General features: G+C 36.4%; 1 protein-coding gene across 1 annotated transcript; it reads left to right on the forward strand.

Annotated features, from left to right (window-relative positions):
* The first annotated feature begins 17,786 nt into the window (after positions 1 to 17,786).
* On the forward strand, positions 17,787 to 18,792 carry LOC131152375 (protein CHLOROPLAST VESICULATION). The gene is made up of 2 exons (XM_058104223.1): positions 17,787 to 18,086; positions 18,214 to 18,792. Exons 1-2 carry the CDS (start codon positions 17,977 to 17,979, stop codon positions 18,677 to 18,679), a joined length of 576 nt encoding a protein of 191 aa, XP_057960206.1. The 5' UTR covers positions 17,787 to 17,976; the 3' UTR covers positions 18,680 to 18,792.
* The last annotated feature ends 53,297 nt before the right edge of the window (positions 18,793 to 72,089 follow it).

A 72,089-nucleotide genomic window follows, 5' to 3' on the forward strand; every position in this document is an offset into this window, starting at 1 on the left:
TTCACCATCATTTAATTTAAATATTTCATATTCTCTAACTAACTTGCATATTTTTGATTGTTCATTTTGTGATGTGTTTTCATAGATGTTTTCAAGTACATCCCACATTTCTTTTGCGGTTTGACATTCACAAATATGACTATGTACATCATCATTTAAACCACAAAGAATAATATGCTTTGCTTTAAAATTTAGTTCAACTAACCTTTTTTCGCTTGGTGATTGTTCCAATAAAGCCTTTGGAATATCCTCATTTTTCTTTGTGATTGAGAAGTCTCCTTTGGAGATGATCTCCCACAAATCCAAGTCATATGCTTGAATGAATATGGACATTTGATTTTTCCACGCGTGGTAGTTTGAACCGTTGAATATCGGTGGTTGATAAATGGCTCATCCATATGAAGAGGTGCTCACCGAATACTCCATTTGATCTTTTACGCTTTGAATTTTACACCGTTAAATGCAAGCGTCTGGCTCTAATACCACTTGTTGGTTGCCCCAGCCTGGGAGTATATAGTCTAGAGGGGGGGTGAATAGACTCTTTTTGCGGAATATGTATTTTTCTACAAAATAAAAACTCTTGGCAAGATACAAGAAATTATATCGCAATATGAATATAAATCATGCACAAGATATAAAATAAAGAGTGTAAGGGAGAGAAAGAACAACATCGGTATTTTTACGTGGTTCGGCACCAAGCCTACATCCATGCCTTAGCACCAAGCCAAGGATTCCACAATCCACTATAATCACTCCTTCCACAGCGGAGCAAGCCTTACAAACCTGGGAACAAATCCCTACCGCTCACAAAGAGCCTTTATCAATTCGGTTCACAAAGAACCTTACAACATGGTTCACAAAGAACCTTTCACACGAAGATGGAAGATTACAAAGAATGTTCCTTACAATGAGCAAATATGATTTAAAACTCAAACCTCACACTATTCTCTCAAGAATTAAATCAAACACAATAAGTGAGTAAGAGAGAATGAGCACATGTAATGAAGAACTAATATGCAATGTGCTAGGTTTTGTATAAAATGATGTTTTTTACTAACAATGATCAAAGACCTTCAAAACCATGTTAATACAAGTCTAATAGCTTGTATTTATAGCCGAAGAGCCTTAGGATCCGTTAACTAGCCGTTGGGGGGAAGAAAAAATATTTTATTTGGCAAACTAGCCGTTTTCTGTCCGTTTGTGTCATTCTGCCCGTTGGACTCATCAACGAATCCCCTAGGTTCGTCAATGAGGCCCTTAAATTAGAAAAAGTCATAAAAATAAAAGTTGTGGAATTTTGTCTTAGCTTTCCAAGGACACCAATATCGTCCCATTTTGACCTTTCTATCAAAATTTATGCTCAAAATACCGAAGGGTGTTCAGGACTCAAGGTTGCACAACGGTAGTGACGATTGCTTTGTTTTTCCTTGTCAAAAAGCGTTTTAATGACTTAAAACATTATTGGACAAAAGTATACGAAATATATTGAGTCTAATGAAGATTAAAACTTGTCCAAGTGAGTTTCCCCATAAATATAAGATATCTTGTTTTATGAAAACATATTTGAAAACTCGTTTCGATATCTTATATGCTTAGTATGTCATTTATTAAAAATATGCTTGACTTTTAGGACTTTAGGACGTAGAGCTAGTTTTGTAAAATTGGAACCAAATTTTGAAAATGTTTATAACTCATATATTACTTAACACTTGTCCCATTTTGAAAACTTAATTGAGTATATGATTATTTTGACAACCTCTTTGTTTTTACTTTGAAAACTAGGAATTGTGAGTTTGTTACTTTTGTGCAGATCCTATATGCTCATGTGTCCTAGTATGCTTATGCAATGGCTCAACTCTTACTCAGAAATCATGCAAGACACACACCACAAGAGTTATAATACGCACTCACTCACACAACCCTTATTACAATTAATTTATACACAATAAAAACTCCAAGATATGCTTTGGTGCTTCTGAGTCAGTGTCCTTATGATCTTTTCTATTTGATGTTTACTAGGTCCGACCTTTGCTTCTGATTTGGCACCTCTGTGTATTTGACACTTTGTACCTGTACTAGATAAGATCTACAAGGATGGAAAATACTAGAAACAACAAATAGGTTAATATCATCAAAACATATAAACCAAGATAGTGTAGCTGACAGGGCTAACACTCCCCATTGACCAACTTAAGTTGAGGATACCAATGCCTAACTTATTCTTTATAGATTGTAGACCAAGTATGAGACGAGATACTGCTTATCCTATCTTATTAGTTTCAATACTATTCTACTTAATTCAATCTTATAGAACCTGAACATGCGAAACTTGCCCTCACATCATATTGTAACTAAAACTTCAAGGGACAAATGCTTCGTTAAACCGGCCCAAATCTAATTATGGACAAGTTTTTCCCTCGAAAAATTAGTTTTATGATTTGTTTAGGGAATGAAATATGATAGCATAAAGAAAGACATCTTGTAGAGATATAATAAGTTAGCTTAATTGCTTACAAAAAATAAATGTATTGTCATTATAAAACGAATAACTACGCATATGAGCTTCAAGTTCTTATTTGAGTGTCTTTTTTTTTTTTTGGGCAAATTTTTATACTTTATAAATTTTGTGATTATATTCTCATCCTATCATTATAAACTTTTCTATTATATTCTCATCCTATTATATTTCGCGAACTAAAAAAGAATTTTAGATTGTGTTTGGCAGTAGGGCTTACTAAATTTCACTCAGTTTTCACCAATCCAAATTTAAGGATTCAAAACTATACTCCCAAATATAAAGGGTGTCCCCTAATCATTAGACTTCCTACTTTGCAAAAGTAGGAGAAGAGTTATCATAGTATATGCAACCTTACTTATACTTTTATGCAGAGAGATTGTTCCTTTGTGAAAACTAAGATATAGTCCCAAGAGGGTGGTGAATTGGGTTTTAAAATTTCTTTTAATTTTTTTTTGTTTTTAATGAAGTCTTAACATTTTATTGATTTATTCAATACACAAAAAAAGCTTAAGTCTTTTATTCAATCCACAACCACAACACAAATAAACAATCAATCAACCACTTAAACCAATCAACCACAATATAAGTAACCAATCAATATATACTTTGCAATTCTTTTGCCAATTCTCAGCCTTTCAAGAATTCAAGATATTTAGTTGTATGCAGCCCTATGTGTATGGTTATTTGATTCAAGCCCTGTAGTGAATGCAATTGGCCGTTCAATTTGATAATCAATATAACAACCACACTCTTTTCAAAATTCATAATTCAAATAAACCTTTAGTTAATAGGTTTTGGGTTGTTAACCAATCAACGCACTCCTTTATGGTTTCCGCAAAGTATTGATCAACCAACGTACTCCTTTTCAATTTTCGCAAGCCCAAAAACAAATTAAATTTCAGTTTATATAATTTCCAAACCATGTAATGTAGTGACCCAAAGAATAATATTATTTTAATAATAAAGAGAGAGGAAAATGGAAATAGGAATAGAAGAAGGCAGTAGACTTCGTCGACGAATGCTCCGCGTTTGTCGACAACATCGCATTTTAGAGATAATAATAATTTTAAGGAATTTCCAGGACTCGTCAATGAATATAGGGGTTCGTCGACGAAGGTCTTCAGGACCTCGTCAACGAAGGCAAGATTTTGTCGACGATAAACTATCGAGTGAAGGATGGGCTGCTCTGAATTTCGTCGACGAATACAAGGTTTCGTTGACGAATTTAATAAAGGACTCGTCGACGAGGCGACGTGTCTCGTCGACAAATCTACCCCTATAAATAGTGGAAAACTGGGATTTTTAGCATTTTCAACGCCTCTCTCTCTCTCTCTCTCTCTCTCTCTCTACTTCTCTCTTTGTTTTCGGGCCTATTCCTTACCGGATTGAAGATATGAAGCTACCACGACGCTCCTGACGAAGTTTTCTGCAAGTCTGCCAGAGCGGATCGTTGGTGAAACGAAGTTGGAATTCATCCCAAATTTAGGGTAAGACCTTTTAGCCCATTTTTGACCTTCTGACAGTTATAGGAAATGATGTAGGCAAAGAAATACTGATATTTTGTTATGAAAAATATTATTTTCAGGGTGTTATGTAGGAGGCCCTGCGGGTGTTAGGCTAGTAAATCATAGGGGCTTTTCAGTAGTCAGGTAAGGGAAATATGCTATGCTAGGTAATTTTAAAATATTATACAGTTTATTAAATTATGAAAATTATGTATTAAAGTATGGTGTGGCTTGAGAATATGAATCTAGTATGGAGATATGTTTTTATGAATTTCAGTACCATGATTTTATGAATTTCAGTACCATGATTATACGAATCTCAATACCATGATTATACGAATTTCAATATTATGATTATGCAATTTCAGTGTTATGGTTAAACAGTTCTCAATATTATGATATATGAACTATAGTACAGTTTACGTAATATCATGGTTATTACGTTTATTTCAGAATCATGGTAAATCAGATAGTGGTATATAGAGATATATTATATAGTATCAGACCCTGTTGGACCATACAGCAGAGCATGGTACCATTACTACAGATATTATGTTATGTTATGAGTGCAACCACTTATTTAGATAATACGTGTTAGTAGGTCGATCACCTAGGCCCTTGACGTGGACAAGCACCCCATCAGATATGGGTTGAGGTGGGCAGACAAAACCGATGGAGTATAGTGATTTATTCCTGGTTGGCCAGTCAGGGTAAATCTCGCCTACGGGTCGCACAACCCCGTCATGAGGGGTTAAATCATGACACACAATTATCCATAGGAAAAGTTTTCAATTACTATTACGTATGTACAACTTTACAAAAATAGGGAACATATTTATGTACACTAGAAGTATTTTAAATAGTAATCTACAATACTGTTATGTTAAGCAATATGGAAAGGGTGGTGTATTTTATTACTTGTACTGTACTTACGTATCCAGTTATACATGATTATATGAAACAAATTTTCATGATATAGTAGCTCATTTGCCACACACTAGTAATAGCATATTTCGTCTTACTGAGCGTTGGCTCATCCCAGTGTTGAATCATTTTTCAGGTGATCCAGGTAGGCGAGCAGACCAGACTCGCAGATAGAGGGGCTTCAGTAGTGCCCTATCAGTGAAGTGAGTATTGTGGAGGATTTTTGTATATCCCAGTATAGTTAAGGGTATTTTGGGAATAGAAATATGTGTATATTTTGGGGAAACATGTTAGTACTCTGGTATTGGTATTGTATATACATATTTACATATGGTTATGTTTATTTGAATTCTACTTCTCGCTGTTTAGGTTACTGATTGGGTTTACCCCCCCAATATGGTATGAGAGTATGTAGAATATCATAGTATAAAAAATAAAAATAAAAATAGTTAATTAAGCAAGTCGTTACATGTAATGTATATAAATATGAAAATTAAATCATCCACGCAGTTTATATGTTTATTGAAAATTAAAGAGACTGAGGGAAAGAGAGTGACACCAAGATTTTTACGAGGTTCAGCTTATCCCCAGCCTACGTCCTTGCATTTGGCAAACCACCAAAGGATTCCACTAAACTAGTTCCTTTCCGGGTGGAACAACACCGTTACAAGTGATACCCCATGCTCAAACACTCCTTCACTAGGCTAGAGCAATGCCTCTCCAAGTGATATCCCCTCACTTGGTCCTACGATCCAAATAACTTTGAATCATCAATATCTACAAGAAACAGATCAAATAGATGTACAAAGAATGCTCTCAGACAGAGCTAATCAATACAATTGAAAAACTAATATTCTTCAACTGAAAAGCATCAAAGGAATGAAGCAAGAAACACAATATACTTTTGAATATAATCAATAATTTTGTTTGTAAGCTTTAGAGAAAATGTGAAAAGCTCAGAGATCTTTCAAGAAATTTGCAGCAAGTCAGAGCTTAGAGCAGATAGAAAGATAGATTTGAGTGAGAGAACTTTTAAAAGATTGTTCAATGCTTGTTGTTGTTTGTGAAGATCATAAACCATGTATTTATAGACTTGAAATCCTTCTTAAACGTGCTGCCCAAGTTTACTTGGAGTGCCCCCCAAAGTTTCCAAAAAGAATAGGGCTCAAGTAATTTAATTTTGAAATTAGACACTTTTAAAAAATCTGCCCGTTGCCGAACTTCGGTTGCTTGAAGTGCAACTTTAGTCTCCTAAAGTCACTTTAGTAGCCTAAAGATATAGGGTCAGGTGCCTGAAGATATACTGCTTGTTTTAAATTTATTCAGCAAAACTTCGGTCACCTGAGGTTTACACCTCGGTCACCTGAAGTTACCTTTTTCTGATTTTTCTTTTCTTTTTCAAAGTATTTGGCTTCCTTGCTTTCTTGCTTTTGAAAAACATTTTCTTAAAGTTCATTTAAATCCCCTAATGAGCTTCTTTTCATTCACAATGACATTTTTACATTTGAAGTACTTACATGAAGATTTCCTAAAAATATAAACACTTCTTGTTCTTTGAAAATTTCATGGTTATCTTTGAGCTTTGAGTTCATTCCATCTTTAGCTGTCTTTGAGCTTCCCTTTTTTATCACTTCATGACACATTATACACCTTTGAGTTGTTGGTGATCTTTTGATAGTTCCTTCGAAACTTTGTTGGTTTTAGCTTTTTGAGTTTCCTAAAACATCATTACTTGAACACACAACACATTAAACATTTCCTTCATTTGTTATCATCAAAACAAGAGGTGAAAGTCTTGTTAGGCTAACACTTTGAACTCAAACTCATGATCGACCAGTTATCAAAAAACAACCTTATCATTAATCTAAGGTCCAAATTTAGTCCATGAGTGCTAAGGGGGCAAGCATGTTATGTTTGTCACTATGTATCTGACATATGTAAATAACTAAAAATATATGTATTATGCATCCATCTAATATTCGTACTTCTTGTATTTACTTGTCTAATATTTTGCAGACATGGCACCAGGAGGTTGACATGGCCGATTTCCTTCCAGGCACTCGACTGCATCGCATAAGGATGATCCGACATCCTCGAGACTGATGGAGCCCGTCGGTCATGATGCGGAGGCACCATTGTCTGAGCCATCGGCACCTCGGCCAAATGTGGATACCTCAACTCGGGATGACATGTAAGGTGAGTTGCCCACCATGATCAACAATGTTGGTAAGGTTTTTTTTTTATTTCGATGTAAACTATTGATTTTTATTCACGTGTATGATTAAAATATTTTTCTTAATTTAACTCTTCTTTCAGCATTGACATCCATGAGCAGGTTAGGTCATGGTGTCGCAAAGAACACGACGCTGAAGAAGCACCTACAAAGGACGAGGCAGGGCATTAGGATCGACATTCCTCCAGGCTTCACCACCCTGCGTGATGATTGGTGTTCAGCGTGGATGCGAGAGCTCGGCATTATATGCCAACAGTATGCTCCAGTTACCGCCTTTAGCTGGCCGTAAGTGACTGAGGCACGGCGCATGGTTCTTTACATGCGCATCTTGGTAAGTAATCTCAACCTTCTTCTATTTTTATTTTTTATATAACTTTGAATATACTAGCCAAACAACTATCTAACATTTTAAATGTATTACCTATGTAGAAGGAGTTCGATATGGAAATTCTCCACGCGGACCTTGTGAAAAGGGCGGTGGACATCCAAATTTGCAAGAAATTTAAGTCCTATCGTGCGAAAATGTGTGAACATTTTCGTGCAATGGGAGATGAAGCAGAAACCCACCCATATGATAAGATATCCTAAGAGGATTAAGAGGTGGTGTGTCGCCATTTTCGCGACCCACACTATCAGGTGATGTGTTTGTATTATAATATCTACTTTAAGTTTTGTTGTGGCTAATAAGAAGTCTTGACATCTTTTCTGTAGGCTGTATGTGTAAAAAATGTTGTGAACCACAGCAAACTCCCTGCGACGTATTGCGGTGGATCGAGGTTATTCGTAAATCATTGACGGGTAATTGCTATATATAACACTATCTGAAGATTACCTAAATTAATATTAATGATTTTTTATATGATAATGTAGCGTGATCCCATGATTGGCATCAAGGTGCCACTGCCAGATCTTTATCAGAGAATGCACCAACAGCAATTGGGGGAGTGGTGCGGCGGTGTGCAGAGCAAATATGTAAGTCAAATTAAATATGTAGTTTATAACTTGATTCAAAATATCGAAGTTGTATTCTCATTTCTTCTTTTTTATCATTTTCATGATTGAAAATAGGCGTGGATGGTCGAGTTGAGAGATGCACATGTTGAAGAGGGGAGCCAGCGAATGACGGATTACCAGATAACCACTCAGGTGCTTGGGGAACGAGCAGGGGGTTGAGTGAAAAGGATTGGAAGTGGATACATCGTCCCCATAGAATCGCCTTCGATGGGTGTGGCGGCTCGTCTTGAGGTAGAACAAGCGCTTCGAGAGGCCGATGCTTAGTCGAACAAGATGGATCAGCGCATGCAAACGGTGGAGCTAGAGAACCAGGAGTTAAGACACATGGTGTCTAATGTCACATTGAAGAATTAGAGTTTGAAAGAAAAGGTGTCCACCTTTGAAGCCGCGCTCGCAACTATGTGAACATGCAAGCGCAGTTTGAAGAAATGATGTGCCAATCCCGATCAGATGATGTAGGTGGCTCCTCTCGTTAGAAGGTATGTCATTGTTCTATTCTTATGCATTAAAAATTTAGCATGTATACCTCATAGAGTAGGAATTTTTAAATAATTCTGGAAAATATAAATGTTTGAACTGATAGGTAAATCCGTCCAGAAACATGTTTGAAATGATAGGTTCAGTTCAAACATGTTTATTTCATGATATATAGCATATTCTTGCTGCATATCAATTTCAAAGATTAACTTAATTTTGTATGCATGTTGCTGCATATTCTCCTGCACATTAATTAAGCATCTCACTATACAAAAATATATTCATCATCACATAAAGATTTGGAATCACACTACACGTAATTTATTTGTATAGTGTATGTGTGCATATATATATATTTGTAGAAGCGGGCTTGAACTTTTAACTATTTTATGACAAGGAGCTTCAAACTTATACATGAAATACATGGGTATGCTAGAATGTGTGTCCTTGCAAATTAATGTTAGAAAATTAAAAAAAAAAAAAAAAAAAAAACTCCATTTCAAATATGTTGTGTATGCTTAAAAAAATGAATAAATTTTGTTGGTTTTCAAAATAGAGATGAAAATTATTTTTTATTTTTTGAGTAAATGAAGAAATGAATAATACTGCACTATGTTATAAATGAGTCCATTGTAAACTCACTATTAGACACATCATTAGATGCATTTTCTCATTAGATGTGCAAGTCTTACAAGCAATAATGAATTGTGTTCTAACGTTTTCCTAGTAATATTTTCTTGATGGATGGTCTTATGTTATATGAATTGTATCTTGTGCATTGGAATACATGCTTATGTTGAATGCCAACTGCATGGCTGATACAGTACATTGTGAATTGCATGTTGGTAGTGGATTTAGGTTCTCGCATGCTCAAACTCACTGGTATCTACATGATGCGTATTATTATGATTTGTTTGCTTGAATTTATCAAGTTTTAGTGCAGACATTTTTTTGAAAATGTCCAATTTATAGACGGCATGGTGCCAAAATTTCGTTAAAGTTTTTCTAGAATAAAACCATGTACAAAGAAACGTATGCATGATCAGTTAAAATTTAAAGTCATTTTAACTCGCGCCTCTCACGTGTTGATATTCGTAAGAAAAGAGGCAATCTTAGGCTTATCATTGAAAATGTCCAATATCGTTGGCTAAGAACAACAATGTATAGAATACAGTGAAAGGTCAAGAAATAAATGTCATATAAGTGAAAGCCACTTATGAACATTAAAACTCATTAAAGAATCACAACTTGAAACCTCCTATATATTGAAAACTTTTATAGTCAAACTCAAGTTAACAAATTAAATCCTAAGGACCAAAGACAAGCTCAAAAATCTCCAACAAAGCAAAGACAATCTTAAAGCTTTCTAAAAATCATCAGCAAATGTACATGGGAAACAGACTTCATTGCTGCCAAGCAATAAACCTTTCACAAGACCGCAAGCCTCACACCTAATTAGCACTCTAATTAAGACATTTACCACCAAACTGAACAAAAAATGAAATAATTGACTACCGTGAAGAAAACGGAATATGTAAACTAGGATTCCACCACTATCATTGAATAGAAGAAAAACAAACCATAATCCATTTTCTCAATCTATAACCAAAGTTTTTTATGTCCATAACTAAATCCAAGAAACCCCAACTCAATCTATCACAAGTCTTCTCACAATCTAAGTAACAACTTCATGCACAACTCAAGCTACATCAAGAATGCTTGAGAAGCAAACTTCTGGACAAAACTAGAAAACTTTAGTTGAATTGTGTTTTAACGTTTTCCTCATAATAATTTCTTGATGGATGGTATTATGTTATATGAATTGTATCTTGTGCATTGGAATACATGCTTATGTTGAACGCCAACTATATGGCTGATGCAGTACATTGTGAATTGCATGTTGCTAGTAGATTTAGATTCTCGCATGCTCAAACTCACTGGTATCTGCATGATGCATATTATTGTGATTTGTTTGCTTGAATCTATCTAGTTTTAGTGCAGGATTTTTTTGGGAAATGTCCAATTTTTAGACAGTATGTTGTCGAAATTTGGTTAAAGTTTTTCTAGAACAAAACCACGTACAAAGAAACATATGCATGATTAGTTAAAACTTAAAGTTATTCTAACTCACACCTCTCATGTGTTGATATTCATAAGAAAAGAGGCGATCTTAGGCTTATTATTGAATATGTCAAATATCGTTGGCTAAGAACAACAATGTATAGAATACAGTGAAAAGTCAAGAACTAAATGCCATATAAGTAAAAGCCACTTATGAACATTAAAACTCATTAAAGAATCACAATTCGAAACCTCCTATATATTGAAAACTTTTATAGTCAAACTTAAGTTAGCAAATTAAATCCTAAGGACCAAAGACAAGCTAAAAAATCTCCAACAAAGTAAAGGCAATCTTAAAACCTTCTAAAAATCATCAGCAAAGTGTACATGAGAAACAGACTTCATTCCTGCCAAGCAACAAACCTTCCACAAGACCACAAGCCTCACACTTAATTAGCCCTTTAATTAAGACATTTACCACCAAATTGAACAAAAAAATGAAATAACAGACTGCCACGAAGAAAATGGAATATGTAAACCAGGATTCCACCACTATCATTGAATAGCAGAAAAACAAACCATAATTCATTTCCTCAATGTATAACCAAAGCTTTTTATGTTCATAACTGAATCCAAGAAACCCCAACTCAATCTATCACAAGCCTTCTCACAATCTAAGTAAGAACTTCATGCACAACCCAAGCTATATCAAGAATGCTTGAGAAGCAACCTTCTAGACAAAACTAGAAAACCTTACTTGAATTGTGTTTTAACGTTTTCCTCGTAATATTTTCTTGATAGATGGTATTATGTTATATGAATTGTATATTGAACTATTAGAATACATGCTTGTGTTGAACGCCAACTCCATGACTGATGCAGTACATTGTGAATTGTATGCTCGTACCGAATTTAGGTTGTTGTATGCTTGAAATGTTTTATTTTGTGAAAACAACCATGTTTCAGGTATAGGTTTTATAGGAAAATGTCCAATTTACAGACAGCATGCTATCGAAATTTCGTTCATATTTTTCAAAAATTAAAAAAATCACGTACAAAGATAATTATGATAAAATGAATGTTAAAATATTTTTGAAATGATGAGTAAAAGTTAAATGAAAAGTCATTTCATTAAGTCCTAAATTTGCATCTATTAACATACATGACATATTATTTGTTTTTAACTATGGATAAGCATTATCATTTGTCCACCACCAAGGATACTTTATTTTGAGAATGAGTTAAAGTGTTTACGTGCGTGGTTTGATGCATGCAATTATATATATTCATACGTACGCCATTCACATTCATTTCAATTATTTGTTTAGGGTTGAAATTTATTATACAACGCACTCCCTATATTTTTCTTCCTAATTATACTAAGCGTCAGCTCTCCATTCTATTCTCCATTTGTATACTAATTTTTTTTTTTTATGATTCTTAATTTGTAGGGTTCACGACTGTCATAACATCAGCACGATGCTATGCATGCACTACAGTCGTCGGATGCAACTTTTGATTATTTCTTTATAATTTTTATTATTATTTGAACAAATAAAATTTTTGTATTTTAATTTGAATTTGTATAATGCATTTGTATTCGAATTTTGAATTTTTTGAATTTTTTTTCTTATTTGAAGAGATGTTATTTTTTTATTTTAATTGAATTTGTATTTGAATTCGAAATTTTGAATAATTTATGAATTTTGTAGTAATTATGGTTTCAGGTTATGTATGTGAAAATGTAATTACAGATTTTTACAAGATTTGATTATTCAAAAAAATTAGTATTAAAAAGTTTTTTTCATTTCTTAATTATTAGTAAATGATTTAAATTCGTCACCAATAGTGCAGTATTAGTGAAAGATTCAAATTCATCACTAGTAGTAGGGTATTAGTGACGAATTTACGAATTTATTATTCGTCACTAATAGTACAATATTAGTGAAAGATTCAAATTTGGGTCAGATTTCCGCGAGTTCGAGGATCTGAAGCCACCACGACGCTCCTGAAGATGTTCTCTGCATATCTGCAGGAGTGGATTGTCGGTGGAACTCCGTTGAAATTCATCCCTGAGTTGAGATAAGACTTTTTATGCCGAATTTGGTCTTTTCATAGTTACAGGAAACGATATTCACGTGAAAATATTGAAGTTTAGTTCTGGAAATTGTTGAATTTAGAATATTGAACGAGGGAACCCTGCGGGTGTAGGACGAGTGAAATTAGGGGGTTTCTTTTCAGTACCAGTTAAGGGAATAAACTAAAACAGTTATTTTTTCATGTAATTTATTATTATTTTTCAGTAAATTAATTTTCAGGAAAATATGTTTTATATTGGTATATTATAGTAAAAATGCATACTTGGGAAAATATTGTTGTTATACAGAAAATGCAATTTTAGAATGAAATGTACGGATTTACTCAATTTTGTGTGGCATGAATATTATTTTCATAAAAAGTATTATGATATGGCAATTTTATGAATGAGCATGTTTTCAAGTATTATGAAGTAATGCAGTATATGATAATTTTGAAGTACATGATAAATGACTTATTTACTTAGAATGATATGTATGAGATTTTCGGCATAATGTCGTGTATGTTATATGTTTTCGGCGCGAGGCCGTATTTATGAAATGTTCGACGTGAGGTCATATTTACGAAATGTTCGGCGCGAGGCCGTGTTTATGAAAGTATAGAAATGTTATCAATCCATTTGTGTTAAATGCTATACTATCATGTACTATATGTTATCAGAACCCGAATGTTAGTTTAGTTTAATTCAGGAGCACGGTACCGTAGCTATATAGATCAGATATCTATGATTAGATTGGTGCTAACCACTCCACGAGGGGGTGAGAGATGGATAGTCGATGTGACTTTAAGTGTAAAGTTGTAGACGTCCACCTGGCAATCCAGACCAAGGTGTGGTGGGCCCATCGTACTTACAAACATTTTTAACTTGGCAATGGTCGGCTAGCCATTGTCAGGTCCCGCCTTCGGGCTGCACAACCTGTCATGGGGGGTAATACATGATATCAATTAGTTATTCATCCTGAGTATGTTTTCAGTATTATCAGCTATAAGAGACATTTCATGATTGGTATGAATTATTCGAAAATATGAAAATATATGATTATTTACTATGTTATGATGTATGTTTTTAGATATATGAAATGTACTGAATATGTATAACTGCATTAAATATTCATGTTGCCATATAACTGTATGTAGTTTATTTTTCCTTACTGAGAAGTGTCTCACCCCCGAATATTAAATGATTTTCAGGAAACCCAGAAGGACCAGCGAGTCGTGGTCGCTGTTGAGTTTATTGAGTTACCTCGCTAAGAGGGTAAATGTTGTGTTAGGATCAATGGTTTTGTTGTAGGATCCTAGGAAATACTTTTTGGTGTTTTTGGGTATTTTGGAGATTGTATATAAATATAGAACGTGATGGATTATAATTAACTCTAGTATTATGTATTTTATGGTTTTGAGAATGTGATTTATATTTACTGCTGCTTAGGTTTCCGCTGTGATTGACAGGTGTCCCCTTTACCCACAGGTTCGGGTTGACTGTTTTATTTATTTTACTTATATTATATGAGTATATAAGTAGGTCGTTACAGTTGAAATGTATAATAACCATATGCATAGCAAAAGTACATGTGAGTTTGATCTCCTCATCATAAGCATTGTACAAACATTGGAAATTTTCCTAAGAAACCTTATTACCTTCTTTCCTTTCTGTCGTAATGTATGACTTGATGGGGAACAATAATCAAATTAGCGTGAGGATAGGATTTGATCTCTTTGTTCCTTAAATATTGGCATGAGAAAATTCTACTTATCTTGCCTACTTTTCCTTTATGTTGTTGAAATTAAGGATAAATTTGATCTTTTAGGTATTGGCATTAAGAAGATCATTCCTACATAGGGTGTTGGACTATAAAGACGAATTCTTTGTATCACTGATGCTGATTCTTGAAACTCATAGCTTACGAACTACAAATTTTCATCTTTCAAACCCTTGACAGTTATTGTTTCATTAAAAAATTCTTAACCCCACCACCCCTGGCAGTAATTTAAAAAAATAGAAACTTTGTTTGCTACTACTAGAATACATGCTTGTGTTTAATGCCAACTACATGACTGATGCAGTATATTGTGAATTGTATGCTGGTAGTGGATTTAGGTTGTTGCATACTTGAAATGATTTATTTGTTGAAAATAACCAGGTTTCAGGTACAAGTTTTATGAAAAAATGTTCAATTTACATACGGTGGCTCCTCCTCGCAATAATAAGGTGTTTCTTCTTGTACATTCTTATGTTAGGATTTTAGTTCAATTGATCTCACAAAATTCTTTGTGCTTTGTTTTAAAAACTAGTGAAGCCAATAAAGATTGAACGTTGGGGTGTTGTGAATTTCTCAGTTTGATGTGATATCCATGGTCTTGTGAGAGATCTAATCAAATGTGGAGAAATGAAAGGAATTGTAAATTTTATTATTATGTTTTTTGCAATATAAGAGACGATGATATTATGTTGTATGAATTATAGATTGAACTACTAGAATACATGCTTGTGTTAAACGACAACTACATGGCTGATGCAGTATATTGTGAATTGCATGCTCGTAGTGGATTTAGGTTGTTGCATGCTTGAAATGATTTATTTGCTGAAAATAATAAATTGTTTCAGGTATAGGTTTTATGGAAAATGTTCAATTTATAGATGACATGCTACCGAAATTTCATTATTTAATGTTTATTATATGAAGTTCTGGCGCACTCATAAAATTCACTACTAGTTGGATTATTGTGTATTGTTTATTGTAAATACCTAAGTTTAGAGCATATTTCTATGGAAAATGTCCTATTTACAGACGAAATGCTACCAAATTTTTTTTAAATTGATAAAACTTAACTATTTAAAATTGTATCATTTTTTTTAACTATGTGTGAATGTCCGATTATTTTGCTATCAAATCATTGATACTTATAATACGTATACATATAAGTTCAAAAATCGTATACTAATATTTTTTAAAATTCTTAATTTATAGGATTTGCGGTTGTCACAAGATCAGTACGATGCCATACACCACAGTCAGATGCAATTTTTGATTATTTTTTTATTGAATAGATAGAATTTCTTTATTTTAATTTGAATTTGAATAATGTATTTGTATTTGAATTTGAATTTTGAATTATTTTTGTTATCTGAACATATGGAATTTTTGTATTCTAATTGAATTTCAATAATGTATATGTATTTGAATTTCGAATTAGAATTAGAATTTTCAATAATTTATGAATTTTTTTTTGTAATTATGGTTTAATGTTATATATGCGGAAATGTAATTACAGATTTTTACAAGAATTAATGATTAAAAATAATAATTTTAAATTATTAGTGACGGTTTCAAAACTATGACTAATAAATGCCATTTTTAAGTATTGGTGACGAATTTCAAAACCGTTACTACTATCAAGGTAGTAGTGACGAATTTTAAAATCGTCACTAATAATAAAATAATAGTAACGAATTTCAAGATCGTCACTAATATTAAACTAGTAGTGACGAAATTCAAAACCGTCACTAATAGTAGATTAGTAGTGACGAATTCAATATTCGTTACTATTACTGTGGTATTAGTGATGTTTTGAAATTTGTCATTACTAGTCTACTATTAGTGACGATTTTAAGCGGAGTCAACGCAAAATTTATAGTGGCAGTATAAGTGTTTTAGTGACGATTATAATCCGCCACTAATGCTCTATTAGTAGTGACGAATTTTAAAATTCGTCACTAATAATATTAGTAACGGCAGTTATGACAACTATTTCAAAACCGTCACTAATACTTGGAAATCCATCACAAATATTATTAGCGACGATTTTGTGATTATTAGTGACGGTTTTGATCTTTCACTAATAACCTTATTTTTTTGTAATAAGTGTGCTAAGACCTCTCTTTGAATTCTTCCAATCCAAGTTTCACGTCCGTTCACATATGACGCTTAGCTTGCGGGGGGGTGTTGAGGATCATGTCGAGGGTCCGCGGTCTTAATTCTAAGAGTATATTTTGTATATACTTTCTATGTATTTATTTTTAAATTAATATGTAATTGATATATAATTATTACACACAATCCTCAATTCAATATAAATAAATCATACTCACCACTATTATATTTGAGAAATTTCATGACGATACTTTTTTCATAAATGTCCCCTCAGGTGGATCTTGTTTTGGCGATTGAGCTATGAAACCAATCGACGGTCTAGAATGCTTCAAACCCAAATCATACCAAAAAAACCAAGAAACAAAAAGTATAGAACTTTGATCCCTCCCCGGCTGCTGTTGGCTACCGCCCCTTGCGGCAGACTGAGCCCGGCCCCACGTGCCGCGCTGTCCCTAGCCGCATTTGTCGAGTACCTTGCTGACTCGGTCCACTCCTCTGTCTTCCCCTGCACCCCACGGTACCATGATTTCCTCACCCCTCTCCTTTTTAAAGTATAGAAATAAGAATAAACCAAAAAATATTAAATTGATTGTTAATAAAGGAAGGAATGTAAAGGTAAAAAGAAATTTAAATTTTTAAATTTTTTTGGATATTTTATTTTAATTATACTTAAATTCACATAATTATTTTTTAATTTTAATAAAGGATAAAATGAAAGATATAATCTATAAAAATTAATTATGAATATTAAAATATTTTGCAACCAAGCTATTAGTGTACAATTGAGAATGATAAAATTTAATTTTTAATTTTTTTAAATAAATAAAAATTAGTAACAGAAACAAGAAACTAATAATGTAAACCAAACGACGGATGTGTAGTACTAACGTGCACGTCAAACTGATCACACCGGCGGCTCAATCAAAGGGGGAAAGAAAGACCATTCCAGCACGCTCCCTGTCCAAACGAAAAATCAAGACCCAGAGACAATGCAGCGAAGAAGAAAGAAGAATTATAGGTGATGGTGGGGTCTAACCCACGTACCTGTCCAAACGCAAAAAGCCACCGTTGGCGTCGTCCTCACCAACTCTTTCAACTGTTGAACAATCCCCCTTCTCTCTCTCTCTCTCTCTCTCTCTCTCTCTCTCTCTCTCTCTCTCTCTCTCTCTATATATATATATATATATATATATATTTATGTACTCTCAGCATCTCCATTCATCTCCTCATGTACACGTATAATATTACTGTTTATTCTTTGTGAGAGAGAGAGAGATGGGCATGTTAATTACCAGTTGCTGTTGCAGGATGATGATCAATCAGCCCCCTCCAACTCCTTCCAAATCGTCTTCTGCTCTTATTCCCATGTCTACTCAAGTTTCATGGTAAGGCCATCTTCTATGGTCACATGCTGCGTGCCTTTCTTTTGCTAATCCATTATATCATATGTACCATATGTGTCGGTGACAATTAAGAATTTCTTCTTACTTACTTAATTTTCATGGGGCACAGTTGGAAGAATAATACGAATGAAAAATTGAAGAGGGGGAGAAGTCGGGAGAGCGAATTGGGGATGGCGTGCGCGTGCATTGTATTGATTATGGAAATAAGCAGTGGGGGAGAGAGCAGAGGCCTTAATCTTGGAATTGCGATGATGAATATTGGCAGTGATTTGCAGTGGCAAGGTGCGGGAGTAGGAGCACTCACGGCGGCGCTGGATGAATATTCGTCATCGAATGAAGCGAAGGCAGCAGGGAAATTACGGTGGAGCGATAAGCGAATGTGTCCGCCGTGGCGACTCAACTCATTGGAGACCATCGTGCCGGAGAACCTCCCCAGGCCTTCCTTCCGCCGTCGATGGCAGGCCGTCGGCACATCATCATACCCTCATCATCATCAGATGATGATGATTGCCCCTGACGTCTTCAGTGAATCTTTAAATACAGTTTCCAATGCCAACTCTTGCTTTTCCATGTAATAATTTCTGCACTACATATAACGCGCGCGGGTGCCCACGCATGTGCCTACAAAATTTCAAACAAAATCAAGTTTGGTACTCTTCTAAGGTTGAATGATAGAATTATGATCAAAGAGATATGTGATGGAAGATTGTATATTTTTCGTTGGGTACAAATTTCATGAACCTTCAAAGAAAATTTAAAAAATATATATAGAGTAGTTTTTGGCATAGGTTATGAGGAGATAAAAATTTACATATTTAAATGGATAATCGTTTTGGCAAGATATGATATAAAATTGTATCGAAACATGTCAAAATTCATTCAAAATTAGATTTACTGTCTGAAATCATACTCTGAAACCGGTGTAAAGGTTTATTTGAATTAAGGATTTCGATGGAAGAAAGAAAAAAAAAGAAAATGAAAAGAAAACTCATTTTTCATTACATTTCTTTTTGTACCAAATAATATTAAAAATAAAGTTTTGTTCTAATATAATTAAAAAATTTTAAAAAGACCAAATATTAATCCTACATTAAATTAATGTATTAATTAATTTGATATATATATATATATATATATATATGTGTGTGTGTGTGTGTATTTTTTCTTTCTTAATTTTCTTGATAATTAAACATGAAAAATAAACTATTTCACATGATGGAAATGAAAATATGTGCAGATATTGCATTAAAGCATTTTCAATTAAAAATGAGAGGATATGTTACTGGAAGGTGTGGACCCAGCAAGTACTGCAGCATAAAAATGTAGTACAAGATAGAGATGGGTGTATTTGAAAGAGGAAGAGTTAGTACCGCATGCAGTACATGTTGTGGGGTGGGGTTGGTTTAGATGTCTAGCTTGGGCTTCTCCTTCTTAGGTGGGCTGGGCTGCACGCTTGGTGAGAGGTACATGCACTGATGGCAAGCTTCATAGCCCATGGGCTCCCCCTACTTTCTTTCTCTCATTTGGGCCCTCTCACTTTCTTTCTCCCATTTGGGCCTATATTTTTTTAACATGAGCTACGCCATGGGAGGTAGCTCATATCTTGTCACATACCTTTTCTCACTTTTTCTGAAATTTCAAATTTGAAACCTCTAATATGCATAAAAGTTCTAAACTTTATTAACTTGCCTTTCAATATTTTTTTGGACGAAATATAGATATGTTAGGGATTTGAATTTTTTTTTTTGTGTTTCTTCTTTCTTCCTTCTTGCTTTTTGTTATAGTTTTTCAATTCCTTATTACTTCTTACGAAAAATCTACTTGCAATCATAGAAAGTTTCAATACGTACCTTGTAGGAGACTCTTAATGTCTAAACTAATAAAGAGAATGAAATTGGGAGTCACTTACCCTATTGCTATGCAGCACATTCCCTTTTTTCATCCTATATAAGGAGTCATTTAACCCAAAAAGCGGCAGAACAAATGGGAACTTAGAGTCTCTTGTAATAGTTCTCTTGCGTTCCCATCTAGTCTTGTATTCAATATGTTTGATTAATAAGCATCTCTTAGTGTGTTTCTAACTTCATTCTTCCTTGTTCCACTCTTTCTTATTATCAATCCTACACTGAGTGCTCAATTAGATAATATACTTCTCAACATTTGTTGTTCAACTTCATTACTATCCACACATTATCACATTAAATTTGAACTTCAATCCATCTCTTGCATTACTTAATATATAAATATATGTACTAATGCGGTGCATATGTAATGCACATGGTGCCACTATTTTTTTTTTCCTTTTGCAATGTTTTAAAATGGTGAAACAAATATAGGTAATCCATAATTTTAAGTTTTTCTCAAAAAACTAAATAAAAATTAATTAAAATTCCAAAGTTGTGGGAGCCCCATCATTTTATATAGTTGCATGTTTTGACATTTAAGAATAATTGTTTTGAATCTTACAAATTTAAAACTTATTTTTTTTCTAATGAAAATAAGATAAAAATGGGTTTTGAATCTTTAGAAAATCCATGCATTCGGAATATATTCATAACTTAACTGAATAAATATATCTAAACATCATTTTACCATAAGAAAAATTTTATTCAGATTGTGGCATAGCAAAATAAACAAGTACTAAAATAGGATGTCTTGATAAGTAAAACAAGGAAGCAAAAAATCTATACGAACCAAGAGTAGGATAATGAAAGAAAAGATATTTGAATGTGGATGAAACATATGCTCTTTAGAAATGTAACTCTATCTTGCAAGCTGTTTATTGTTTTGTCTTTGTTATGTTCTTCAATTCCTGAGAGTATGAGGACCTACTACATAGAGTATTTCAGATTCCATTTTTTACCCAGACCAATGCCTCCATTACCACAATCGTTGTGATCACTACTCCTTCCTGGCCTATCCAGCTTGATCTTTGAGTGCAATTGAATCCACAATTTCACCAAATCTTCTATTTTCAACTTAATACTTCGCCTAATTGGATAGTCATCATTATCATCCTTGTTCATGTTTTGACCGTCGTGCCAACGGATTAATTGAAAAAAGAAAAGAAAAATCAGGCTTTCTCAATCACAGAACAAGTAGATGCATGTATAGATGTAATCAATTCCCATATTCTGCACACAAAGTCTCCTTCATGAGTTTCATAATGAGGAGCATATATGCACCATGAGATTTCAAATAGTTTGAAAACACTGTAGTGATATGATAGAACATTATTGGATTCGATATTTTTATGTACTTTGGGCTTGAAAAGTGCATGGTGTGAAAAATAGAAAACTTTTGAAACAGTTTGCGTCACCTATCCATGAAATTTTTTAAGTCGTCTTGGCACTAGCAATTTTTCACCCAAACTACTGAAACTTTTAATAAATCGAATTATCTTGAAGAAACGCTTAAATAATTTCTATGAATAATTTTACCATGAATGGACTTAAAGGATAAAGCAGAAACCTTTATTCTCCACCTGCAACATTAAATCCAACCCAAGTATGAAAACAAGAGAACATTCACATCCTCACAATGAAGCTGAAAAAAAGAAGAAGATGCTTTTGCTAACATAGTATGTAAATTTAGATGCATCAAAGATACTGTATTGTGTATCAATAGGGCACTGCAAAATTCAATATCCAAACCAAAATAACCATTAAAACCAAACCAACTTTGTCCCATCGATTTGGTTCTGAAACATGGTCTAAACCTGGCCACTGAAAAATTTTGATTTGGTTTTCGATTATGTTAATCAAGTTTTGACACCCATAAAGAACTTAAACATATTGTTACTTGGAAAATATTGTAATGCCTACATTGATATACCTTGGTTTTGCAATAGGAGCTAAGTTAGCAACATCATCCTTGGCACAATCAGTTCTAAGTGGAACTGAAAGCCTCTCCATGCTTTTTAAGTTCTTTCGGTATGCGTTGATCCATATTTTTAGTTGATTTAGAAGGATATGTGTGCTCGATGGAGTAGCAACTTGCACCATGATTACTACAATAAGTTGTAAGTCAAGTCTAAAATTACCACACAATGTAGAAACAACAACTTCCTATCTTTCCTCCAGCCTCCAAAAATAAAGTTTTCTTTAGATGATATCACATTATATTCAGACAAATTAAGATAATACAGTAGAACATTCATTCCCAATTCTTCACTTCAGCATGGACAAGGTTTCATAACCATAGGGATGTGACCTTCAAACATAATGTGCAAGGGGACTAACATAATAATGACTTGATTTTTATAGCTTTGAGTCATAGTGAATTTGCGTTACGAAATTATTTTTATGCTAACATGCAAAATTTAGTTTGAGAAGTAACTTTGATCCAAAATCCGCTTTGGTGGAAGCTTTAACAACAAAATTTCCTACTAAGATAAGGTCGATCAAGAACTACAAGTATGCAATTTACTAACCAAGTTGTTTAAGGTTACCGTTGTAGACATGATGGTCTTGTTTCCCTTTTTTTTCTTTTTACTTTTTTCAAATGTTGCCAAAACCATTAGTACTAAAGAGGGAGGAAGACTTATTTGTAGACTACCATCCACTGATGGTAGTTTGTGCACATGAATAGGGTTCTAGAGGTGGTAACATTTAGGATGGTTTGGATAATCCTAGCAATTGGAGCATCACAAATTGCAATGACCTAGGGAATGTCAATTTTTTTTTTGCCTAATGTTGTGTGCTTTTACTCATTGAGATCACAATTATATGTACATCAACTAAAGTTTAGATAGTGGTTTACAAAAATATTCCCAAGAAAATGACTCTGAAAATGAAAAAGGTAGATATATGAAAACCTTTGTTCAATAATGAATCTCATTTTTAAAATTAAAAACTTGGAGACAATTTCACAAAATGCTCCATAAAACAAACTCTATGAATCAGTTTCGTTTCCCCCCTAATTTTAAGAAAACAAAATGGGGCTCTTTCTTTGTTCTTTGATTTAGGTCATTATATTCGAGATACAGTTCCTTAAATTTTAAGGTAGAGATATAACTGCACTTCAATAGGAATATATTATTATGAAAATAACTTGCAATGCACATAATATATTAAAAAATTCCCTGCTATTGCTTGAATTTATATGTGATTGATGGAACTTAGTAAGCTTCAACTCATTAGCTTAGGTGAGGAAGTGTTGAAAGTTATACATTTCATAAAGAAACAAAGGAGCGTAAGTTTGAATCCAAACAAACCTCATGGCCATGACAGTTAATAATGCATCCTGAATGTTGTTCGATGCAGAAGATGAATGAGTTATATGCTTGATGATCTCGAGATGGCAAATGCATTTTTGAAATCATCAAACTTATCCTTGTAAGATGAATCATGACCCACAAAATTATGATTTTTCCTCCCTAGTTTTTTAACTCTTATCACAAAAACCAACAATGACATTGTGCATTTGTTGGAGTATAGCATCTCAAATTGATAACTTGGAATTAAAATCCAAGGAAGAAAAACTGAAGGCAAAGCAAGAAAATAAAGACAACTCCAGCAATATTTTAATTGATAACTGATTCAGTTAAAATATAGTTCTTCAGATATATTATATAAGGGATAATTCAGTTTTGTATTATAGCATAATTTTCTCTAATCCTTCTTTTCTTTCTGGGTTATCACGGCTGTATTCTCACTACTGCTTATTCAATATAGAAAAGTTGATTCAGTTCTTCTTCTCTTCTTCTTTCTGTTTTGTTAAAAATTCTTCACATGGTATCAAAGCTTAATGTTCTGATTCTTTGATTCTTGCTTCAGCATACATTTTTTGTTTTCTCTTTGCTTTGGAGTTTTCTTCTTTGTTTGTTCTGCTTTACAAAATGTCTTATACAAATCCCAGTAATTCTTCTAATTCTTCTCATCTATCTAATGATCTTCTTGTAAATCCTTCAAATGACTCTTCAAGCCCATATTTTCTTCATCCTAGTGATAATCCAGGGTCCTTGTTGGTTTCTGAGATCTTTGTAGGAGACAATTATATTGCTTGGAGCCGATCAATCACCATTGCTCTTACAGTCAAGAACAAGGTAGCTTTTATTGATGGCTCAATCTCTGTTCCTACTACTAACAATCGTGTTCTTCACACTGCTTGGCTTCGTGCAAATAATCTGGTACTTTCTTGGCTCATGAATTCAATTTCTAAAGATATAAGAAATAGCCTGCTATATGTTACCTCTGCTGCTGATCTATGGAATAAACTAAAAGCAAGATATCTGCGTAGTGATGGCCCAAGAGTCTTTCATCTTGAAAAGGCTCTCAGTTGTATAAATCAGGGTTCATCTTCAATTACTGAATATTTCAGTGTTTTTAAAACTCTTTGGGATGAGTATATCAGTTATAGACCATTTCCAACCTGTACATGTGGCAAGATGGCCTCTTGTACCTGTGATTTGTTCAACTTCTTGATGCAATTAGATTATGTTTTGAAGTTTCTTGTAGGCTTGAATGATTCTTTTGCTTCAATAAGAAGTCAGTTGTTACTTACCATTCCATTACCCAGCATGGCCAAGGTATTTTGTTTATTACTTCAAGAAGAAAGTCAGCGACAGCTAACAAATTTTTCAGCTGCTGAAACACATGCTTTGTTAGCCAAGCCATATAATCAGTCTACTCAGCATAATCAGTTCAAGTTTTCTAAAGACAAGTTCAAGAAATCTTCATTGCATTGTACTCATTGTGGCTACAATGGTCATACAACTGATAAATGCTTTCAATTACATGGTTATCCTCCTGGTTGGGTTGGACCTAAAGGAAAAAGAAATATTTCTTCTGCACATGCTGCCATTACAACCGAAGATATCTCCAATCAACAGAGTACTGATGCTCCAAGGATAAGTTTAACTACTGAAGAATTCAATAAACTTTTAGCTCTTGCAAATTCAAGTTCATCTACTTAGACCACAACATCAGTAAATTTAGCCACTACATCCAATTTCTCTGGTAATTTTTCCACTTATTGTAATTCAGCCTCCATCAAGTTTAATTCTAAACTTTCATGGATCTTAGATACTGGAGCAACAGATCATATGATTTGTTTACCTCAATTTTATTGTTCTCCTCCTAAATTAGTTTCAATTTCTATTAATCTTCCAAATGGACAAACTGTTCCAGCACTATATACTAGAACTGTAAATCTTTCTAACACTATTTTTTTGCATAATGTTCTGTGTGTCCCTAATTTTTCATTCAACCTTTTGTCTGTTTCTAAACTAACCAAAGATTCTAATCTTTGTATATCCTTTTTTGGTTCTTTTTGTCTTTTACAAGACCACTCAATGAAGAAGATGATTGGGATTGCATTTGAGAAACAAGGCCTTTATCATTTTTCTCAAGCTTCATCAAAACCAAAATCCTGCTAGCGTTCTTTGCAAATTCCTTCTTTGAATACTACATCATCTTTTGCATCAGCTACTACAAAAATTCAATCAAATATTTGGCACTACAGATTAGGCCATATTTCAAATTCTAGAATTCCTTTTCTTCAACAAATAGATAATTCAATTGTTTTTGATTGTACAAATGTCTGTGAGATTTGTCCTCTTGCAAAACAAAAGAAGCTTTCTTTTCCTGTTTCTCAACATAATTCTGATAACAAGTTTGATTTGATTCATTGTGATGTATGGGGTCCATTTGCTACTACTTCATATTCTGGTTTTAAATTTGTTTTTTTAACCATTGTAGATGATTTCACAAGATGTACTTGGGTTTATTTACTTAAAAACAAATCTGATGTATCATCTTTGCTCCCAGATTTTTGTAAAATGGTCTTGACTCAGTTCAATACTTCTGTCAAAACAATTAGAACAGACAATGGTTCAAAATTTATACTTACCAATTTCTATAAAACATTTGGCATCATACATCAAAGAAGTTGTGTAGAAACTCCACAACAAAATGGAGTTGTTGAAAGAAAACACTAACACTTACTAAACACAGTTAGAGCATTAATGTTTCAAGCAAATTTACCTTTAGTTTTCTGGAGTGATTGTATATTAATAGCACATATAATAAATAGAATTCCAACTCCTCTTCTCCAAAACAAAACACCTTTTGTAATGTTATTTCATAAACCTCCAAATCTTTCTCATCTAAAGACTTTTGGTTGTTTATGCTTTGCATCTACAATTGTACATCACAGACAAAAATTTGATCCAAGAGCAACTAAATGTATATTCTTAGGTTATCCTCCCAATGTCAAAGGATATAAACTCATGGACTTACACATAAATAAAATCAATATTTCCAGAAATGTTGTATTTCATGAAACTACCTTCCCTTTCAAAATTCTTCCATTTAATTCTGACATTTCAAATTTTTTGTTTCCTCCATCAGATTTTCAACATGATTCTATTAATTCCATTTCTTCTGTTCCACATACCACATCTTTTCCTTCTCCTGTTTTAGATTCTTCTCCCATTGACAACGATCATTCTGATTCAGCAGCATCTGGTTCATTTAATAACACCTCATTATCTCCTTCAGCATCTACCAACAACCACTCTGAATCAGCAATTTCTATTTCTCATAATTCTCATATCAGAAAATCATCCAGAATCAAATGCCCACCTAAATTCTTGCAGGATTATTATTGTGGTAATGTCTCATTGTTTCCTTATGCAAACACTTCATCTTCTTCCATTGATTGTCTCTCCAACAAAGGTATTATTTATCATATTTCATCTTTTCTTTCTATTAATAGACTTTCATCATCTCATACTGCTTTCTTAGCTTCAATTTCTGTCACCAAAGACATATAAACAAGTTGCAAAATTATCTGAATGGCAAGATGCCATGTGAAATGAATTACATGCTTTAGAGTTAAACAAAACTTGGGAACTTGTTACTCTTCCTCAACACAAACAGCTAATTGGTTGTAAATGGGTCTTTCGAGTACAATACAAAGCTGATGGAACCATTGAAAGACATAAAGCAAGGCTGGTAGCTAAAGGTTATACTTAACAATAAGGGTTAGATTTTTTTTATACCTTTTCTCCAGTAGCAAAAATTACTTCAATTCGTTTATTGTTAGCTGTTGCTGCTGTCAAGTGTTGGCATATTCATCAATTAAATGTAAACAATGCTTTTTTACATGGTGATCTACATGAAAAAGTTTACATGGAAGTTCCTCCTGGTTTAGATGTTCAACAACCCAATTTAGTTTGTAAATTACTCAAGAGCATTTATGGATTGAAGCAGGCCTCTCGGCAATGGTTTGCAAAACTTTCTCAGGCACTTCTTGATTATGGTTTTACTCAAGGGCAGTCTGATTGCTCTCTTTTTATTAAGAAAACTTCTAATTCTTTCACAGCTTTACTTATATATGTTGATGATGTTCTCCTAGCTGGTGATAGCTTAACTGAAATCCAACAACTCAAGTCTTTTCTACATAATAAATTTATAATTAAAGACTTGGGACAGTTGAGGTATTTTCTGGGATTGGAGGCAGCTAGATCAAAGTCTGGAATTTTTATTTGTCAACGGAAGTATGCTTTAGACATACTTCAAGATACTGATTTTTTAGGTTCCAAGCTAGTTGCTTTTCTGATGGAATCACATATCAAACTTAGTGCTAATGATTCTAATCTCTATGAAGATATCTCGGGTTACAGAAGATTAATTGGCAGACTTTTATATTTAACAATTACTAGACCTGATCTTGCTTATGCTGTTCAAGTTCTTAGTTAGTTTCTTGCTCAACCAACAATCTCTCATCATCAAGCTGCCATCCGAGTACTTCGATATCTAAAAGAAACACCAGGCTGAGGATTATTTTTCCCCTCATCTTCAGGATTGCAGTTGAAGGCTTTTCTGATAGTGATTGGGCAGGTTGTTTGGATACCAGGAGAAGTGTCACTGGTTTTGTTGTTTTTCTTGGAGATTCATTGATCTCTTGGAAATCAAAGAAGCAGGCTACTATTAGTCGATCATCTGCTGAAGCAGAATATAGAGCCCTTGCAGCTACAACATGTGAAGTGCAATGGTTACTCTTTGCTCTTTAGGATCTTAATATTGATCATCCTCAACCATCATTGTTATATACTGACAGCAAATCAGCTTTGTCCATAGCTACCAACCCAGTTCAACATGAGAGGACTAAACACATACAAATTGATTGTCATCTTGTTCGGGGAAAATTACAGCAGCATGTTATAAAAAATTTTTATATTCCCCCACAATTACAGCTGGTAGACATCTTCACCAAGCCTCTTGGTTCATTGCCTTTTCATCATAATTTGCGCAAGATGAACATTATTAATATTCATGCTTATCTTGAGGGGGGTGTTGGAGTATAGCATCTCATATTGATAACTTGGAATTAAAATCCAAGGAAGAAAAACTCAAGGCAAAGCAAGAAAATAAAGACAACTCCAGCAATATTTTAACTGATAACTGATTCAGTTAAAATATAGTTCTTCAGATATATTATATAAGGGATAATTCTGTTTTGTATTATAGCATAGTTTTCTCTAATCCTTCTTTTCTTTCTAGGTTATCACGGCTGTATTCTCACTACTACTTATTCAATACAGAAAAGTTGATTAAGTTCTTCTTCTCTTCTTCTTTCTGTTTTGTTAAAAATTCTTCACAGCATTGGAAGACAGGAGACGAGAAAAGAGGAGTGAGAGATTTTAAGCTTTTCAAATAAAAAAAATTCCAAGAAGTAGAAGAAGAAGCATGGAGGAATCTGAAAAGGTGGGGATTGTATGGACCACCGTGAAGAAGCATGGAGGAATCTGAAAAGGTGGGGATTGTATGGACCACCGTGACGAAGCATGGAGGAATCTGAAAGGCTTAAGCTATTAAGCCCCTACTTGGGATCATCTAACCCGTGGAAGCAATTAAACAATCCTCTACACTAACAATGTCTTCTCCTCAAGTGCATCCTCCATCTTTTCACCCATTGCAGCAGTGATGTAACTATTATTGTAAATTTTATTAGAATTCAGCAATGGCAAATGGAACATTCAAAATCTAGAATTTTTTAATCCTTGAATGCGGAGCCTAAACATCATTGAAACTAACTATTTGTGCAATGTAATATGTGTAGCTATTTGTTGGAAACACATTTCTTTGTAAAATTATTACTTTAAATTCCTAGTAAATAAAAGTTGAAAGATGAAAAAGGCATTGTTTTATAGTTGATGTGGTAAGAAAATTGTTGCTGTCAAAAATTGAACGACCTTCACGAATCATTTCTTGATTGCGGCCACCTGAAAAGAAACAAATAAGGATGGCTTGGAGGACCCAATATGTACCTTGGGGCATCACTCCGATGTTTAAGTAAGAGACTTGTTGAGATGTTAATTACAACAGTAAAAGAATGCGTATAGTGGTGGAGTTTGACCTTGTGGTGATATGGTTTTAATGGGTGCATTATTGCACAGAGGTGAATCGTTTAACCTTTAAGAGCCTTGACTTGGGTGACTTTGTAACTGCCCTATTAATGAGTGCTTTAATCTTCTCTCATGTTTATGGAAGTCATAATAATGAGTGTGGTCAACTTTCAATAGTCTACTTAATAAGGATAAATCACTAACAATACAAGCTTTTTTCTTTTGGAAAGAGAGCAATACAACTCGATAAAACACAAGATAACGAATATTGAAAAATTAGAGAGATGGAGAGAGGGCGACAGTAGACCTTGGTGAAGTAAAATTTTAGGCGAAATTATGCACAACTAGTTATTAATTATTTCCTTTGTGATCAAGCACCAAATGTACAAGCTTGACTTTCCCCCATTTGCATCAACCTAAGAACAGATGGAAAAAACAAGGAAGAAGAAAAATTGGGGAAGGAGAAAAAGAATAAGAAAAAAGAAACATTTGAATTGATAGAATAGCAAGAGGTAAAAGGGTTATCATGGGTGGAGCTGTGGTGTATCCTAAAATTGAAATTTAATATAATTTTATATAATAATTTTTTAATAAATTTATACAAATTTAAAATTTAAAATTACATATATATATATATATATATATATATGTGTGTGTGTGTGTGTGTATAATTAATATTATTAGAATATAATGAGGTGATTAATTGTATAACATGAGAGCTAGCTAATTTCTCCATCATAATAAATTGTCGCGTGTAGAAAATTACATTTTCCACAGTAGGACTTGGGGCGTAGCAGTCAAACAAGACACTGGGTCCAAATCTGTGGTGGGAGAAGTTCTTCAGCAGACCAGTTCAGCGAAAGTAGTAATATAAATAGCCATTGGAAAGGAGTCAAAGCTTTTCTCTTTTATATATCTCAATTGTACTCTTCCGACGCCTAGTATTCAAAACTCATATCTCCCTTTTCTTCACGCCCACAACCGTGACCACCACCACCATTTTCTTCTTCTTCATCGACTTTGGGGGACTTCTTTCTCTCCACATTTGCACCTTTTTCTTCCCTTGGTCTCAAACCGGCCAAACGCCATGCCGAGGCTAGGATCCCGAATTGTTATGCTTGAAAATATAACCAATTATGATATTGAAGTCAAAGTGGATTGGTACGGCTCACTGGGCCATAATGCCGCTATTGCAACTACAATCTGTTATTCCCGCAACGGAACAAAAGAATTTCGGGTTGCTAAATTTTTAGAGGAATATAGGACTTAGCTAATGCCTTTAAATAAGGGAGACCTTGCTTCTGAGGTTTGGAGGAAGGTTTCGGTGGAGGTAGGTGTTCCTTTCCTTAGGCAACAAAGTTGGAAAGAAAGAATCCAATTGTGATTTAATAGGGCTTCCAGGTACTCTCAACTGGGTTCATTGATGGGTTTGATTCCTTGTTTGGTAGTTTGGAGGTTGTGGAGAAGGAGATGTGTGGCTAGAATGAAAGGAAAATTAGAGAGTAGTACTGATGTGTGGCTCTCCATTAAGTATTAGGTGGGGGTTTTGAGTAGGAACATGATAAAAATGGTTCGGTTAAAGGATGCAGATTTTCGGATATAGTAGAATCTGGTAGTGCAAATTGTGAATAAAAGAATTAAAACTATGCAAAGTGTGAGATGGCTAAAACTGAGGCAAGGGAGGTTGAAACTAAATTTGGATGGGAGTAGCCTAGGGAACCCAGGGCTGGCGGGTGGTGATGGCATCCTTAGAGACCATATAGGTTCTTTTATGATTGGTTTTTCAAAATATTTTGGTGCTTGTTCAAATAATGAAACTGAATTGAGAGATGTGTTGGAGGGAATAAAGATTTGCAAACATTTGGGACTTACCTCTATCGATATTGAATATGATTCGAATATTATAGTTAACTGGATAAGAGGCAGGAAGTGCTCCTTGTGGTATTTGTGGGATTTTTGGGAGCAACTTATTGGTTTATTGGAAGGAGTAGATTTTTCAATAAATCATTGGTATAGAGAAAGGAACAAAGTGGCAGACGCCTTGACTCGACAAGGTGTTATGGGGAGGAATAGTTTGTTTACAAATAGTAATCAACTCCCTAGAGTTAGCAATGGTTTGTATAAATTGGAGAAGATAGGTACGACTTATGTGAGGTATGTTTAACTGTTTTCCTTTTGGTTTTAGTTTATGCTCTATGTTGTTTATCTTTTGTTTTGTTTTGTTGTATGAGGTTTGTTTTGTAGGTCCTGTTTTGTTTTGTTTTGTTTGGTCTTGTATCTCGGTATTTGGCTGGATGTTGGTGTTGTTCTTTAGGAGATTTTTAATGTGTTGTCTTTTGTTATCTCCCATTGATTGTCTTGTAACCACGGTATTCCTCCGCCAAAAGTGAGGGGTTATCAATAAATAAATGGAAGTGGCGCCCTTCTTTAAAAACAAAAACAAAAAAAAAGAATCTTATTTTGATGATAACAAATCAAGGGAACTTAACATATTTAGTTAAGTGATGATGTTTTAGGTAACTCAACTATCAAGATCAAGTGACTCAAGTGGCCTATATCAAAATTCTTGACAACGTCTGTTAAAAGCTCAAACTTAATGTTACAAGATCTTATGAAGTTATAATCTGTTAAAGCTTAAAGTCAAACTAAACATGAAGAATGGAATTTATACATGAAGGTTTAGTGTTTAAAAGAGTCATAGTCTTTTAAGAAATCTTACATAAGTACTTCATAAAAGTCAATATAAATGGTTGAAACTCTTAGGAATCTTTATGGACTTAGAGACCAGTTTTTGAAAAACTTTGAATTTTTTTTTAAAAAAATTAAAGTTTTATATAAGGGTCAAAGTATTGAAAATCAAAGTTTTTGGAAAGATGCAAGCTCAGGCGATTGACCATATTTGATCAGTTGACTGACATTTTTTATGCTGAATAAATAGAGCAGTCAAAATAGCATCAAGCGACTGACCTCTCAGGATCAAGCAACTGACCTCATTCTGTGTTTGAAATTTCGCTGAATTATAAAGGCACAAGCGACTGATTCTGATAGTTTAGTCGACTGACCGTCGGTTATTTAAATTTAAAACAGTGAGGGAAAATTTTCCAAAATTGATTACTTGGACCTCCAAACTTTGTAAAAACTTAGAGAATACTGCAAGTAACTTGGGGAATATGAAAATTAAGTTTTTCTATCTATAAATACATGTGAAACCTAAAGATTAAACACACCTATGAGCTGCAATCAAGCAAAATTCTCTCTACTCTCTTTAATTTACTGCAAATATATTAACTGCGTGTTTGTTTAATTAATTGCTGAGAGTTTATTGCTTATTGAAAATTGTTAGAACACTGATCAAAAGAACTATATTGATTGGTTGATTGAGTTTTTGATAAAGTTTTGAAAACTGAATTGTTGAATACACAAGCTAAGATTAAACTTGAGAAAAGTTTTAACTTTGTTATGATCTGAAAAGAAAAGCTGATTTGAATTTGAACATCACAAGTCAAAGTTATTGTGCTGAGATTCAGTTGTAAGCTTAATTTATTTGATCATCTGAAAGTCATCTTGATATTATAATCATTCATTGATTCTAAGAATTTAATTAAGTTGGTTGTTAACATAAAAATTGAACTTGAAAAAATGTTGGTTAAAGTTTGAAGGATTATTGATCATTGTGTTTGTGTGACTGCTGAAAAGAAAGTTGGCTGGGGTTAATATTTAACTAAAGAAACTTGTAAAATAAAGAGTTTTCAAAGAAAATTTTAAAAACCCAATTCACCCCCCTCTTGGGAGCGCACCTTACTTTTCAATTGGTATTAGAGACAAGTTGTAGTAAATCTTAAACTAAAAACTACACAAAGATCTATATGGCACATCTAGGTGTATCTCCTTTTGTTGAGGGTCAATCCTCCTCTAGACCACCCATCGTCTGCGGTGTTAACTATACCTTTTGGAAAAAACGAATGAGGATATACTTGTAAACCATAGATTGGAAAGCTTGAAAAGTTATCACACATGGTGACCTTGTCCCTACCAAGACTGTAGACAATAAAGAAATACCAAAAGAATAAAAAGAGATGACTGATAATGATTTAAAGATGCTGCAAACAAACTCAAGTGTAATGAATGCACTATATTGCGCCCTTGATGTAAACGAATTCAATAGGGTCATGACATGCAAATAAACCAAAGAAATCTGGGATAAACTTGAAGTAACTTATGAAGGAATTGTTGATGTAAAAGATAGTAGAATTGATATGCTCACTAGTGAGTATGAAGCATTTAAGATGAACCTTGATGAGACCATCACTAGTATGTACACTAGATTCACCCATATCATAAACTCTTTAAACGCATTAGGAAAAAACTACACTACTTATGAGATGATTTGAAAAATACTTAGAGCACTCCCACCTATTTGGGAACCTAAGGTTATTGTAATAACGGAAGGAAGAAATTTGAAAAAATACCTCCCTAGATGAAATAATAGGATCTCTTCTCACATACGAGATGAGAATAAATGAAAGAAATTCGGAAGGTGACAAACACAAGAAATCAATAGCTCTTAAGGCTGCTAAAGAAAGTTTTAGCGAAGAAGAAGAAGACAATGAATTAGACAATGATGATATAACCTTGATTACTAGGTGACTTGGAAAATTCTTCAAGAAAAATAAGAAATTTACCTGAAAATTAAGAGGCTCAAAAGTTGATAAAGGAAAAACAAGAAAAAAGGAAATTAAGAATGAACCTCCTACATGTTACAATTGCAAAAAGGTTGGGCATATTAAACCTGATTGTCCATAGTTCAAGAAAGACAAGAAGAAGAAAAAGAAGGCAATGAAAGCCACAACGTGGGATGACACAAGCTCAAGTGAATCAGAGGACGAATCAAGTGATCAAGAAGTAGCAAACATCTACTTCATGGCTAAAGATGCTGAGGTAAATTACTACTCTAATTCATTTGAAGAATCTAGTGACGAATTCTGTAGTGACTCCTGTGATAGCATGCCATATAGAGAAATTCAGGCTGAACTATTTTCTTTGCATAAAAGGTTCATAAGAGTAACCAAAAGAAACTTAACCTTGAAAGAACAAAATGAAATACTCAAAAATCAACTAGAGACTTCAAAATCAACTAAAAATGAAAATGACTCACTCATTGATGATCTCATGAAAAAAATAAACAAGATGTCTTAAGATTTGGTAAAACTACAAGTAAATGGTGAAAACAAGAAAGAGTTAGAAATAAGTAACCTTAAAAGTAAAATTGATGATAAAGAAAAAATTATCTATAATTTTACAAAAGGAAATAAAAACTTTGAAAAGTTGATTGGAACTCAAAGAATGTCATTAGATAAAGAAGGAATTGGATACAATGGAGGAATTGAAAACAAGAAGAAAAAAAATCTCTGTAAGGGATACTTTGTAAAGGAATCAAAACATTATGTCAGCACATCTTCCATAAATACCTATGAACATACTAATTGCTTCTTGTGTAAGAAAAATGGACATGTAAAGTTTGAATGTCCATTTAAAAGAAAAAATGTTAAAGTTAAGAAAATATGGAAAGCCAAAACTGAAAATAAACTTGAAATAAAAAGACCTAAGAAGGTTTGGGTAACAAAAGTAACACTTTGAACCCTTCCTGAAGGTATGCTTTAGGACTACCCCATCAAAAGACAAGTGGTACTTGGACAGTGGGTGTTCAAGACATATGATCCGAGACAAATCAAAATTCACCACACTAATGCAAAAAGATGGTGGATATGTCTCCTTCAGCGACAATGCTAAAGGTAAAATTGTTGGGATTAGGAAAAAAAAAGAGGTAAAGAAGCTTCCTTAACTATTGATGATGTCTTGTTAGTAGACTGGTTAAAATATAATCTACTAAGCATAAGTCAATTAAGTGATAAAGGGTTTAACATAATCTTCAAACAAGATAAATGCATAGTTGAAAATAGAGAAAAATATGAAGTTTAATTCACTACTAATAGGATTAACAATGTGTATTGCATAAACTTTGAAAATCTAAAATCTCAAGAAATCACATGCTTAGTAGTCATGAATAACAATCATGAATAAAGCTAGTTGGCTATGACATAAAAGACTAAGACACGGTAGTATGGATTTGTTATCTAAATTAGCTAAAAAAAACTTAGTTAAAGGACTACCCAACACTAAGTTTGTAAAGGATAAAATATGTGATGCTAGTCAGTTAGGAAAACAAACTAAGACTAGTTTTTTTTTAAAAAAGAAACATATCCACTAGTAGGCCCTTAGAGCTTATCCACTTAGATTTATTTGGTCCTACTAGAACACAAAGTTTAAGAGGAAAGTAATATGCTTTCGTCATTGTTGATGACTACTCCAGGTTTACCTGAGTACTATTCTCAGCCTTCAAAGATGAAGCTTGCAAAACGTTAATAAACTTGTGCAAAAGACTCCAAAATGAAAAGGGGTATGGAATTTTAAATATTAGGAGTGGCCAAGGAAGAGAATTTAATAATAGAGAAGTTGATAAATTTTGTAATGAACATGGAACAAAACATAATTTTTTAGCACCTTGAACTCCGCAACAAAATAGAATTGTTGAAAGGAAGAATAAATCTCTTCAAGAAATGGCTAGGACCATGCTTAAAGAGCATAAGTCACCTAAGTATTTTTGGGCTGAAACAATAAATACCGCATGTTATGTGATAAATAGAGTTTATATAAGATCAAGCTTAGATAAGACCCCTTATGAACTATAGAAAGGAAGACGACCTAACATATCTTATTTTCATGTATTTGGATGCAAGTGCTTTGTATTGAATGATAAAGATGATTTAGGTAAATTTGATGCAAAATCAGATGAAAGAATCTTCCTAGAGTATTCATTAAATAGTAAAGCATTCAGAATCTACAACAAAAGAACACTCACAATCATAAAATCAATACATGTTTCCTTTGATGAAGAAAATCCTTTCACTAAAGAAATTGATAATGAGGAAGCTAAAACGCTACAAAAACTAGAAAACTTAGAAATTAAAGAAGTCAAAGATGAGAGCAATGAATCAATCTCAAATGATGAACTTATAGAGCCACCTAAAGAATGGAAGTCTGTAAGAAATCACCCAAATGACCAAATCATTGGTGAACCTTCACATGGTGTATCAACTAAATCCTCATTGAAAAATCTATGTATTCATTATGCATTCCTATCTCAAGAAGAACTCAAGAATATTGAAGAAGTCTTAAGTGATGACTTTTGGATAGAGCTATGCAAAAAGAATTAAATCCGTTTGAAAGAAATGAAGTATGGAAATTAGTTCCTAGACCCAATGATCATTCAATAATTGGAACCAAATGGGTATTTAGGAATAAAAAGAATGAAAACGGCATAGTAGTATGTAATAAAGTTAGACTTGTAGCTCAAGGATATAATCGAGAAGAAGGAATAGACTACTATGAGACCTTTGCTCCTGTAGCTAGACTAGAAGCCATAAGAATGTTATTAGTCTATGCATCTCACAAAGAATTTAAACTTTATCAAATGGATGTGGAGAGTGCATTCTTAAATGGATTTATATATGAAGAAATTTATGTGGCACAACCTCCAGGTTTTGAGGATATTCATTGCCCTGATTATGTGTTTAGATTAGCAAAAGAATTATGCAGGCCTCTAGAGCTTGGTATGAGAGGTTGAGTGGATTTCTATTAAAAAATGGATTTTCAAGAGGAAAGGTGGATAACACATTATTCATTAAATCTAAAAATAAAGATATGTTTATTATTCAAATATATGCAGACGATATCATATTTGGTGCTACAAACGAAGATCTATGTAAGGACTTTGCAAAATGTATGCAAGATGAATTTGAAATGAGTATAATGGGAGAATTAGATTACTTCTTAGGACTTCAAATTAAGCAAGCTAAAAATGGAACCTTCATAAATCAATCAAAATATATAAGAGATATACTTAAAAAGTTTTATATAGAAGGTAGCAAACCTATAGGAACCCCAATGAGTACATCCATAAGTCTTGATAAAATTGAAAAAGGAAAATCAGTTGATATGAAATATTACCGAGACATGATAGGAAGTCTACTATATTTGACAGCTAGTATGTAATAACCCGAGATTTTTGCATAGGGTTTGTCAACGAATACAAGGGATTCGCTGACGAGCACATAAGGGATCTCGTCAACGAAGCCATGACTCGTCGATGAGAAAATACCAAGAGAGGTTTTGGGACATCCTGAAATTTGTTGACGAGGAAGTAAGGTTCGTCGACGAGATTACTGAAAGATTCGTTGACGAGATGATGTGTCTCATCGGTTCATCGATGAATACAAGGGATTCGCCGACGAGCACATAAGGGATCTCGTCAACGAAGCCATGTCTCGTCGACGATAAAATATTGAGAGAGGTTTTGGGGCATCCTGAAATTTGTCGATGAGGAAGTAAGGTTCGTCAACGAGATTACTGAAAGATTCGTCAATGAGATGACGTATCTTGTCGACGAAGGCCACAGTATAAATAGTGTTTAACCTGGATTTTTGATGAAAAACAGTGCAAGAAACCCTCCCCTTTCTCTTTCTACATCCCTCTCTCCTTCTCTCTTCGTTTTTGCGCCTGTTTCTCGCCGGATCGAAGATCTGAGGCTACCATGATGCTCCTGGCAAAGTTCTTTGCAAGTCTGCCGGAGCTGATCGTTAGAAAAGTTGGGTTGGATTTCGTCCCAATCTCAGGGTAAGGGATTTTATTTAGTATTTGCCTTTCCCTCAGTTATAAGAAATGTTGTAAGTAAGAAAATACTGATATTTTGTTCTGGGGGATTTTGTTTTTAGGAGGTTGAGCTAGGAACCCTGTGGGTATAAAGTCAGAATTTTATAGGGACTTTTCAAAGTTAAGGAAAGAGAAATATGTTATGCTAGGAGTTTTCATAATGCTATCAGAGATTTCATAGATATATATTTATACCATTTTATTATACAATATTTACAGAATATGAGTTTAAATGTTTGTATGGCTTGAGTAGATTTTCATGTGATGAAAAACTTATATAGCTTTTATAGTATATCATACTATACTGAATACACAGATATAGACAGTATATAAAGTTTATATAGTTTTTCCCAGTATATGGAATTATACAGAATATATAATTACAGATATATATTCACAGAGATTATACAAAGAAATTTACATGCATATATAGCTTTTATAAGAATAGTTTCATGAAACAAATATATATATATACATATACGTGTATACAGTTTTACTCATATTAGTATTTATATATTACAACTTTATATAGAACAGTATGCATAGTGTTATAGCATGCCATGTTTCCTATTACCATAACGTACAGAGTATATAGACAGAGTATACAGATATATATACATAGGTAGCATCAAGATGCTACAGATACAATATACAGAGATTACAGTATTTGCAGTACAGAGAGATAGCGTTATGGTAATTTTGGAAACATGATTGAAATAGTAAAAGAGTATATATGTGTATATATATATATATAGTATAAGATCCTTGTGGAAAGATTACAGACAAATACAGTACACATATAGATTACAGAGCACGGTACCGTTGCTATATACAGATAGAGTGCAAGCACAAATCTCAGATAGTGTGTGGGTACCGTCAGTCGTGCTCGGAGAGTTTACAGCTCCCCAGTTCACTGGGTTGAGGGGGCCGGTTTGACGAGGTAATAGCAGTCCCAAGCCTAGGAATGGATTTAGTTTGGCCGAGATGAGGTAGTGTAGAGTATATTGACTTATCTGGAGGGCCGACCAAATGAAGTCCTGCCTATGGGCCGCACAACCCTGTTATGAGGGGTCAAATCATGATGTACAGAGTCCCAGGAATAAAGCATAGTTATGTATATGTATACAGTTTTATAGTATATGATGAGTATAATATGATATTAGTAGTATGAAAAGTAGAAAATACAGATGATATAGTTATATTTTAAATTGTGAAAAGAGAGATATACTTTATAGATTATTTATTGCATTACAGTTCAGTTGCTATTTAAAAAGTATACTTAACTTAGTTGCCACACACTAGTAATAGCATATTTCCACTTACTGACTGTCGACTCAGCCCATTACTTTAACATTTTTTAGGTGAGCCAGTTAGGCGAGCAGATTTGACTCGCGAATAGAGAGTATTTTGATTACCCTGGTTATAGGGTGAGTTTTTGACAGAGTTGTGTATATTTTTGGGTAGATGATGCTGGAGGGATATTTTTGTATGGCTATGGTCTGTATATATTGGATTCTGGTATTGTATATATGTGAATGGTTGTATGATATATGTTCTCGCTGCTTAGTTATAGATGTAGATACACGGATATATATATACATATATATATATATATATATATATATATATTTGAGGATGTTACATTTTGGTATCAGAGCCTAGGTTGCTAGGTTTTGTAGACTCTAGAGTGCAGCGAAAAATAATACCAGAATATAGGAAAAAGATTTGAGGTTTTGTTCTGTGATCTGGATATGAGATTTCGTGATTGTTTCTGTGTTTTTCCTGGGGCGACGATTTTAGGAAAACCATAGTAAACTATCGACTAGTCATGTGTTTAGGTTGCAGGAGTGGATTTTGGGGTTAGGAGTAGGAGGGATAGTTAATAGAGGATTTGTAGTTTTAGTTGAATAATTTGGGTTTGTAGGAAAAATAGAATTTTGAAACGGTGTTCTCTGTGTTTGCAGAATGGACCTGGGAGGCAATAGCGCTCACGCTAGTGGAAATGATGGAGCGGGTCATTCTGGCACAAGAGGTGGGGATTCAGATGCTATGCTACGCAGTGCGGCTCAGCAAGTTATGGCTGAGATAGCGCGAAGCTCTAGAGAGCAAGGAGGTCCATCCTCAGCTCAGGGATGTACCATAGAGAAATTTATGAGGATGAATCCGCCAACTTTTTCTAGAGCGACTGATCCTGTAGTTGCAGAGAACTGGGTGCAGAAGGTAGAGAAGATTCTTACAGTACTTCATTGCACCGATAAGTAGAGAGTTATGTATGCTACATATAGGCTAGCGGGGGAGGCCGAGAGATGGTGGGCAGCCACCAGGTTGTTGGAGGACCAGAAACCGATACCAGTGCAAATGTCTTGGGCCCGATTGAGGGACATGTTCTTTGATAGATATTATCCTACTTTAGTAAGAGAGGCTTGAGTACAGGAGTTTCTGAGTCTGTCCCAGGGGTTGTTGACTGTAACGCAGTATGCGGCGAGATTTATTGAGCTCTCTCGTTTCTGCCCATATATTGTCCAAATGAAGCAAATAAGGCTTGAATGTTTGATAGAAATTTGAAACGTGATATTTACAGGCAGGTGGTGGTACTGAGGATTCAGGATTTTGTAGAATTGGTTGACAGGGCCACTATAGCGGAGGAGAGTCTATCTAAAGAGACGGAGACGCAAAGTCAAAAGAAGAGAGTTGCGCCCTTGAGTTTTTAGGCGGGTCCCAGCCGAAGCCCTTGGAGAGGAGGTAGATATGGCGGAGGCCAGAGACATATGGTAGAGCATGGTGGATTTCAGGGTGGACAGCTTCCTGCCATTTGTCCTAGATACGGACAGAGACATCTCTGTGAGTGCCGACTTGAGGAAAATGTTTGTTATCAATGCGAGAGGCCCGGTCATATGGATTGATTATGTCAAATGCTGTTGAATTATGCACAGGCTCCCAGACCATTTCGAGGTGGATATCAAGCGCCCTGCAGTGGTCAGTAGAGGAACACTGCGTCGATGAGGGTCTATGCGTTGACACCGGGAGACGTTGAGACGGCTGGAGACGTGGTCACAGGTACTCTTACTGCTTTACCATATAGAATGATTGTTTTGTTTGATATAGGTGCCACCCACTCTTTTATATTGGTGAGATATGTGAAGATAGCTGGAATAGAGATACAACCATTAGATATAGAATTGTCTGTGGGTATGCCGATAGGATCTGTGGTTAGATGCAGGAGGATACTTCAGAATTTTCCAGTAAGTATTCAGGAGAGAGTACTTTTAGTCGATCTTGTGGTCCTAAATATCCAAGGATTTGATGTGATACTGATATGGATTGGTTAGCTATTTATCACGCTAGTATTGATTGCCATTATAAAGAAGTAATTTTTAGACCCCCGGGTGAGCCAGAATTTAGATTTACGGGTTCACACCTGTGTGCCTCGCCATAGCTACTATCGGCTATTCAGGTGAGGAGACTGTTACATGATGGTTATCAGGGGCATGTCGCATACATAAAAAAATTTCCAAAAGAAGTATTGAGACATGCTGACATACCAGTAGTGAGAGAGTTTCCATATGTATTTCTAGAAGAATTGCTTGGTTTGCCACCAGATCATGAGATTGAGTTCACTATAGACTTATTGCTGGGATCTGCACCAGTATCTAAAGCACCTTACTGTATGGCTCCAATCGAGTTGAAAGAATTGAAAGATCAGCTACATGAATTACTGGACAATGGTTTTATCAGGCCCAGTGTGTCGCCTTGGGGTGTGCCAGTTCTGTTTGTGAAAAAGAAAGATGGAACCATGAGGTTGTGCATTGAATATAGGGAGATAAATAAAATGATAGTCAAGAATAAATATCCTCTCCCTAGGATCGATAATTTATTTGATCAGCTCCAGGGGACCCAGGTTTACTCTAAAATTGACCTGCGATCGGGTTACCACCAGGTGAAAGTTAAAGTAGAGGACATTTTGAAGACCGCATTTCGTACCAAGTATGGGCATTACGAGTTTTTAGTGATGCCATTTGGGTTGACTAATGCACCAGCGATTTTCATGGATTTGATGAATCGAGTGTTCCACCAATATTTGGACCAGTTTGTGATTGTGTTCATTGATGATATACTGGTCTACTCGAGGAGTTTTGAGGAGCACAAGCATCATTTGAGGCTGGTATTGTAGGTATTAAGGGAAAAGAAATTATATGCGAAAATCAAGAAATGTGAATTCTGGTTAAGATAGGTTATTTTTCTCGGCCATGTGATCTCAAAAGCAGGAGTATCAGTTGATTCGAGTAAAATAGAGACAGTGGTGAATTGGGAGAGGCCAGGAAATGTTCAGGAAGTTAGGAGTTTTCTGGGGTTAGCAGGTTATTACTGGCATTTTGTGGATGGTTTCTCCAGGCTATCAGGTCCATTAACACGACTTACTAGGAAAAATGTAAAATTTGAATGGACTGATGACTGTGAGTAGAGTTTTTAAGAGTTAAAACAACGGTTAGTTTCAGCTCCAGTATGGCTATTCCATCAGGGGAGGACGATTTTGTAATATACAGTGATGCCTCTTTAAAGGGTCTTGGATGCGTGTTGATGCAGCACGACAGGGTTATTGCATATGCGTCTAGGCAGCTTAAAGAATAAAAGAAGAATTATCATATCCATGATTTAGAGCTTGCTGTAGTGGTGTATGCTCTCAAGATTTGAAGGCATTATTTATATGATAGAAAGTGCAAGATTTTCATGGATCATAAGAGTTTGAAATATTTCTTTACTCAGAAGGAGTTAAATATGAGGCAAAGAAGGTGGCTAGAACTTATTAAATACTATGATTGCACAATTAGTTACCACCCAGGAAAAGCAAATGTAGTGGCAGATGCTCTGAGCATGAAATCTGGGGGATCCGTACTGACAGCTATGGAGATTCAGCACTTAATTCTGGTGGATTTGGAGAAGCTCAGTATAGAATTGGTAGAGAAGAGTCCTTGGGCAATTATTGCCAGTCTAGTGATTCAGCCTACGCTTTACGAGAGGATTAAAGCAGCTCAGGGTGCTGATGTAGAGTTGGCAGCGGTGATGACTAGAGTACGTGATGCTTAGGGTGAGGAGTTCAACATATCAGATGATGGAACTCTGCGATTCCGTACTAGGCTGTGTGTTCCTGGCAGTACTAAAATGTATAGAGACCTGCGGGAGTATTTTTGGTGGAGTGGAATGAAGAGGGAGATAGTCAAATTTGTTCAGCAATGCTTGACGTGTCAGTAGGTTAAAACTGAGCACCAGAGACCAGCAGGACAGTTGCAGCCATTGTTCATTCCAGAGTGGAAGTGGGACCACGTTGCTATGGATTTTGTTATAGGGTTACCACCAGTACGACAGGGACTGGATGCGATTTGGGTGGTTGTAGATCATCTGACAAAGATCGCTCATTTCATCCCTATTAAAATAAGTTATTCCATGGACAGACTAGTAGAGACATATGTTCAGGAGATAGTTCGCGTTCATGGAGTACTAGTATCCATAGTCTCAGACCGAGATCCTTGATTTTCTTCACGATTCTGAAAAAGTTTTTAGGAGGCTATGGGTACACAGTTAGCTTTTAGCATTGCTTTCCATCCCCAGATAGATGGTCAGATTGAGAGAACAATTCAGACACTAGAGGATATGTTTCGAGCTTGTGTGCTTGATTTTGGAGGCAGTTGGATTCAATTCATGTCGTTGGTTGAGTTTGCTTACAATAATAGCTATCAGGTTAGCATCAGCATGGCTCCATACGAGGCATTATATGGCAGAAGATGTCGTTCTCCTCTTTTCTGGGATGAAGTAGGTGAAAGGCGAGTTTTGGGTCCTGAAATAATACAACAGACATCTGAAAAAGTCCGATTAATTAGAGAAAGAATTAGTACAACATAAAGTCGGTAGAAAAGCTTTGCAAACACTCACCGCCGAGAGTTGGAATTTGATGTGGGAGATCAAGTATTTTTTAAGATAGCTCCTCCAAAAGGAGTTATAAGGTTTGGAAAGAAGAGCAAGTTGAGCCCTAGGTATATTGGCCCATTTGAGATACTTAAGAGAATAGGGTCAATTGCCTATAGTCTAACTTTGCCACCAGCTTTGACTCAAATTCATGACGTGTTTCATATTACTATGTTAAGGAAATACGTCCCAGATCCATCCCACATCATCAATTATGCAGAGATAGAGCTTAAGGATTCATTGGCATATGAAGAAGTACCAGTACAAATTTTAGATAGAAAGGTTCAGACTTTACGCACTAAAAAAATACAATTAGTTAAAGTTTTATGAAAAAATCACGCTATAGAGGAAGCTTCTTGGGAACTCAAGGTGCAGATTAGACAGAAATACTCGCACTTGTTCCAAAAGGTATAGAGGTACTCAGGTAAAGTATAATAGTTAGATAAGTTTTTCTTGCTGGTACATGTATTGATTTTAGTTAGTAGATAGTTTTTAGTTTTATATATGTAATCTCCCAAGACATAAATGTAACCATGGTATTCCTCCACCACAAGTGAGGGCAAGTAATAAAATAAGTAGACATTTTTCCTTTACGGAATGATGAAGTGTATAGATGGGATACAGATAGTAAATTTTGAGGATGAAATTTTATAAGGAGGGGAGAATGTAACAACCCGGGATTTTTGCATAGGGTTCGTCGACGAATATAGGGGATTCGTCGATGAGCACATAAGGGATTTCGTCAACGAAGCCACGTCTCGTCGATGAGAAAATGCCAAGAGAGGTTTTGGGCCAGCCTGAAATTCATCGATGAGGAAGTAAGGTTCGTTGACGAGATTACTGAAAGATTCGTTGACGAGATGACGTATCTCGTCGATGAAGGCCATAGTATAAATAGTGTTTAACCCGGATTTTTGATGAAAAATAGGAGTAAGAAACCCTCCCCTTTCTCTCTTGACGTCCCTCTCTCCTTCTTTCTTCGTTTCCGGGTCTATTTCTCGCCGGATCAAAGATTTGAGGCTGCCACGACGCTTCTGACAAAGTTCTTTGCAAGTCTGCCGGAGCTGATCGTTGGAAAAGTTGGGTTGGATTTCGTCCCAATCTCAGGGTAAGACATTTTATTCATTATTTATCTTTCCCTCAGTTATAAGAAATGTTGTAGGTAAGAAAATACTGATATTTTGTCCTATGGGATTTTGTTTTCATGAGGTTGAGCTAGGAACCCTGCGGGTATAGAGCCAGAATTTTATAAGGACTTTTCAAAGTTAAGGCAAAGGAAATATGTTATGCTAGGAGTTTTCATAATTCTATTAGAGATTTCATAGACATATATTTATACCAGTTTATTATACAGTATTTACAGAATATGAGTTTAAATGTTTGTATGGCCTGAGTAGATTTTCATGTGATGAAAAACTTATATAGCTTTTATAGTATATCATACTATATAGAACAGTATGTACAGTATTATAGCATGTCATGTTTCCTATTACCATAACATACAGAGTATACAGACAGAGTATATAGACAGAGTATACTGATAGATATACAAAGGTAGCATCAAGATGCTATGGATACAATATACAGAGATTACAGTATTTACAGTACAGAAAGATAACGTTATTATAATTTTGGAAACATGATGAAAACAATAAAAGAGTATATATGTATATATATAATATCATATCCCTGTGGAAAGATTACAGACAGATACAGTACAGATATAGATTATAGAGCACGATACCATTGCTATATACAGATAGAGTGCAACCACATATCTCAGATAGTGTGTGGGTACCGTCAGTCGTGCTTGGAGAGATTGTAGCTCCCCAGTTCACTGGGTAGAGGGGGCCGGTTTGACGAGATAGTAGCCAGTCCTGAGCCTAAGAGTGGATGCAGTTTGGTCGGGCTGAGGTAGTGTAGAGTATATTGACTTATCTAGAGGGCCAACCAGATGAAGTCCCGCCTACGGGCCGCACAACCCTGTCACGAAATGTAGAAAATAAAGATGATACAGTTATATTTCAAATTGTGAAAAGAGAGATATACTTTATAGATGATTTATTGCATTACAGTTCAGTTGCTATTTAAAAAGTATACTTAACTTAGTTGCCACACACTAGTAATAGCATATTTCCACTTACTGAGCGTTGACTCACCCCATTACTTTAACATTTTTCAGGTGAGCCAGTTAGGTGAGCAGATCAGGCTCACGGATAAAGAGTATTTTGATTACTCTGGTTTTAAGGTGAGTTTTTGACAGAGTTGTTTTTATTTTTGGGTAGATGATGCTGGAGGGGTATTTTTGTATGGCTATGGTCTGTATATACTGAATTTTGGTATTGTATAGTTTATATGTGAATGATTGTATGATATGTGTTCCCGCTACTTAGGTATGAATATAGATATACAAATATATATATATATATATATATATATATATATATATATAATGGTAAGAATTTTGAGGATGTTACATAGTAGACCAAACATTATGTTTAGTGTATGCATGTGTGCCTAGTTTCAGTCAGCCCCTAAAGAATCTCTTTCTTTTCTTTCTCTCTTCCCTTGTCCCTTTATTATTTTCATAATTTAAATTTTTCGAGTCTCTACATTCTCCCCTCCTTATAAATATTTTGTCCTCAAAATTCGCTATTAATCACATTTTCATCTTTAAAGAAAACACCGTAATTTTATTAAATACCCTCACTAATGGCGGAGGAATACCGTGGTTACATTTACGGTCTTGGGAGATTACACCCATTCAAAGAAAATTATCCCAAAACCATTCATATCTTAAAACCAAAACACTATCTATCCTACCCTACACTATACAAATCAAAATTCATAGCTTGTCATTTATTTTTACTTTACTAGCTCAGCTCTGAGCTCCACTGAACAGATGTGGGTATCTCTAGCACATCCGTTCCTTTAATTCCCATGAAACTTCCTCAACTGCATGATTGCGCCATAGTACTTTTACTAGTGGAATTCTCTTTATGCGTAATTCCTGTTCTTTCCAATCTAAAGTATGCACTGGCACTTATTTGTAAGACAAGGCATCACTAAGCTCCAGTTCCTCGTAACTGATCACATAGGAGGGATCTGGGACGTATTTCCTCAATATAGAAATGTGAAATATGTCATAGATTCTAGAAAAGACCGGTGGTAAGACTAACTTATAGGCAACTGAACCCACTCTCTCAAAAATCTCAAATGGTCCAATATTCCTAGGGCTCAGCTTACCCTTCCTCTCAAATCTCATAATCCCTTTCATTGGTGCCACTTTTAGGAATACGTGATCTTCTGCATCAAGCTCTAACTCTCGTCGATGAGTATCAGCATAGCCCTTTTGCCGACTCTGTACAATTCTATTCCTGTCTCTAATAAGCCTGACTTTATCATAAGTTTTTTGTACTAGCTCTGGCCTCAAAATATATCTTTCCCCAATCTCATCCCAGTATAATGGGGATTGGCACCTCCTACTGTACAATGCTTCATATGGTGTCATCCCAATACTGGCCTAGTAGCTGTTATTATAAGCAACCTCTACTAGTGGCATAAACTGTACCCAGCTACCTCCGAAGTCCAACACACATACTCGTAGTATATCCTCCAGTATCTGTATCATCCTCTTAGTTCGCTCATCTATCCGAGGATGAAATGCTGTGCTAAATGACAACGAAGAACCCATGGCCCTCTACAAACTCCTCTAAAATTGAGATGTGAACCATGGGTCTTAGTCTAATATTTTGGACACTAGCACACCATGGAGTCTAACTATCTCCTTTATATACAACTCTGCCAGTCTGCTTATGGAGTAGTTAGCTCTAATAGGAAGGGCAATTGGTAGTCTTCATCAAACATTCTACGACCACCTAGATGAAATCATGTCCAAGCAATGTCGGCTGTAATCCTATGACAAAATCCATTGATATATGCTTCCACTTCCATTCAGGGATGTGAAGGAGCTACAATGATCCCGCCGGTCTCTGATGCTCAACTTTCACCTGCTAGCATGTCAAATACTTATTCACATACTCAACTATCTATTTTGTCATGTTGCTCCACCGAAATGACTCCTAAAGATCCCTATACATTTTAGTGCTTCCCAAGTGCACTGTATAAAGGGATTGGTATGCCTCCTCCAAAATAATCCTCCTAATCTCAGGGTCGACAGGTACGCACAACCTGGTGCGGAATCTCAAGGCTCCATCATCTGAGATATTGAACTATGACTCCTGTCCATTCTACACTTGATCCATAAGCTTTACCAACTCTGCATCATTCCTCTGAGCAGCTTTAATTCTTTCCTATAGAGTCGGCTGCAGTACCATATTAGCAATAAAATGTCTAATGATCACCTTCCACCAGCTCTAAACCAAGCTTTTCTAAATTCATCTTAATCAAATGCTGAATCATCCTTGCTGACATTGCTACTCCCATTGATTTCCGGCTTAGAGCATCAGCTACCACATTAGCTTTTCCTAGGTAGTAATTGATGGTGCAGTCATAATCTTTTATCAGCTTTAGTCATCTCCTTTGCCTTATATTCAATTATTTCTCTATGAAGAAGTATTTCAAACTCTTATGATCAATGAAATCACACCTATCACCATAAAGATAGTGTCTCCAAATTTTCAACATGTATACCGTTGTTGCTAACTCTAAATCATAAGTAGGATAATTCTTCTCATATTCATTCAACTATCAAGAGGCATAGGCTACAACTCTCTTTTGCTACATCATAACACATCCATGACCTTTGTGTGACGCATCATTGTAAATCGTGAAACTCTCTTCTCCTGAAGGAATTGTCAAAACCAGTGCAGTGATGAGCCACTGCTTCAACTCCTGAAAATTCCATTTACATTCGTCAGTCCACTCAAATTTCACATGTTTCATAGTCAATCTCGTTAAAAGACTTGACAATTTAGAGAAACCCTCAACAAATCTGTGGTAGTATCCTTCCAAACCCAGGAAACTCCTGATCTCTAGCACATTTTTCGGTCATGCTCAATCTACTACCACCTTAATCTTGCTTGGATAAAATGAAATGCCACCCCTGGATACCACGTGTCTAAGAAAAATTACTTGTTTAAGCCAGAACTTGCACTTCTTGAATTTTGCATATAACTTTCTTTCTTTCAGCACCTAAAGCACTATCCTCAGATGTTCCTCGTGTTCTTTAGGGCTCTTTGAATACACCAAAATATCATCTATAAAAGCTACTACAAACTGATCTAGGAACTGATGAAAGACCCTGTTCATCAGATCTATAAACACAGTAGGAACGTTTGTCAGACCAAATGGCATGACTAGAAACTCATAGTGGTCATACCTGGTTCTAAATGCTATCTTAAGAATATCCTCTACTCTGACCTTTACCTAATGGTACCCAGATCACAAATTTATCTTCGAGAAAGTCTGTGTCCCCTGTAGTTGGTTAAAAAATTCATCAATACGGGGAAGCGGGTACTTATTCTTGATAGTTACTTTATTAATTTCTCTATAGTCGATGCACATTCTCATCAACTCATCCTTCTTCCTCACAAACAATATTGGTGCTCCCCAAGGTGACACACTGGGCTGAATAAATCTCTTATCCAACAGTTCTTGCAACTGTTCCTTTAACTTTTTTAGTTTTGTCGTGCCATTCTATACGAAACTTTAGATATCGGCGCTGTCCCTGAAACCAGATCAATAACAAATTCTACCTCACGATCAGGAGGCAGTCCTAGAAAATCCTCAGTAAATACATTAAGAAAATCCCTTACTACCGGGATATCCTCTAATCTCAACTCCCTTTCTGTTATCTCCTTCACACAAGCCAAATATCTGGGGAAACCTTCTCGTAACAACCTCCTTGCCTGAATGGCAGATAACAGCTGCGGTGGGGTACGCACACATATCCCCACAAATCTATACTCCTACTCTCCTAGAGGTCTGAACACCACCTCTCTCTGATAACAGTCAATATTGGCATAATGGATAGCTAGCCAGTCCATCCCCAAAATTACCTCGAACCCATACATATCTAAAACCACCAAGCTAGCTAATAAGGACCTCCCTTGAATACAAACATGGCAGTTCTTAAGTACCTTCTTACATAACCATACAACCCCAGTCCGCGTAGCAACTAACAAACTAATGTCTAGTGGCTGAGTTTCTATCCCATAAAATTTAATAAACTCCCGAGCGATAAAAGAGTGAGTCACCCCTGAATTAAACAAGGCAGTAGCTTTATATGATAGAATTGAAACAGTACCTGTCATGACATCTCCTACCGCCTCCGCATCTCCAGGTGTTAGCGCATAGACTCGCACTAGGGCGTTATTCCTCTGTTGACCACCTCGGGGTGCCTAGTGACCTTCTCTATACGGTCTAGGAGTAGGCGCAATCGCTGGCAATGCTTGGCAATCTCTCGCTATATGGATAGGTTGATATTATCGATAATATATCACCTCTCTGACCCAACACTCTTCTGGGTGTCTCCTATAGCATATGGAATAGGGAGGGGGCATCGGTCTGCCTTATACTACTCGATCTCCCATCCCCTATCTCTGACCTCCTTTGCTATCTTGCCTCTTCCAAGACCCCTGATTGGACCTTGCTTGAAAATTTGGAAGCGTGGGCCTCTTCCTCTGACTCAGTGTCATAGTGCTCCTTTGTAAGCCACTTTCGATCATTGTAACTCTATCAACTATCTCTGAAAAAGTCTAGGCCCGGATGCCTACAACCTACTCATATAATCCCTAATGTAGGCCTTCCTCAAACATCCTCGCCTTCTTTCCCTCGTCTGGCACAAGTAGGGAGCAAAGTGAGACAACTCAATAAATATGGTGGCATACTGCTATATCGTCATGTGTCCATGTGTCAAATGCAAAAACTCTGCTGCCTTCGCATTTCTAATAGTAGCGGGGAAGTACTGCTAAAAAAAGATCTCTCTGAAGCGGCTCCATATCATCGCTATAGGATTAAGTCTCTGCTCCTCTAACAATCTCGCTAATCTCCACCAGCGTTTAGCTTCCCCAATCAACTTGAAAGCAGCAAAAGATACTTTTTGCCCCTCAGTACAAGGGAGCACTGCCAACATTGTAATGACCTGAAAATAATGATATTTAAATATTAAGAGAGAGGGAAATGGAAATAGAAATGGAAGGAGGTAGCCATCGATGACATTGTATTTTGGAAAGAATAACCTGAAAGATTTTCCACAGGTCCTCGTTGAGGAAAACAGGGAGTTCGTCGATGGGTGCAAAAGGGAACTTGTCGACGAAGCTACGCCTTGTTGACAAGAAGATACCAAGAAGGGTTTTTGGGATAGACTGAAATTCGTCGATGAGGGAGGAAGTTTTTCGACGAAATTACTGAAGGACTCATCAACGAGGTGACGTGTCTTCTCGACGAATCTAGCCCTATAAATAGTTGAAACTCATATTTTTATCAAAATTTCAGTGCATAACTCTTTCTCTTTCTCTCTCTCTCATATGACTCCCTCCCCTTCTCTCTTCGATTCTGGGCCTATTTCTCACCAAATTGAAGATCTAAGGCTACCACAACACTCCTGGCGAAGTTCTCTACAAGTCTGCCAGAGCTGATTGTTGGAAAAGTTGATTTGGATTTCGTCCCAATCTCAGGGTAAGACATTTATTCAGTATTTGTCTTTCCCTCAGTTATAGGAAATACAATGCACGAAGAAATACTGATGTTTTGTTCTAGGGGATGTGGTTTTTAGGGTATTGAGTTGAGAGCCCTACAGGTATCGGGCTAGAGTAAAGTAAGGACTTTTCAGAGATAAGGTAAGGGAAATATGCTATGCTAGGAGATTTATTTATGTTATCAGAAATTATATATATATGCATGTATACCATATATTATTTAGAATGTGAATTTTCAAAGTATGTGTGGCCTGAGTACATGATATTGATATGCAGTTTTTCAGCATTTCAAATTATACAACTATAGATAGATAATTGCAGATTTTATACAGACAGAATATGTACACATATACAGTTTTATTCAGATGATTACATAGACAGATATATATATATATATATATATATATCAGTATACAGATATTTATTCAGAACAGTATATTCAGTGTATATAGAAAGATGTGTTTTCCTAAATGCCATAACACTTAGATTATTCAAAAAGAAAGATTACAGAAAGATTATATAGAAAGAAAGTATAAACATATTACATAGTTATAGCATCAAGATGCTACAAACATTACAGTATTTACAATATAGATTAATAGTGTTATGGTTATTTTGGAAATATAATGAAAACAGTATAAAGAGTATAGTATGTATATATATAGTATCAAATCCCTGTGGAAAGTTTACAGACATATATAGTACAGATATAGATTACAGAGCACAGTACCGTTGCTAGATACAGATAGAGTGCAACCACATATTTCAGATAGTATGTGGGTACTGTTGACCGTGCTCGGAGAGTATGCAACTCCCCAGTTCACTTGGTGGAGGGGGCCAGTTTGACGAGGTAGCAGCTAGTCCCGTGCCTAGGAGAACATGCAGTTTGGCCACACTGAGGTAGTTAGTCCTGCGCCTAAGAGAGTATGCAGTTTGGCCGGGTTGAGGTAGTGTAAAGTATAGTGACTTACCTGGAGGGCCGACTAGGTTAAGTACTACCTACAGGCCGCACAACCCTGTCATAAGGGGTCAAATCATGACATATAGAGTCCCAGGGAAAGAACACAGTTATGTATATGCATATAGTTTTACAACTTTTATCATATATAGTATGATGTAGCACTATGAATGTTAGAAAGCTCAGATGATACAAATGTTTTAAGCTTTTATACAAGCGTTTTTATAGATTTTCCAGATCATGCAGTTTTAATGCTATTATTATAGTTTTATGACTTGGTCTCCGCACACTAGTAATAGCATATTTCCATTTACTGAGCGTCGACTCACCCTATGACTTTAACATTTTTAGGTGAGCCAGTTGGGCGAGAAAATCAGGCTCGTGGATAGAGAGTATATTGATTACCTTGGTTTAGAGGGTAAGTTTGTGTAGAGTTTTGTATTTTGAGATAGGTATTTTGGAGAGAGATGTATTATATAGTTATGGTATAAAAATACGGATTTCTGGTATTGTATGATGTGTATGGATGTATGGATTACGTTTTCGCTGCATAGGAATGATTTTATATTTAGATTCACCTCTGTGCCTTCCAAGGCTCAAGTTCCATAGCAAAGGGTATCAGAACAGTTAATATATATATATATATATATATATATATATATATAATAAAATTAAAAAAATAGATAAATAAGGAGGTTGTTATAGTTTGGTATCAAAGCCTAGGTTGCCAGGTTCTATAGACTCTAGAGTGCAGCGGAAAACAATACCAGAATATAGGGAAAAGGTTTGAGGTTTTGTTTTGTGATCTGGATACGGGATTTCGTGATTGTTTCTGTGTTTTTCTTAGGGTGACGATTCCAAGAAAACCATAGTAAATTGTTGACGAGTCATGTGTTTAGGTTGCATGATTGGATTGTGGGATAGGATCAAGAGGAAAAGTTGATGTGTAGGAAATAGGATTCTGAAAACGGTGTTCTATATGTTTACAGGATGGACCTAGGAGGCAGTAGCGCTCACGCTAGTGGGGATGATGGAGTAGGTCCTTCTGGTGTGGGAGGTGGAGATTCAGATGTTGTACTTCGTAGTGTGGCTCAGCAAGTTATGGCTGAGATGGCATGGAGCTATAGAGAGGAGGGAGGTCCATCTCCAGTTCAGGGATGTACCATAGAGAAATTCATGAAGATGCATCCGCCAGCTTTTTCTGGAGTAATCGATCCTGTAGTTGCTAAGAATTGGATGTAGGAGATAAAGAAGATTTTGACAGTACTTCACTGCACTTATGAGCAGAGGGTCTTATATGCTACATATAGGCTGGAAGAGGAGGCCGAGAGATGGTGGTCAGCCACCAGACTGTTGGAGGAGTAGAGGGTGATACCAATGCAGATGACCTGGGCCTGATTTAAGGATATGTTCTTTGATAGATATTATTCTGCTTCAGTCTGAGATGCTCGAGTACAGGAGTTTTTGAGTCTATCCCAGGGGTCATTGACTGTACAGCAATACGCTGTGAGATTTATTGAGTTATCGCGTTTATGCCCCTATATTGTCCCAGATGAAGCAAAGAAGGCTAGAATGTTTGAAAGAAACTTGAGGTGTGATATTTACAGGCAGGTGGCAGTATTGAGGATCTAGGACTTCTTAGAGTTGGTTGTTAGGGCTATTATAGCAGAGGAAAGTTTTCCCAAGGAGAATGAGATGCAGAGTTAGAGGACTACGACCTCGAGTTTTTAGGCAGGTCCTAGCCCAGACCCTTGGGGAGGGGGTAGATTTGTCGGAGGCCAGTGACAGATGGTAGAGCATGGTGGATCTCAAAGTGGACAGCTTCCTGCCATTTTTCCTAGATGCTGACGGAGACATCCTGATGAGTGCCAATTGGGGGAAAATATTTGTAATTGATGCGGGAGGCCTGGTCACATAGCTCGATCGTGTCAGATGCTGTCAAATTATGCACTGGCTCCCAAACCGGTTCGAGGTGGATATCAGGCGCCCTGCGGTGGTTAGTAGAGGAACACCGCGCCGGCAAGGGTCTACGCATTGACACTAGGAGACACTGAGACGATTGGAGATGTGGTCACAGGTACTCTTACTGCTTTACCATATAAAATTATTGTTTAGTTTGATACAGGTGCCACCCACTCTTTTATATCGGTGGGATATGTGAAAATAGCTGGAATAGAGACACAACCATTAGATATAGAATTTTCTGTGGGTACGCCGATGGGATCTGTGGTTAGATGTAGGAGGGTACTTCGGAATTTTCCAGTAAGTATTTAGGAAAGAGTGCTTTTAGTTGATCTTGTGGTCCTGGATATGCAGGGATTTGATGTGATACTAAGTATGGATTGGTTAGCTATTTATCACGCTAGTATTGATTACCATAAGAAAGAAGTAATTTTCAGACCCTCGGGTGAGCCAGAATTTGGATTTATGGGTTCACGTGTACATGCCTCACCACAGCTAGTGTTGGCTATCTAGGTGAGGAGATTGTTACAAGGTGGTTACCAAGGGTATGTTGCATACATAAGAGAATTTCCAAAAGGAGCATTGGGACAAGCTGACATTCTAGTAGTGAGGGAATTCCTAGATGTATTTCCAAAAGAATTGTCTAGTTTGCCACCAGATCATGAGATTGAGTTCACTATAGACTTGTTGCCAGGATCTACACCAGTATCTAAAGCACCATACCATATGACCTCGGTAGAGTTAAAAGAATTGAAAGAATAGTTACAGGAATTGTTGAATAAAGGTTTCATTAAGCCCAGTGTGTCGCCTTGGGGTGCACCAGTTCTTTTTGTGAAAAAGAAAGATGGAACCATGAGGTTGTGCATTGATTATAGGGAGATAAATAAACTGACAGTCAAGAATAAATATCCTCTCCCTAGTATCAATGATTTATTTGATCAGCTCCGGGGGACCCAGGTTTACTCTAAAATTGATCTGCGGTTAGGTTACCATCAGGTGAAAGTTAAAGCAGAAGATATTTCGAAGACCGCAATTCGTACTAGGTATAAGCATTACGAGTTCTTAGTGATGCCATTCGGGTTGACTAATGCACCAGCAGTATTTATGGATCTGATGAATCGGGTGTTCTATCAGTATTTGGACCAGCGTTTGGTTGTATTCATTGATGATATACTGGTCTACTCGAGGAGTTTTGAGGAGCACAACCATCATCTGAGATTGGTGTTGCAAATATTGAGAGAAAGGTAATTATATGCAAAATTTAAGAAGTGTGAGTTTTGGTTAAACATGTCACTTTTCTTGGTCATGTGATCTCAGAAGTAGGTGTATCAGTTGATCCAAGTAAGATAGAGGTTGTGGTGAGTTGCGAAAGGCCAGGAAGTATTCAAGAAGTTAGGAGTTTTTTGGGATTAGCAGGTTATTACCGGCATTTTGTGGATGGTTTCTCCAAGCTATCTAGTCCATTAACACGACTTACGAGGAAAAATATAAAATTTGAATGGACTGATGACCGTGAGCAGAGTTTTCAAGAGTTAAAGCGGCGGTTAGTTTCAGCTCCGGTATTAGCTATTCCATCAGGGGAGGACGGATTTGTAATATACAGTTATGCCTCTTTGAAGGGTCTTGGATGCATGTTGATGCAGCATGACAGGGTTATTGCATAAGCATCTAGGTAGCTTAAAGAATATGAGAAGAATTATCTTGTCTATGATTTAGAGCTTGCTGCGGTGGTGCATGCACTTAAGATCTGGAGGCACTATCTATATGGTGGAAAGTGCGAGATTTTCACGGATCACAAGAGCCTGAAGTATTTCTTCATCTAGAAAGAGCTGAATATGAGGTAAAGAAGGTAGTTAGAGCTTATTAAAGACTGTAATTGCACGATTAGTTACCACCTAGGAAAAACAAATGTAGTGGCAGATGCTCTGAATAGAAAATCAGGTGGACCCGTACTGGCAGTTATGGAGATTCAGTACTCAATTCTGATGGATTTGGATAGGCTCAATATAGAATTGGTAGAGAAGAGTCCTTAGGCAGTTATTTTCAGTCTAGTGTTTCAGCCTACACTATACGAGAAGATTAAAGCAGCTCAGGGCGATGATGCGGAGTTGTCAGAGGCGATGGCTAAAGTACGGGATGGTCGAGGAGAGTTCAACATATCAAATGACGGAGCTCTGCAATTCCGTACTAGGCTATGTGTTCCTGTAGATACTGAGATCAGGAGAATTATACTGGAGGAGGCTCATAGGTCCCTATGCACGGTTCATCCCGGTAGTACTAAAATGTACAAAGACCTGCGAGAGTATTTCTAGTGGAGTGGAATGAAGAGGGGAATAGCCGATTTTATTTAGCAATGCTTGACATGTCAGTAGGTTAAAGCTAAGCACTAGAGATCGGCAGGACAGTTGCAACCATTGCTTATTCTAGAGTGGAAATGGGATCACGTTTTTATGGATTTTGTTACGGGTTTACCACCAGTGTGACGGAGGTTGAATGCGATTTCGGTGGTTGTGGATCGTTTGACGAAGACCGCTCATTTCATCCCTATAAAAATTGGCTATTCCATGGATAGGTTGGCAGAGATATATGTTTCAGAGATAGTTCGCGTCCATGGTGTGTCGGTATCAATAGTCTTCGATCGAGATCCTCAGTTCACTTCACGATTTTGGAAAAGTTTTCAGGAGGTTGTGAGTACGCAGTTAGCTTTTAGCACTGCTTTCGATCCCTAAACAGATGGTCAAACTGAGAGAACAATTCAGACATTAGAAGATATGCTTCAGGCTTGCGTGCTGGATTATTGGGGTAGCTAGACTCAATTTCTACCGCTAGTTGAATTTACTTATAATAACAGCTACCAGGCTAGTATCGGCATGGCTCCGTACGAGGCATTGTATGGTAGGAGATGTCGTTCTCCTCTCTTTTGGGATGAGGTAGGTGAAAGGAGAGTTTTGGGTCTAGAGATAGTATAGCAGGCTTGTGACAAACTCTGATTAATTAGAGAAAGAATCAGTACAATACATAGTCGGTAGAAAAGCTATGCAGACACTCGCCATCGAGAGTTCGAATTTGATGTGGGAGATCGAGTATTTTTAAAGATAGCTCCTCTGAAAGGAGTTATGAGGTTTGAAAAGAAGGGCAAGTTGAGCCCTAGGTATATTGGTCCTTTTGAGATACTTGAGAGAATAGGGTCAGTTGCCTATAGGCTAGCTTTGCCGTCAGCTTTGGCTCGAATTCATGACGTGTTTTATGTTGCCATGTTAAGGAAATACGTCTCACATCCATCCCACATCATTATATATGTAGAGATAAAGCTTAAGGATTCATTGGCATATGAAGAAGTACCAGTACAAATTTTTGACAAGAAGGTTGAAACTTTATGCACTAAAGAAATACAGTTAGTTAAAGTTTTGTGGAGGAATCACGCTATAGAGGAAGCTTCTTGGGAGCTCGAGGAGCAAATCAGACAGAAATATTCGCAGTTGTTCCAAGAGGTATAGAGGAACTTAGGTAAAGTATAATAGTTGGATAAGTCTCTTTTGCAGGTACATGTATTTATTTCAGTTAGTTGATAGTTTTTAGTTTTATATGTGTAATTTTCCAGAACATAGTATGTAACCACGATATTCCTCTGCTATAAGTGAGGGCAAGTAATAAAATAAGTAGACCCTTTTTCCTTTACAGAATGATGGAGTGCATAAATGGAGATACAGATAGTAAATTTCGAGGATGAAATTTTATAAGGAGGGGAGAATATAATAACCCGAACAATAATGATATTTAAATATTAAGAGAGAGGAAAATGGAAACAGAAACAGAAGGAGGCAGCCATCGACTACATTGTATTTTGGAAAGAATAACCTGAAAGATTTTCCACAGGTCCTCGTCGACGAACACAAGGAGTTCGTCAATGAGTGCATAAGGGAACTCATCGACGAAGCTACGCCTCGTCAATAAGAAAATACCAAGAAGGGTTTTTGGAACAAACTGAAATTTGTCGACAAGGGAGGAAGTTCTTCAATGAAATTACTAAAGGACTCGTTGACGAGGTGACATGTCTCATCGACGAATCTAGCCCTATAAATAGCTGAAACTCGGATTTTTATCAAAATTTCAAAACAGAACTCTTTTTTTTCTCTCTCTCCTACGATTCCCTCCCCTTCTCTCTTTGATTCCAGGCCCGTTTCTTGCCGAATTGAAGATCTGAGGCTACCACGACACTCTTGGCGAAGTTCTCTGCAAGTCTGCCGGAGCTAATCGTTGGAAAAGTTTATTTGGATTTCGTCCCAATCTCAGGGTAAGGCATTTTATTCAGTATTTGTCTTTCCCACAGTTATAGGAAATACAATGCACGAAGAAATACTGATGGTTTGTTCTAGAGGATGTGATTTTCAAGGTGTTAAATGGAGAGACCTGTGGGTATCGGGCTAGAGTACAGTAGGGGCTTTTTAGAGATAAGATAAGGGAAATATGCTATGCTAGGCGATTTATTTATGTTATCAGAAATTTTATATATATATGCATGTATACCAGATATTATATATAATGTGAATTTTCAAAGTATGTGTGGCTTGAGTACTTGATATTGATATGCAGTTTTTCAGCATTTCAAATTATACAACTATAGATAGATAATTGCAGATTTTATACAGACAGAATATGTACACATATATAGTCTTATTCAGATGATTACATAAATATATATATATATATATCTATATATATATATATATATATATCAATATATAGATATTTATTTAGAATAGTATATTCAGTGTATATAGAAAGTTGTATTTTCCTAAATGTCATAACACTTAGATTATTTAGAAAGAAAGATTATAGACAGATTATATAGAAAGAAAGTACAAACAGATTACACAGTTATAGCATCAAGATGCTACAAACATTACAATATTTATAGTATAGATTAATAGTGTTATGGTTATTTTGGAAATATAATGAAAATAGTATAAAAAGTATAGTATGTATATATATATAGTATTAGATCCCTGTGGAAAGTTTATAGACAGATATAGTACAGATATAGATTACAGAGCATGGTACCGTTGTTAGATACAGATAGAGTGCAACCACATATCTCAAAGAGTATGTGGGTACCGTCGACTGTGCTTGGAGAGTATGTAGCTCCCCTGTTTGCTGAGTGGAGGGGGCCAGTGTGATGAGGTAGCATCCAGTCTCGTGCCTAGGAGAGTATGCAGTTTGGTCGGGTTGAGGTAGCCAGTCATGCGCCTAGGAGAGTATGCAATTTGACCAGGCTGAGATAGTGGAAAGTATAGTGACTTACCTAGAGGGCCGACCAGGTTAAGTCTTACCTACGGGCCGCACAACCCTATCATGAGGGGTCAAATCATGACATACAGAGTCTCAGGGGAGGAACACAGTTATGTATATACATACAATTTTACAGCTTTTATCGTATATAGTATGATGTAGCACTATGAATGTTAGAAAGCTCAGATGATACAAATGTTTTAAGCTTTTATACATGTGTTTTTATAGATTTTCCAGATTATGCAGTTTAAATGCTATTATTATAGTTTTATGACTTGGTTGCCACACACTAGTAATAGCATATTTCCACTTACTGAGCGTCGACTCACCCTATGACTTTAACATTTTCAGGTGAGCCAGTTGGACAAGCAGATCAAGCTCGCGGATAGAGAGTATATTGATTACCCTGGTTTAGAGGGTAAGTTTATGTAGGGTTTTGTATTTTGAGACAGGTATTTTGGAGAGAGATGTATTATATAATTATGGTATAGAAATATGGATTTCTGGTATTGTATGATGTGCATGGATGTATGGATTACGTTTTCACTGCATAGGAATGATTTTATATTCAGATTCACCCCGGTGCCTTCTGAGGCTCGAGTTTCATAGTAGAGGGTATTAGAACTGTTAATATAATAATAATAATAATAATAATAATAATAATAATAATAATAAAATAAAAAAATAGATAAATAAGGAGGTTGTTACAAACATGTCCTCCATATCCTGGACCCAATTCTCAGCCATGACTGGGTCGGCCCCTCCAAGGAATAACAGGGGGGTCTAATGCTGCTCAGAACTGTTCTATTGTGCAATTCCATTCCCCTGTATCCTTACCCATCTCTGCCATCACTTGTTGGGTAACGCTACGTAATACCGAATTAGGGTCTCCACCACCCCTACTAGAAGGCCTTGCCCCATCACCTCTAGCATTTGTGTTACTGTTCCCAAGGTCCATCCTGCAAAGGGAACAACCAGTCTCCGAACTCAATTGCTAACACGCAACCAGTACACTTATTAGACTATAACACATAAAATATTCTTTTATAACCATTCATCTTAACATCCTCAATCCCAATTTAAGATTCAGTCCTACCACTTAGAAACAAGATTCGGTGATAATTTACTATGGTTTTCTTGAAGTCATCACCCCAGGAAAATCAGAAAAACTACCGCGGAACTCCTGCCTCCAAGTCGCAAAATAGAACCCTAAATTCCCAATATCATCCTTTACAATGACTGCCTCAAATTCTAGTCTTCTCATCTCCTGCTCTCATCAAAAATCATTCCTATACTCTGGTATTGTACTATGATGTTTACTAAAGTCTGCAAAACCTAACAACCTAGGCTCTGATACCAAACTGTGACGCCCTGATTTTCATATGAATTTTTTTTCCAATACAATAATAAATAAGTCAATCATCTTCCACGTCACAAACTCTGATACCATATTAACATAACTTAACCTGAAGTGGGTACCGGATAATCATACGATCTCATAAAAACACACCTAATAGTGGAAGTCAAAATTCACATACCATCCAGAGTACATGTACGACTTGATTTTACATGCATTTTTTCCCTATATAAATTAACTGTAAAATTTCACTGCTCTGATACTTTTAATATAATCAAACCATCATCCAGGTCTAGTTAGGACCCGTGGTATCTGAGACTTAATAAACTACCTAAACAGTGAGAAGCAGAATATATACAACCATAATCATATATACAATACTAGAGTGTCATAATATTTCCCAGAATATACATACACAACCATTCCCAAAATATCCTCATCTGGACCTAAGGACTACTAAAAAATGACTACCCAAAATACTCATCCTACTATCAGGGCAATACTGTAGTCCCCTCTACCTGCGAGCCTGATCTGCTCGCTTAGCTTGATCACCTCAAAAATGTTAAATCATTGGAATGAGACAACGCTCGGTAAGACGAAATATGCTATTGCTAGTGTGTGACAAGTGACTTTACATATTTGTAAAATCTAATTTAGAAATACCTTAAATAACTAAATCTAAGAAAACATGTATAAATGATGTACAGTGTAGCTCATACCTATGTTACTTAACATAAACTATTTTTCTAAATTTTCTGATCATAATACTTCTAATATTCATAGGTTAGTCTATGGTTTTTGTAAATTTGGACATATATATAAAATAATAATAATAATAATAATAATAATAATAAGAATAATAATAATAATAATAATAATAATAATAATAATAATAATAATAATAACTGAGAAAACTTCCCTAGATGGATAACTGAAAGTCATGATTTAACCCCTCATGAGAGGGTTGTGCAGCCCGAAGGCAGGACCTATCCTGGTTGGCCGACCAGGATAAGTCAACTGAACTCTGAAAGTCAGATCGGCCTCCCCAACCCTAACTGACGGGGAGCCTGTTCACAACATAGGCACAATCGACTGCTGATATCCACATACTATCTGAGTTATGTGGTTGCACTCTGAACTGAAAATAGCTATGATATCGTGCTCTGCTAACTGAATATGGTCCATCATGATATGATACTATATATGTAATTGATATTTTTATATTATTGTTTTACCATGGTTTTAAAATAACCATAACATTACAAAACTGTTCTGAAAATCTGAGTATCTAACTGAATATTTAATATTGGTATATCTATCTATCTATTAATCTGAGTGTTATGGTTCTGAAGTCATGGTGTTCTGAAATTGCAGAAGATATATATTTCTGAACATATACTGTAAATTATGTTTCTAAATATACTGTAAAACATGGTATTTGTAGCTGCATAAATGTTGTGCTAATTTGTTATAAGCTCATGCCACACGATTTAAATAAATAAATTTACATGCTTTAAAATCTGTATTTTCTGCTAAACAAATATTTTATAATATGAATAATAATAATCTGGTAAAACATATAATTTCTTCTGATAATCATAGTAAAATTCCTAGCATAGCATATTTCCCTTACTTGACTATCTGAGCACTAACTGCTATTACAATCCCACGCGCGCAGCATTTATAATTCCAATATCCCGAGATAATACACGTATAATTCCCTATCAAACAACTGAATTCACCTAAATAATCATCACATACATATTTCCCCAAATCCATATACACAATTTCTAGTCTATTAACCATGTTATCATTTTACCTGGGTTCTTAAAATACCACCCACTGGAGTTCTCACCCTTGCCTGCAGGGTCCTAAAACACCCTACTCCTGAAAATAAAATACCCTGATTTTATTCTGCAAAACACTAGTGTATTCTTATAGAATACAAAATCTCAACTCAAATAAACCTGTTAATACTGAGTATATCCAAATAATCTAACTACCCTGAATTTGGGATGGGGCTCAATTTGGCCTAACCAAAAAATCACTCCAGCAGATTTGAAGAGAATCTTCCCAGGAGACACATGGCGGCTTCAGAACCTCGAACTGGCGAAGAATGGAGCTGAAATCGAAGAGAGAAGGAGGGAGAGACGATTTTAGAGAGAGAGAGAGAGAAAGGAAGCCTGCATGCAAAATTTCTCGCAAAAAAGGAATTCTTGGTTACTTATACCCTTGGCTTTGTTGACAAGACACATCACTTCGTCGATGAGGCCAAAAAGCAAGTTCGTCGATGAACACATTACCCTCATCGAAAAAATTTAGGGCCTAAAAACAGCTCTTGATAGTTTCTCGTCGACGAGACACGTGTCCACGTCGACGAGCCCAACAAGACAATTTGTCGACGAACGCTTTATGTTCATCGATGAGACCCTACTAATAGACTTTATCTTATTTTCCTTTATTATTTAATTGATTGATCATGTGTGTGTTAAGAACTATACTGGAACTGTATTGTGGAAATACTAGAACTGAAATGTGTTATCTTTTATGTCATAATAACACTCGTATGCAACACACCAATATAACCTGAATTTGCCTTACTGAGATATGTCTCACCCCTATTATACGCATATGTTTTCAATTCCTTCGAGTAACAGGGATTAGCGTCCTAGTGTTAGGAGCAGGGTGGTCGATTTACTGCGTAGAGTACTTGTGTAAGTACTTGGACTGTAACAGGGTTGTCGTTTTGGGTATTGCTGGCACCTTGGGTTATGTTTTGTAATATGGAGTTTAGACTCTATTTGTATAGACTCTGGTATGGTACAATGTATGTATGGAATGAACTTTTCCGTTGCGTATATGTCGTGTATGTGAATGTGTATAAGGTGTATGGAAACCCCACGGGGTTGGATCCTTATTCATTATAGTATCATGTGTGTTTTATATGATACACGGATAGGTTAGGTTACTACATCACACACTGGGGCCCATTGCCGGGTTCAGGGCGTGATAGCCTAGTATTAGAACTAACCAGGTTGCTAGGTCTTGTAGACTTGGTTAGGTGTTAATGTGTGTACATACCAGAGCATTGGATGTCACGAATGGGTAAAGTAGGTCGAGGGTTGTCTTGTAACTAGACAAGGATTCATTGACGATATTCTGTGTTTTTCCTAGAATGACGATTTTGGTAAAACCATGACAAACCATTGATGGTTTCGTGTTGGTGTGATAGGACAGATCTGGACCCGTGAGATTGGTAGTTAACATGATTAGATGTCAATGATTGTGTAAACTGTATATGACGTAGGAATTCTAACTGATCCCTATCGTGTTTTCAGAATGGAGCCCAAGGATAACAACTTGGAAAGCGATTTCGAGGGAACTGCGAGCGATGAGTCCCATTTTGTGCCTCGGGGTTTGACGAGGCTGGTTATGCATGAGATCGGATGGAATGTTAAGGATCATGAGCGTTCTCCTACTGCTGCGGGGTGTACCATTGAGAGGTTCACACGTATGCACCTTTCGACATTTTCAAGAGGACCCGATCTGATGATAGTGGAGGATTGTGTTGAGAAGACCGAAAGGATTCTGGAGGTCCTACACTGCATAGATAAGCAGAGAGTCCTCTACGCTACCTTCCAGCTGTCTAGGGAAGCTGGGTGATGGTGGATTGCGGTGAGTCTACTAGAAAAGCAGAGAGCCGATCCAATAGAGATGACATGGAGCCGCTTCAAAGAAATGTTCTTTGAGAGATAATTTTCGGCCTCTACACGGGATGCTAAGGTAGATGAGTTCTCTGTTCTGACACAGGGAGATATGACGGTGTAGGGGTATGCTGCTTGGTATATAGAGCTATCTTATTTCGTGTCGTGCTTGATCTCGAATGAGTATGAGAAGACTTGGAGGTTCGAGAAGGGTTTGAGGAAAGACATTCACAGATTAGTGGGTATGTTGCAGATCCATGAGTTTTTTATTTTGGTGGATAAGGCCACTGTGATCGAGATCAGCATCCGAGAGGATGAGGTGGATCAGGAACCGAAGAAAAGGCCAGTGCCATCTAGTTCTCATCATGGATCATGGAAGAAGAGGAACAATGGCTCGGGTTACCCCCAAAGTACCGAGCGTTAGGGTTCTTAAGTGGGCCAGTCGCGCAATCGTTGTATCAGGTGCCATAGATGGCATGAAGGTGAGTGCCAGTCATTTGGGGGTAATTTTTACAGTTGTGGCAAATCAGGCCACATGGCTCATGATTGTCACGCACCGAAGAGAGACACGCCTGCATCTAGTGGGAATCGGGGTAGCAATCAGATACCTTAGGGAACCATCCAGGCAAACAAAGCTCCGGCGAGGGTTTATTCTCTTACTCCAGCGGATGTTGATCGTGCGGGGAATGTTGTGACATGTACCTTGTTATTGCTTTCAAATAAAGCTATTGTTTTATTTGATTCTGGTGCAACCCATTCTTTTGTATCTGTGGGCTTTGTAAAGTTGTATGGGGTTGAGACCCAAGTTATGAATAAGGAGTTATTTGTGGCTACACCGTCTGGGAGTGTAACTTCTTGTAGGAGGATGTTAGGAGGTTGCCTGGTGGAAATTCAGGGAAGGCTACTACCGGTGAATCTTGTGGTGTATGATATGTTTGGTTTTGACGTCATATTGGGATGGATTGGTTGTCCTCCAGTAACATTGTGATCGACTTTCGGGGAATTGTAGTAGTGTTCAGTCCTCCTGGGGAGCAGGAATATGAATTTGTAGGATCGTGTGTGCGCTCGACGCCACCGATTCTATCGGCATTAGGGGCGAGGAGGTTATTCTTAGACAATGTCAGTGGTACCTAGCTTGCGTGAAGAACCCACTGCGGGATAAGTTGAAGTTGGAGAATATTCGAGTGGTTAACGAGTTCCCAGATGTATCTCTAGAAGATTTACCCAGTTTACCTCCAGATTGTGAGGTGGAGTTTGTGATAGAGTTGCTGTCTGGTAAGGCACCGATCTCTAAAGCTCCGTACTAGATGGCTCTAGTAGAACTTCAGAAGTTGAAGGAGCAGTTGCAAGAATTACTAGACAATGGCTTTATCCGACCTAGTGTTTCGCCCTGGGGAGCTCCAGTTTTGTTTGTAAAGAAGAAGGACGAGTGCATATGCATTGATTACCGTGATATCAACAAGGTGATTGTGAAAAATCGTTACCCGTTGCCTCGTATTAATGATCTCTTTGACCAGCTATAGGGGACGCAAATCTTTTTGAAGATCAACCTACGGTTAGGGTATCATCAGGTGAGGGTTAGATCTGAGGATGTTGCGAAGACTGCTTTCCGAACTAGATACGACCACTATGAGTTCTTAGTCATGTCTTTTGGGTTGACGAATGCTCCTGCAGTGTTCATGGATCTGTTGAATAGGGTTTTCCGTGAGTACCTTGATTAATTTGTAGTGATGTTTATCGACGACATTTTGGTATACTCGAGGAGTCCAGAAGAGCATGAAAACCACCTGAGGTTGGTACTACAGAGTCTGTGAGAGAGGAAGCTATATGCCAAGTTAAAGAAATGTGGGTTCTGGTTGAATTAGATCACGTTTTTAGGCCATGTGGTGTCTAAGGGTGGTATCTCAGTTGATTCTAGCAAGATTGAAGTTGTGGTCAACTGGGTGAGACTGAAAAGTGTGCAGTAGGTTCGGAATTTCCTATGACTGGTGGGTTATTTTCGTCGATTCATGGAGGGATTCTCTAAGTTGTCTACGCCTTTGATAGGACTGACTAGGAAGGGTGTGAAGTTTGACTGGACCAATAATTATGAGCAGTGTTTCTAAGAGTTGAAACACCGACTGGTTACTGCTCCGATCTTGACCATTCCTTCTAGGGATGGCAGTTTTGTGAACTATAGCAACACATCGCTGAAGGGGTTGGGATGTGTGCTGATGCAATAGGGGAAAGTAATTGCTTATACTTCCCAGTAACTTAAGGAGTACGAGAAGAATTACCTCATACATGATTTAGAGTTGGCATTGATAGTATATGCATTGAAGATCTAAAGACACTACTTGCATAGTGTACAGTGTGAGATCTTCATGGACCACAAGAGCCTTAGATACTTTTTCACATAAAAGGAGTTGAACATGAGGCAGAGAAGGTGGCTTGAGCTGATCAAAGACTATGATTGCACCGTCAGTTATCACCCGGGGAAAGCTAACGTGGTAGCTGATGCGTTGAGTTGGAAGTCGGAGCATGTGGCAGTATCTGCAGTTGTAGCTCAACATTATAACAAATGGGATCTGGAAAGCCTTGGAATAGAGCTAGTGATATGGAGTTAGTTGAGGTTGTGGAGAAAGTGCAGTAGGGGTTTGTTGCGTATTTTAACATCATTGAGGGAGGTGTGTTGAGGTTTGGAACTAGGCTGTGTGTTCCAAATGATGATGAGATCAGAAGGATGATTTTGGAAGAAGTGCATCGTTCTTTGTATACGGTACATCCTGGTAACACAAAAATATATCGGGATTTGGGCGAGTCCTTCTGGTGGAGTGGTATAAAAAGGGACATTGCTCGGTTCATGGAACAGTGTCTGACATGTCAGCAGGTGAAAACTGAACATTAGAGGCTGGTAGGGCCGTTACAACCCTTAGCTATTTCGGAGTGGAAATGGGAGCACATTTCCATAAACTTTGTTACCAGATTGCTGCCAACGCTTCACGGGTAGAATGCCATTTGGGTAATCGTGGATAGGTTGATGAAATCTACTCACTTTGTACCGGTGAAGGTTACCTACCCTTTGAGCAGGCTAGCGGACCTGTACATGCATGAGATAGTCAGAATGCATGGGGTACCAATGTCCATTGTGTCATATCGAGACCCGAGGTTTACCTCTCGATTCTGGAAGAGTTTGCAGAAAGCACTGGGGATGAAGCTTACTTTTAGTATAGCGTTCCACCCCCAGACTAATGGACAGTCGGAGAGAACAATATAGATCTTGGAGGATATGTTACAGGCTTGTATGTTAGACTTCGGTGGTGGTTAAATGCAGTTTCTGCCACTAGTATAGTTTGCCTATAATAATAGCTTCCAAGCCAGTATTGGGATGACACCATTGGAGGCTCTGTATGGTCGGAGGTGTCGGTATCCTCTGTATTGGGATGAGGTTGGTGAACGTCAAGTTTTAGGACATGAACACGTGTAGCAAGCATTTGAGAAGGTGGGTTTGATTTGGGATAGGATTAAATCGGTTCAGAGTTGGTAGAAGAGTTGTGCGGATGTTTGCTGCTCTGAGTTGGAATTCGAGGTGGGGGGTAAAATATTCTTGAGAATCGCTCCGATGAAAGGGGTGATGAGATTCGGGACGAAGGGCAAGCTGAGCCCGAGGTATATCGGACCATTCAAGGTTCTTGAGCGAGTGTGTCCAGTAGCCTACAGGATTGCACTACCCCCAGCGCTCTCTAGGATCCACGATATGTTCCACGTGTAATGACCTCAAAATTTATATCATTTTTTTTCTTTCATATCATATATATATATATTAACTGTTCTGATACCCTCTGCTATGAAACTCAGGCCTATTTACAATATTCATACCTACGCAGCAGAAACATAAACCATACATCCATACATACTATACAATACTAGAGTTTAATATATTCAGACCATAGTCATATAAAACAACTCTCTCCAGTATCACCACCCAAAAATACAAAACTCACCCTAAAACCTGGGCTATCAAGAAATCTCTCTATCTGCGAGCCTGATTTGCTCGCCTATCTGGATCATCTGAAAAATGTTAAAGTAATGGGATGAGCCAACGCTCAGTAAGACGAAATATGCTATTGCTTGTGTGTGGCAAATGAGTTACAATACTATGAAAATCTATTACTATATAATCATGTATTAGAGAATCTGTAAATACAATACCAGTAATATAAACCATCACCTTTCCCCTGTTGCTTGACATATCTTTACTTTAGGTTTCTACTTAAAATACTTCTAATATATTTATATATATTTTCTGTCTCTGTAAATCTATATAAAGATAATAATAATTGAAAACTTCCTTGTGGATAACTATGTGTCATGATTTAACCCCTTATGACAGGGCTGTGCAGCCCATAGGCGGGATCTACCCTGGCTAGCCGACCAGGATAAACCACTATACTCCATCAGTCTGATCAGCCCTCCTTAACCCATATTTGATGGGGAGCCTATCTACTCATGGGCTCTATACGATAGACTGTTATACCACGTATTATCTGAATAGGTGGTTGCACTCTATATTGTATGTAGTTATGGTACCGTGCTTTATAAAGTGTAATGGTCCAACAGGGTCTAATACTATATATTACATTTTTGTATATAACTATCTGTTTTACCATGATTCTGTAATAACTATATAAACCATGACGCTGTGATAAACTGTATCTGTATCAACTGTATTTTCTGAAATAAACTGTAAAACTGTATGTCATGGTATTATAAACTGTATTTGTATCAACTATATAATCATGGTATTTTGTAATTACTATAAAATATATTCACTATCTATATACTCTGTAAAATATATCTCTGAAAAATACTGTAAAGCATGTCTCTGTACTATATATATATATTCTCAAGCCACACAGTAATTTAAAACATATTAATCATACTTGATAAACTGTATTAATTCATATTGTGAATAATAATCTGATATAAATATATATACTATACTGAAAATCATACTAAATTTGCCTAGCATAGCATATTTCCCTTACCTGATTTCTAGTAAAATTCCTCTACTGTAGTGGGTCCTACACTCGCAGGGTTCTTCACTCAACACCCTGAAAATCATAAATCCCAGAACAAAACATCATTATTTCTACATTTACTACATTTCTTACAACTGCTACTAAACCAAATTTTGCTTGAAAGACCTTATCGCGAATTTGGGATGAAATTCAATTTCGTCCCACCGACGATTCGCACTAGCAGACTTGGAGAGAACTTCCCTAGGAGTGTCATGGTGGCCTCAGATTGTCAATTCAGCGAACGACGGGGCCAAAATCGAAAAGAGATGGAGGTGGAGCCGTGGGAGAGAGAGATAGTGAATTCGGTGGATTTTTCTGTGAGAAAATCAAGTTAAACACTATTTATACTGCAGGATTCATCAACGAGCCACATCACCTCGTCGATGAGTCCTGTAGAAAGTTCGTCGACGAACCTACACCCTCGTCGACAAATTTTAGACTTCCAAAAATTCTCTCTTGGCATCTTCTAGTCGACGAGACGGGACCTCATCGACGAGATCGTGAGGAACCCTCATCGACAAAATCCCTGTGTTCGTCGACGAGACTTGGAAATTTTCTTGGGACTCTCACCTTCAAAATACAACGTCGTCAATCAACGCAAGGCTGCCTCCTTCTATTCCAGTTTCCATTTCTCTCTCTATTTATTATTTAAATACCATTATTCTTCGAGTCACTACACCACGTATCCATGTTGAGGAGGTACGTGTCAGATCCGTCGCATGTTATTAGTTATGAGAACTTAGAAATTGGGGATGCTTTAGCGTATGAGGAGGTACCCATTTAGGTTCTGGACCGTAAAGTTCAGAAGTTACATATCAAGGATATACTATTAGTGAAGGTATAGTGGTGGAATCACGAGGTTGAGGAAGCTTCTTGGGAATTGGAAGCGGAGGTACACCGAAAGTATCCACAGTTATTTTGAGAGGTAGTTTGGATAGTAGAGTCGGTTGAGTACGTGTGAATAATGCTACTATTGTATTGTGATAGGTGGTTAGTCTTTGGGAGTGTGTTATTGTGAACTCCCGAGATGGTATATGTATGTAACCACGGTATTCCTCCGCCATAAGCGAGTGTATGTATGTATTGTGACGGGGCTGCGTTGTAAGTAGCTGTCTGCTCTTCCTAGAGTCGGGTATGTGTAATTGGTTGTGTGGATGAGTTCGTAAATGAGAGATTGCAAATTTCGAAGACAAAATTATTGTAAGGAGGGGAGGTTGTAAGAACCCAACCCATGAGATATGGAATAAATAAATAAGAAAAGGGTAAAATAGTAAATTGAGCAGGCTTCATCGACGAGGCCAGTGTTTTTGTCGACGAAGGCCCTTCTATTGTCTGGCAACGAAATGTAGAGGTTCGTTGACGAGGAGAAGTCGAGAGATTTTGGGAAATCCTGAAATCTCAGGCTCGTTGTCAAGGCCACCGTGACATCAACGAATTTCTTTCTCTAACTCGTTGATGAAGATGCCGCCTCATTAACGAGGTTGGCCGAGTCAAAGGCTTTATAAATATCCATTTTCTTTGCTTCTTGGCTAAGTTATCAAAATTTTCTCTCTCTCTCTCTCTCTCTCTAGAACTCGAAGCTCCATTCTCACTCTCTAGATTTCTTCCCCGTATGTCATTAGAATCGACGATCCGACGTTATTGCGAGGATCAAGGAAGGAATCACTACGTGTTCTATAGAACGGATCTTCATTTTGAGGTCTTTGAATTTTGACCCAAAAATCGAGGTAATGCTCGATTTTCATTTCCATTTCGGTGGATCTGTAGAGAGTAAGATTGTAAGTAATTATTGTATTGTGATTTATAGGTTTTGGGAACTCGGTTCGTTGTTTAGGAGCTATAGAGTTCGTGTTTGAATTTTTGGGGAAAGGTAAGGGGATTCTGTTTATATCGATTATTTTTTAAATCGGA

Source organism: Malania oleifera, chromosome 3 (assembly GCF_029873635.1).
Source record: "Malania oleifera isolate guangnan ecotype guangnan chromosome 3, ASM2987363v1, whole genome shotgun sequence".
NCBI classification, from domain to species: Eukaryota; Viridiplantae; Streptophyta; class Magnoliopsida; order Santalales; family Ximeniaceae; genus Malania; species Malania oleifera.

What these genes read in the sequence shown, in the direction of transcription:
- LOC131152375 (XM_058104223.1), top strand. Translation starts at nt 17,977, where the DNA reads ATGGGCATGTTAATTACCAGTTGCTGTTGCAGGATGATGATCAATCAG. An exon ending in ATGTCTACTCAAGTTTCATG is followed by an intron (nt 18,087 to 18,213) that starts GTAAGGCCATCT and finishes CATGGGGCACAG; the next exon opens with TTGGAAGAATAATACGAATG.